The sequence below is a fragment of the Erythrolamprus reginae genome, chromosome 2 (genome assembly GCF_031021105.1).
Source record: "Erythrolamprus reginae isolate rEryReg1 chromosome 2, rEryReg1.hap1, whole genome shotgun sequence".
Classification (NCBI taxonomy): domain Eukaryota; kingdom Metazoa; phylum Chordata; class Lepidosauria; order Squamata; family Dipsadidae; genus Erythrolamprus; species Erythrolamprus reginae.
The window spans coordinates 271228213-271300301 of record NC_091951.1 but is presented as its reverse complement, the minus strand read 5'-3'; the positions used below and the strand labels follow the sequence as shown (position 1 = coordinate 271300301).

General features: G+C 42.6%; 1 pseudogene; it reads right to left on the bottom strand.

Moving 5' to 3' along the window:
- Nucleotides 1–45786: 45786 nt before the first annotated feature.
- On the bottom strand, nucleotides 45787–46260 carry LOC139158935 (histone H2B 1-like; annotated as a pseudogene).
- Nucleotides 46261–72089: the final 25829 nt, after the last annotated feature.

The following is a 72089-nucleotide window of genomic DNA, read 5'->3' as shown; positions in this document are numbered from 1 at the left end:
GGTTTGTAAGGTGAAAAGTTTGTAAGACAAAACAATGTTTCCCATAGCAATCCATGGAAAAGCGATTAATGCGTGCAAGCCCAAAATACACCCCTTTTGCCAGCGGGAAGCGCGCGTTTTTGTGCTGCTGGGATTCCCCTGAGGCTCCCCTCCATGGGAAACCCCACCTCCGGACTTCCGTGTTTTTGTGATGCTGCAGGGGGATTTATTTATTTATTTATTATTTAGATTTGTATGCCGCCCCTCTCCGCAGACTCGGGGCGGCTCACAGCAAAATAAAACAATTCATGACAAATCTAAATTTTAATTTAAAATATTTTTAAAAACCCATTTAGTAAAACAAACATACATACAAACATACCATGCATAAATTGTATATGCCTGGGGGAGATGTCTCAGTTCTCCCATGCCTGACGACAAAGGTGGGTTTTAAGGAACTTACGAAAGGCAAGGAGAGTAGGGGCAGTTCTAATCTCTGGGGGGAGCTGGTTCCAGAGGCTGGTTCCAGAGAAGGCTCTTCCCCTGGGGCCCGCCAACCGACATTGTTTAGTTGACGGGACCCGGAGAAGGCCCACTCTGTGGGACCTAATCGGTCGCTGGGATTCGTGCAGCAGAAGGCGGTCTCGGAGATATCCCAGCAGGGGAATCCCAGCAGCACAAAAACGGGTGCTTCACTGGCAATGGAAGTCCGTAGGTGGGGTTTCCCAGCGAGGGGAGCCTCAGCGAAATTGCAGCATCACAAAAACACAGAAGTCCTTGAAACCCCCATTTCGCTGAGGCTCCCATTTTTGCGCTGATGGGATTCCCCTGCAGCATCACAAAAACATGGAAGTCCGGAGGTGGGGTTTCCCATGGAGGGGAGCCTCAGGGGCATCCCAGCAACACAAAAACGAGCGCTTTGCTGGCAACAGAAGTCCGGAGGCAGGGCATCCCAGTGGCGGCGGCTTGGGTTTGTAAGGTGAAAATAGTTTGGAAGAAGAGGCAAAAAAATCTTAAACCCCGGGTTTGTATCTCGAAAAGTTTATATGACGAGGGGTTTGTAAGATGAGGCATCACTGTATTTTCCTCACCATTGCTTTGCAAGACAGTGGATTGGGGTGGCATATTTCATAAGATGAAAACTAGCCAAAGTTGGAGAAGGAGGATAATTTGCAGAGAGGCTTTGTTTCTGCTGCACACCCTTCTGCCTTCTGGTGAAATGGGCTTTGGGGGTTTCTAAAAGAAGGCAAAGCAAATCTCTTAATCAGTGGGAAGATTGAACATGCCATCAGGGACTCTTAAGCACTTTCCCATCAAAGCTGGTGCATAACTGCAGGGAGATTTCCTTCCATTGCACAGTTCATGAAGCTTTTCAAATGGGATGTAAGAACTTCGGAAGGCTGCCTTGAATACAGTTTTGCTCAGGCCATAATTCTGTCTCATCCATTATATAGCACTTCCAGGGCTGGCAGTCCCTAGAAGGAAACTTTGATTTAGACGTCTAATGTCCTTGGCCAATCTATGCCAGAAGTAAAAAATGTTAACTCTTGCGACACGGTGTTAATGTGCCTTCAAAATCTCCAGAGGGCAGAAACCGACTGACATTTGAGATGCCCCGGTGTTCAACCTACCGTCAGCTAAAGAAGAATCTTCCAAAATTGCTTCTTCTTACAAACTTTCCTACTTAAGAACCTGGTCACGGAACTAATTAAGTTCACAAGTAGAGGTATCACTGTAGATTCCAAGGGCCCCTTTCTGGGTAACTCTGGAGAAATTAAATCATAGTCTCCAAAAATGCCTTAATTTCTATCAAAAAGCTGTCATAGGACTTCATAGGACTGCAAAGGGCCTTATAAATCCATGCTAGTATTTAAAACTGCACATAGACACAACCTGGGAGACCATTATGCCTTTTGTAAGCTCCTTAAAACACACCTCTGCCGTCAGGCATGGGGGAACTGAGATATTCTTTCCCCCTAGGCTGCTACAATTTATGCATGGTATGTTTGTATGTATGATTGGTTTTTATAATAAGGGCTTTTAGCTGTTTTAGTATTGGATTGTCGCATGTTGTTTTTACCACTGTTGTTAGCCGCCCCGAGTCTACGGAGAGGGGCGGCATACAAATCCAATAAATAATAATAATAATAATAATAATAATAATAATAATAATAATAATAATAAATAATAATAATAATAAAACGAGGAGCTAAATTTATAACTACGCTATGATCACACCAATATCTAGCAGAACTTTTGCTGCCCTGTTGATGTTTCCTTCAAGAACCATCCCACATTCCAAGCCCTACAGTAATTAAAATTAGACGTTACTGGGAATTACTCATTTACATTCGCTTTTGTTAAACAATGAATATGTTGCCTCTCCCTGCTGCAGACAGGCAATGAATATATTTACGAAAAAGCTATCTCCTTAGAGCAGTTCCTGTGAGCTCCAGGATCTCTAAACCAAACTGTTTATCCAACCCCAGACAGCCACAAAATTCCAGTATTTAAGAAAAGGAAACAAACGGAGAATCAGAATGGCTCAAAATCCTCTTTGTCCCAAATATGACACAGTGTGATATCACAATATTCATGTCTGTTCTGGTTTGAATAACATTTCCTTCACGTGTTAGTCCCTATGAAAATGTAAACAGGTGTTGAGAGCTAGTGTTACACTTGAAGAAAAATCTATTCAAATAGCATGCCCACGCTTGTCACAGCTTGGCTAAAATAGCCTTAGTTGTAATAAAATGAAAACTCTTCCTCCTGTTGAAGTCCATTTTAGGAGGCATAGAGAGAGGAGGTTTTGGGTGGTGTAGATCTGAATATATAGCAATACCACTCTACGATGAGTCCAACACGGTTGCAGACCTCTGAGTAGAAATGGCATTGTGTGTGGTGAGATGAATATCTCCAGGTTTAGAAAGACTGAGATTCTTATTCAACCTCAACCAGTAAAGTCCACAAGATGCAGTGATGGGCTCCTACGGCTACGGATAGATATGCAAAACCGGTAAAAAAAAAATGGTCAGGTATACAGAACTTTTCCTATTGCAGTAAATGTGGTTGAATGTGTATAATTTTAGAAGAACTGTGTGTGTGTGTGTGCAAATACACATAGTTTATATAGATAGTGTATATTTTTGTGTGCCTGTGTGTAATATCTATGCACACATATGGCATATATACATAAAATTAAATAGTATGTTTTGGATGTTCAGTAATAGTAAATAGGGAAATTGTATCTCTTTGAGGCCAGGAGAGGCCAGGCACCCTAACTCTAACCCTAACCTAACCCTAACCCTAACCCTAACCCAACCCTTGATGTGAGTGACGTCAAGTTGGCCACCTGTAAGACAGTCACATGACTTTTAAGCCACCTCCCAGTCACATGATCGTCAAGCCACCCCCACCTGGTTACATGGCTGGCAAGCCACACCCACAAAATAAGCCATGTCCACAGTGTGGTAGTAAAATTTTTTGCAGCCCTGACTTTTCACCAGTCACTTTACGAGCGCAACCTGTCCCACAAAGTGCTTATGGGAAAATGGGAAGAGAAGGTGCTATAAAGAAGGCGCCTTGAGCTCTCGCACAAAAAAGTAGGATATAAATCTAACAAGAAGAAAAAAGAAATTGATCTTGTGGCCTTGTAAATGACTAGAGGAAGAACTGGACGCATGTTGTATGAGCACGGGCACTGTGGTATATATACATACATACATACATACATACATACATACATATATATATATACACACACACACATAGTAAAATACATGATGAAGGTTATAGAGGAGATACTCATAGTAAAATATATCTATGAAAGAATAGAAAAGAAGATATAGTAATAGAACATATCAATGAAAGAATAGAAGAAGAAGACACACATACAGCCTGGGAGAAACCCCTCTCAGCAGTAGCAACGGCAAAAGAGATCTCGGAGTCTTGGTGGATAATCAACTAAACATGAGCCAACAATGTGCAGCAGCAGCCAAAAAAGCCAATACAATCCTAAGCTGCATCAACAGGGGAATACACTCCAAGACCAGGGAAGTCTTAATACTACTCTACTACGCCCTGGTCAGACCACACCTGGAGTACTGTGTTCAATTCTGGTCACCACACTTCAAAAAAGACATTGAAACTCTGGAGAAGGTGCAGAAAAGAGCAACCCAAATGATCAGGGGTCTAAAAAACAAGACTTACGAAGAGAGACTGCGGGAACTGGGCATGGATAGCCTAGAGAAAAGGAGGGCCAGAGCAGACATGATAGCAGTCTACAGGTATACGAGGGGTTGCCACAGAGAGGAGGGGATCACTTTATTCTCCAGGGCACTGGAGGGCCGAACGAGGAACAACGGCTGGAAGCTGACCAAGGAGAGATTCAACCTGGAAATAAGGAAGAACTTCCTGACCGTCAGAACGATCAACCAGTGGAACAACCTACCAGCGGAGGTTGTGAACTCCAATACTCTGGACATTTTTAAGAGGAAATTGGACTGCCATTTGGCTGGGATGCTATAGGGTTCCTGCTTAGGCAGGGGGTTGGACTTGATGACCTGCATGGTCCCTTCCAACTCTAACAATATAAGTAAGTAAGTAAGTAAGTAAGTAAGTAAGTAAGTAAGTAAGTAAGTAAGTAAGTAAGTAAGTAAGTAAACAAACAAACAAACAAATAAATATAGGAATAGAAGAAAGGTATAGGAGATAAAGGAGAGCAATGGGACAGGGGATGGAAGGCACTCTAGTGCACTTGTACTCGCCCCTTACTGACTTCTTAGGAATCTGGATAGGTCAACCATAGATAATCTAAGAGTAAAGTGTTGGGGGTTTGGGGACGACACTATGGAGTCCAGTAATGAGTTCCACGCTTCGACAACTCGGTTACTGAAGTCATATTTTTTACAGTTATTTGTGCCCAAGACATTGGTAATCAATTTCTCTTAAGCAGCCCTGGGGTCTATTGCCTGAGATCCATTCTTTGGAGCATTGCTGCACATTTTCAGCCATCTCACACATGGAAATCTTTACCAGTTAGCAGCCTCTCTTCCTGCTGTTGTGTTAGATTGGGGATTTATCTTCTTCATATTGTTGCGTTGCTCAGCTTAATCTGGAGTTTTGACAAGCTGCGCTCTTTTTTCATGTGCGCAGAACCATCAGACCATAAGGCCATAAAAATACATTTCTCTCCATGCCATATGCTCAAGAGAAAACACATTGATGTGAGATTTGCTTCTCTTCCACCATACAGCTTCATTCTAAAGTATTTGCGCACTTCTGAAATGGGGAATGGTGGTGCTTCCTCTCAAATGGTTCAGAAATAAATGCTGAATAACAAGGAATGTTTGCGAAAAGAGTTTCTATCTCATTGCTCTAATTTGTGATGAACAATTATAGGGTGGGGTTTGACCTGTCACAATGCCACGGGAATCTTTAGGAACAGATAATTCGTCTCCTTTCTTTTTTAGAAAAGAAAAATCACAGTGAGAGCCAGAAACCCCCTTGATCACTGGCATTTTTTAAATCTTTGCAGGCTTGAGTTCACACTCTCAAATTCTCTTTATGTGCTAATGAGCCTTCTGACACAGCACACTATCTCCGGTTCACACATGATATGTCATTCTTGTCTTGTCACCAGCAAATTTCCCGAGGCCCGTTTCTTTCTCATTTGAAATATTTCAGAATTGCTACGTAAATGTAACTAATGTACGGCTTTAAGTTTTAGCAGTGCATTAATTGATCGTAAGCATCATTTTTGGTTAAATCTTCTTTGAAGACTGCAGAAAAACTGCTGGAGAAGTCATGGCAGAAAAAGGATTAATTGGAGTTTGTTTTGTTTGTTTGTTTGTTTGTTTGTTTTCTCTTTTTTTGCTGTTTTTCTATACTAAACCATCTCATTCTAAAGTTACTTTCCTTCTTTCTGAAATATAGGTAGTCCTTGACTTACAATCACAACTGAACCCAAAATTTCTAGCACTAGCACTTAGAGCAGTGGTTCTCAACCTGGGGGTTGGGACCCCTTTGGGGGTCAAATGACTATTTCACAGGGGTCGCCTAAGACCATGGGAAAAGACAAAATTTCCCATGGTGTTAAGAATAGTGTTGGGCGAACCCAACGAAGTTCGGGTTCAGGTTCGGCACCTGAATTTTTTAAAAAGTTCGGGTTTGGCACCTGAACCTGAACTCGAACTTTTGCCGAACTTTTGAGTTTGGCGCTCGGGAAAGCGCCAGGAAGCGCCGCCGCCCAGCTGTCACTTTCGGAACAGTTGGGGTGCTTCCAGGCGCTCTCCTGAAGCCGAACCCAAACCCAAACTTTTGCCGAACCTCCGGGTTCGGCATTCGGGAGACCACCGAGAAGCACCCCGGCTGTTTCTGAAGGTGACAGCTGGGCGGCGGCGCTTCCTGATGCTCTCCCGGACCCAAACCTTTGCCGAACCTCCAGGTTCTGCGTTCGGGAGACCGCCGAAAAGTGCCCCTGCTGTTTCTGAAAGTGACAACTGGGCGGTGGGGCTTCCTGGCGCTCTCCCGAACCCGAACCTGAACCCGAACTTTTTCCTGAACTTTTGCAAAAAATTGGGTTCAGGTTCGGTATACCGAACTGTGTAAAGTTCAGTATGAACCTGAACTTTGCAAGTTCGGTTCGCCCAACACTAGTTAAGAACTAAAGCTTCTATTCTGGCACCTTGGAACCTATTTTTACAATCCAGCCAAACAGGTGTTTACAGTGGGAGTATCCCTCTGACCTTCTTGCCAATCAGCTTAAAGCTCTGATGGGAGAATTGGTGCTATACTTATGGTTGGGGGTCACCACAACATGAGGAACTGTATTAAGGGGTCTGCAGCTCTGCAGCACTCTCTAAGCGGTTTACATAGTCAGCATATCACCCCCCAACAATCTGGGTCCTCATTTTACCCACCTCGGAAGGATGGAAAGCCGAGTCAGCCTTGAACCTGGTGAGAATTGAACTGGTGAACTACAGCCAGTGTCAGCAGAATCGGCTTGCATTCTAACCATTGTGCCTCCAAGGCTCAATTTCCATTGCTAAACAACTAAGACAGTTAGTTGTTAAGTGACGTTTGTCCCATTTTATCTCCTTTCTTGCCACAGTTGTTAAGTGAATCACTGCAATTAATAAGTGACATGGTTAAGTGAAGCTCTGTTCTCCATTGACTTTGATTGTGATAACATTGGAAACAGTGGTCACATGACCTTGGAAAATTGATACATGCCATTTGCCAAGTGTCCAAATTTTGATTAGATTGACAACTCTTAGTTCCTTTTTTAGCAATGTCGTTACAGTACTCCAAGGTCTTTGACAGAGTGTGGATCGTCTACAAATTTATTTCCTCCAGGTTTGTATTTTGTATTCTGATTCTTTTTGCTAATGTGTAAGACAGAAAACTTGTTGGTTGAGATTTGAAGTTGCCTATTGTTTGACCATTGATCAAGGTGTTTTTAAATGGTAGAAGCATTGTCGCTGGTGCTAAATATTGAATCAAAGGCTTTACAAAAGTCTATGCAAATTTCATCTATTGTTTTACCCGGATTGAATTCATATGTTTTTGCAGTGTAAGAGTTTAAGACTACAGGATATTTTTTTCCTGAAACTAAATTGTTTGTTGGAGAAAAGATTATTAGTTTCTAAATGGAGTACAATGGATTGGTTTATTATTGATTCCATGACTTTGCAGGTGACGCAACCCAAAGAAATTGATCTGTAATTTTTAACATTACTTGGATCTCCTTTTTTGAAGATAGGGATGACTGTGGCTAGTGACTGTAGGTTGGATAAGGAGTTAGTCCTGAAGGATTTTTTAAAAAAGTATGCTTAGAGGTTCAGCCAAGGTTCTGGAGAACTTTTTAAAGATGTATACACATAGTCCATCAGATCCAATAGATAGAGATGGGTTTAGGTTGCGTAATGCCTTTCTAACATTACCTTCTGTAAAATTGATTTGTGTTAGATGGTTGAAGTTGATTGTGGTACAACTAGGAAATATTGGGCATGAGCCATTGCTGTTTACAAAGATTGAGCTGAAGAATGTGTTAAAGAGGTTGAGTTTAACTGTTTCATCATTATAGTCTTTACCGTTCGGTCCTTTAAGGGGTGGGATGGATCTTGAGTCTTTGAGTTGGTTATATACAAAGTTATAGAAGGCACATGTGGACTTTGTGTGTAGAAGGTTTTCTTCTTGATTGATGTGATAATTGCTGCATTCAGTCTTTATTTGGTGACATAGATTTTTGTAACGGCTTTTAAATTTTGCAATGTAGCCTGTTTTATTTTTTCGCCAAAGAGATCTTTTTGTGGATTGGAGCGTCCTTATTTTTATGGGTAATTTATTTTTCTTGGTTTTGGTGATTATTAGTGGTACATATAATTTAATAACTCTTTGGATTTTGAGAACAAATATAATGTAGTAGTCTTTGGCAGAATTGCAGCCAGAGAATAGTGTATGCCAATCAAGAGATGAGAGGTCGGCGTCTATAATATCATAGTTGGCTTTGTTAACATAGAAACATAGAACTCTGACGGCAGAAAAAGACCTCCTGGTCCATCTAGTCTGCCCTTATACTATTTTCTGTATTTTATCTTAGGATGGATATATGTTTATCCCAGGCATGTTTAAATTCAGTTACTGTGGATTTATCTACCACGTCTGCTGGAAGTTTGTTCCAAGGATCTACTACTCTTTCAGTAAAATAATATTTTCTCATGTTGCTTTTGATCTTTCCCCCAACTAACTTCAGATTGTGTCCCCTTGTTCTTGTGTTCACTTTCCTATTAAAAACACTTCCCTCCTGGAACTTATTTAAAGGTTGTTAAAGTTGTAATTGGCTATCCCATCATTGAGGTGGTTTCTGTAAGGACATATATTGAGACAAAAGTCAATAATGCTATGGTCACTTGTTGGGAAAATGTTCTTTTATTTGTAGTCCGTAAATTGAGTGTAAACTGTTGCAGAAGATGAGTTCAAGACAATTGCTGAGTCTAGTATTGTCTGTTACTAGTTGATCTAGCCCTAGACTGGTAATAGCATTGTAAAATCCTTTCATAATAATCCCACATAAAATTGGAAGATAACAGTAAATTTAATAAAGTTGATGGGGGGAAAAAACCAATCATGTGGAGTTCCAATTCAACCTTCTGCCCAGGGCAGAAATTCTCAAACCATTCCAGAGAGGGGAATTGTCCAACCTTTGTTTGAAAGAGTGGCAACAATGATCTGGGAGGTGGGCACTTTCACTGCTCAATAATTCTTATGGTCAAGAAATTCCTCCTTATTCTGTGTGTGCATCTCTCTCTGCAAAACGTTCACCCGTTGGTCTTGTCCTGCTTTTGACACAAGAGAAAATACACCCATGTATTTCTTCTTGTGACTCTCCTTCAAGTATTGGAAGACTTACTCTTTCTCTTTCTCCCTGACCTTCTCTTCTTCTCTTCATATTTTTAAACTGTCCTTCGTAAGACTTAATCGCCAAAGTCCTTATCACCTATCTTGCTCTTTTTAACTTCCTTTTCAAGTTTGTTGGTATCCCTCTCATCTTTCTCTGGTATTAGGAAGTAAAATCATCAGTAGAATATACAGATATTTTACAACCTGCCATAAATTGAGGGGGTTTCATAGATAACAATCTCAGCAAGACAATCCACACTACCTACAATGAAATTTACTTTTGACAACTAGGTTTCCCTGGGTGGCCTTGGCAAAAAATGAAGCCTTCTCTCCTGAAATTCTCTTGTTCAGTGCAGTCAACGTAGAAGCCACAGGATTGCTCTCAGTGGGGAACTCAATAAAAGTCCTGTCCTGGCATGGAGTGAGTACCTTGAAAATAAAGGACAAAATCTTGATAGTTACTCTTGAATCTGGATGGAAGCTCCCATTTCAAGGCAATTGAACCATCCAGAACTGATAAACCATGAATAACAAATAAAAATAGCAAACTGGCTGGCTCTCTGCAGGGCAAATTATCTACTGCTGAAAACGAGTACTTACTCTGCAAGTAGAACACCAAAAGACAAGTTTGTCTTTCTTTATTTCTCTCTCCCCTAGTGAAATAACCTTGGAAGAAAACAGGGTACATTTTCTTTCAGGCCTGTTTGGGATAAACCCAAGCAGGTTTTGGATAATTAATTCTGTCCAATTTCTCCCTCTGCTCACTTCACTTTGGCTGCTGCATGCGGAGAAGAATTGCAAGGTCAGGAATTAAAAATACAGCCCTGGTCCAAAGAACCTGGATTCATCTTGGACACATTGAAACACTGATATCAGAAGAATTGGAAGGCAGAAAGTCATTTGGGAGAATCCTCACTTTACACCGGATGAAAAACACAGCAGCAGAATTCAAATGTAATGAATAGAGCGTTGTACCTGTTGTGTTAAAAGGCATGCCAAGGCATACCACTGGAAATGCAGAAAGGGATAAGATGCTGTTTTATTTATTATTCTATCTTTCTTTCTATCTATCTATCTATCTATCTATCTATCTATCTATCTATCTATCTATCTATCTACCTACCTACCTACCTACCTAACTATCTATCTATAATTTAATTTATAGACCTCCCAACTCCTTCCAGACTTTGGGCAGCCTATAAATTTTTAGACCATTCATGATTGGTGAATGTACCTATCTGTGCAGAATAAGAAGTATCAATTTCCTGCATACTTGTTCATAAGTGAAAGCTTTAATTGCTGCTAATTTGGACAAGCTATCTGGGGGTTTTCTTCAAAACTTTCTAGGCAATCCCTCTTCCCAACTCTCAAACCCAGAGAACAACTTTTTAGCAATGCTTCATTCTTACGTTAACCTTTCACCAGTATTAATAACGCTAAGTGAGATAGCAGGAAGCGCCAACCTCCATAAATGCCTCTCTCCCAATAACTAAACTTCAATAAGAAAAGGTTTTCGGAATTCAGATGAGCATCAATTAAAAACAAGATTAATATCAAACCAACAAGCAAGAAGTAAACAATACCCAAAGCCAGTGATGGCAAACCTTTTTTTCCTTGGGTGCCGAAAGAGCATGCGCGAGTGCCCACACCCATAATCCAATGCCTGGGGAGGGTGAAAACAGCTTTTCCCACCCCCCAGAGGCCCTCTGGAAGCCAGAAACGGACTGTTTCCAAACTTCTGGTGGGTCCAGTAGGCTCATGTTTTGTTCCTCCCAGGCTCCAAAGCTTCCCTGGAGCCGGGGGAGGGTAAAAACACCGTTCCCCATCCCCTTGGAGGCTCTTTGGAAGCCAGAAACATCCTCCAGAGCCTCTGTGTGAGCCAAAAATCAGCTGACCAGCACACACATGCAAGCTGAAGTTGAGCCAGGACAATGGCTCTCATGCCAGCAGACATGGCTCCGCATGCCACCTGTGACACTCGTGCCATAGGTTCACCATCACTTCCTTAAGCCAATCATAAACAATCCAACCAAAGAATATCCAGGACCATTTCCACAACACTGACAAGGCAAGCTGTCCCAGCACCAAGCCCTCAGAAATCAGATGCACACCACCATATTAACTAATAACGGATTTTACTAAGTACAAGAAGTATTTTCAGTTAACATCTTTTCAAACAGAAAGTAAAGTCTTATCAGCTGACTAGAGATAATAACAACAATAATTACCAAGCAAGATTCAGAAGCGGGGCCATTCAGAAGTTGGCTGGAAGCCCAGAACTTCTCAGAAAGCCAAGAATGTGTTTCTTTAAATCGCAATCCGAAAAACAAGAGCTAGAAACTAGATACTAGAATGAACTATGTTGTTCTCCACACCGAAGCATGGCGTGATTCACTCTTAATTACATCGAGGGCGTGGCCCAGTAGTAGTGGCCCAGTAGTCAGCAGTGCTACTCACAAGTAAATCTCCTCCTGAGTAACCACTCATACCTCCTAGGGGCCCTGCGAATCCTAGCATCCAGAAGAGCCTCCTCCTCTTCTCCTGAGTCACTCATCTCAGGAGGTCAGAAGACCCTGGTTGCTCTTCATACGCTGACACCATTTCTTCTTCTCCATCAGTCTCAAGTGCCAGGACTAAAGGATGCCTCTACCACACTTCCACTGTCTCTGCATCCTCTGGGACCATCACATAGTGCAGGACGTGAACGGGCCACAACACAAACACTAGATTATAAATTGGGAGCAAATTCCAATGATAATGTTACCTAGTTTGGGTAATGAAACATCTACAAAATAAAACTCCAAGCAAGTTCAGAGATCACCCCTCAACTTTAGTTCCAAACTATTTTGGACTTTACTGCATTAATACAGTGCTTAAAATGTGTGTTTGGAGGAAAGGAGAGAGGAGAGGAGAAGAGAGGAGGGGAGAGGAGGGAGTGGCAGGGGAGGGGTGAGGGAAAAGGGGGAGGGGAGAAAGGGGGAGGGAGGAAGAGGAGAGGGCCAGCTTGACTTCAAGAGGAAACCGTTATTAAATTATTCTGTTAAATTAAGCAGGCAGCTTTAAAAATGCCCTGGGAAAAAAACCAACCCAGGAATTCCAAACTGTTGAAAGCATCTTGGAATTCTTTCCAAGCAAGTGCTAGATCACATATACCTTTGGTATGCCTCTGCCAATTTGTGATGATTCATAGGGCCAATTTGTGATGATTCATCATCTCACCTGGAGCATACCTATTTCACACAAACCACATGAGCCAAATTAGGTCAAGGCAAATACTTGTGACAAAATCTGGTGATCCTGCTGCTACTCTTGGAAAACTGGGTTATTTGCTGTGAGTTGCCTGTTGCTCTCCACGAACCTCATTATTTTTTCCACCAGTGGTGGAAAATTGTATTGTGTGTAGGCGGTCGGCTGTAAGGACAATGAAAAAATCTCATCTATAATTCAGTTGGGGACAACTCATGGGAATCTTTTGATGAGGAACAGGATTTTTTTGGGACGAGGGAAATCACACAGTTTGTGTGTTGTTTGATTTGAATTATAGTCTAATCCACTCCTTTCCTCCCATCCATATCACCGTCTCTTCTGCCTTATTACATCCATACACCAATTTTGGTAGATGGAAGAGATGTCTGTGAGATAAGATCAGGTTTGAAATCCAGCAGGTTCTGATAGGTTTTGGAGAACTGGTAGCAGAAATTTTGAGTAGTTTGGAAGACCAATAAATACCATCTCTGGCTGGCCCCAAAGTGGGGTGGGAATGGAAATTTTGTAGTATCCTTCCCCTGCTACATCCACCAAACCCACACCACGCACACCAAGCCATGCCCACAAAACCGGTAGTAAAAAAATTGGATTTCACCACTGAATAAGAAGATAATTGTGGGCTTCTTATTCTTGAGAATTACTTTATCCAATCCATCATTTTATCTCAATAACCAGAGATGAACAAAAATCTCCTCCCAAGTTTGTTCCAGGAATCAGAATGATGGAGAATATTTGAATTTTACCACACTTCCATTATTAAGGTGGTTGGCAGTAGAGAGTTTGTTGACCTGAACTATCTAATTGAGAAACTATCAAAACCTTGGACTGGGTCTTGTGATTTTCATAATAATATCATGAAGCATCATAGAATGAGGGAGATAATAAATAGCACTGGGTGTTGTTTTTTTAGCCTGAATAATGATGCTAATCTTTGCTACAAAGGTACATCTTAAACCATTGCCCAATTACTATAGAGCTGCAGTTGGCTGTTCATATAGTTCCCATTGGATTCCCTTTGAGAAGGAAATTGCTGTTTATATCTTTGTTGCCTAATTAAATGCTCAAGCTTGATAACCCTTGAACAAGTAATAGCCAGAAATTAATGGTCAAACACATTAAATCCCTGATGGCAAGGACTGCACACACTGCCTATTAGCTGACAAAATTTGAGCCATGAAAGGAAAAAGATATGTACAGCGCTTAAGGAGGCTTTCGCAGTCCAGAGTGAACGAAGCATTTTCCTTTCTCTGGGTGCTTGGACAGGGAATAAACCTCTGCCAGCACCCAGCACCTTGTCTTATGAACTTAATTGGTTCCAGGACGAGGTTTGTAAGGTGAAAAGTTTGTAAGATGAAACCATGTTTCCCATAGGAATCAATGGAAAAGCGATTAATGCATGCAAGCCCAAAATTCATCTCTTTTGCCAGCCAAAGCACCCGTTTTTAAACTGGTGGGATGCCCCTGCTGGGATTCCCCTGCAGCATCGCAAAATCTGGAGGTGGGTTTCCCATGGAGGGGAGCCTCGGGGGAATCCCACCAGTGTAAAAACTGGTGCTTCGGCTGGCAACGGAAGTCCGTAGGTGGGGCATCCCAGTGGTGGCGGCGGGTTCGTAAGGTGAAAATAGTTTGGAAGAAGAGGCAAAAAAATCTTAAACCCCAGGTTCGTATCTCAAAAGGTTTGTACGATGAGGGGTTCGTAAGACGAGGTATCACTGTATATCTATATGACAGAAAAGGGGATATAGAACAAAATAAACAATCAGGTCATAGGACTAGAATCCAACTCATAAATCTGAAATCAAAGAGTTGGAATCCAAGTCATGAACAAGTCCTACTTTGGACCAGTGGGGGGTTCCTATCAGTCCGGTACAGTGCACTGGCAGGAAAAGATAAGGAACTGCCCCTGCTTCGAATCTGCTGCTATGGTGGCTACCGTCACATGGTATACAGTAGTACCTCGACTTAAGAACTTTTCCAGATAAGAACCAGGTGTTCAACATTTTTTTGTCTCTACTTAAGAACCATTTTCTACTTAAGAACCCGAGCCCAGAATAATTTCCCAGGAAATTGGAGAGTGGTATGAAGGCCCGGCCAGTTTCCTGCCATTCCCCCTTTAATCCCGGCCATCTTGGGCTTTTCTGGGCTGCCAGAGGAGCCTTTCAGTGGCGCTTAAGGAGGCTTTCGCAGTCCAGAGTGAACGAAGCATTTTCCTTTCTCTGGGTGCTTGGACAGGAAATAAACCTCTGCCAGCACCCAGAGAAAAGCAACGCTCCCTTCGCTCTGGGCAACCGAAGAGTCACCACAGTGAAGAAAAGGCGCAGGCTACAAAGTAAGTGAGCAAGAGGAGAAGGGAGCCCTTCAGCATGGGAAGGAAGAGGCAGCAGGTAGCAGCAGCAGCAGCCAGTGTATGGAAGGCAGTGTACAGGAGGCAGCCTCGCACCAGGTGTGTGGGAGGCACGTGCTCCTCCTCGCCGCCTCAGAGTCCCTCTTTTTTTTTTAAGCCTTAAAGTTTTGGATTTTTTTTTACTCCCCTACCCTCATCTTCTTCCTTCGGCAGCGACTCTCCTACTCCTCTTCTTCCTCCTCCTCCCCCCCCCAAATTCCTAGCTTTTATTTCTTTCCTAACGGGTTTGCACACATTATTTGCTTTTACATTGATTCCTATGGGAAAAATTGCTTCTATTTAAGAACGTTTCTACTGAAGAACCTGGTCATGGAACGAGTTAAGTTTTTAAGTAGAGGTACCACTATACTTAGATTTAAGTAGCCACACTGAAAGCCATGAATGTTGAATTAGAGCAGTGCTTCTCAATTATTTTCTGTTATTCAAAAAGATATTGACAAAATTGAACGGGTCCAACGACGGGCCACAAGAATGGTGGAAGGTCTTAAGCATAAAACGTTTCAGGAAAGACTTAATGAACTCAATCTGTATAGTCTGGAGGACAGAAGGAAAAGGGGGGACATGATCGAAACATTTAAATATGTCAAAGGGTTAAATAAGGTCCAGGAGGGAAGTGTTTTTAATAGGAAAGTGAACACAAGAACAAGGGGACACAATCTGAAGTTAGTTGGGGGAAAGATCAAAAGCAACGTGAGAAAATATTATTTTACTGAAAGAGTAGTAGATCCTTGGAACAAATGTCCAGCAGACGTGGTTGGTAAATCCACAGTAACTGAATTTAAACATGCCTGGGATAAACATATATCCATTGTAAGATAAAATACAGAAAATAGTATAAGGGCAGACTAGATGGATCATGGGGTCTTTTTCTGCCCTCAGTCTTCTATGTTTCTATGTTTCTATTCCCCCACCCTAGGAAGAAGAAAACATTTCGCGCACCCCCCCCAACTCTCCAATTTAGTGTTAATATTTATTATTTTACTTATTATAAGCTGCAAGCTGCAAAATATTGGCTAGGGAAGGCTGCACTGCCCATTTACCTGGGAGTAAGTAAGTCCCACAAAACTCAGTGGAGCCTGTTTTCAGTTAGCAGAATCAATTGAGAAGGACCAGGCATATTCCCTGGGGTCACACGCCCAGGGGGCCCACCCCACTATTTGAGAAGCACTTAATTAGAGGGAGATGCGTGTGCAGCATTTTTCATTTACAGGTAGTCCTTGACTTACAGCTGTTCATTTAATAACCATTCAAAGTTTAAAACAGCATTGAAAAAAGTGAGTTATGGCTGCTTTTCACACCATTGTGACATCACCATGGTCACATGATCAAAATTCAGACGCTTGGCAACGGATTCGTATTTCTGACCTTTGCAGTGTCCTAGGATCATGTAATCATCTTTTGAAAGCTTCTGAGAAGCAAAGTCAAGATTCACTTTAACAACCGGGTTCCTAATTTAACAACTGCAGCGATTCACTTAACAGGGACATAGCAAGTAAATGGGGCAAAGCTCACTTCTAACAAATGTCTCACTCAACAACAGAAATATTGGCTTCAATCGTGGTTGTAAGGCAAGAGCTTAGCTGCATAGACTCCTAAACTTTTCATCTTTGATAGATATTAGTGTTTTTATTTTTTTTCATTTTTAAAAAAAATATACAGTGATACCTTGTCTTACAAACTTAATTGGTTCCGGGCCGAGGTTCTTAAGGTGAAAAGTTTGTAAGACGAAGCACTGTTTCCCATAGGAATCAATGGAAAAGCGATTAATGCGTGCAAGCCCAAAATTCACCCCTTTTGCCAGCCGAAGCGCCCGTTTTTGCGCTGCTAGGATTCCCCTGAAGCTCCCCTCCATGGGAAACCCCACCTCTGGACTTCTGTGTTTTTACGATGCTGCAGGGGAATGCCAGCAGGGGAATGCCAGCATCACAAAAACAAGTGCTTCGCTGGCAACAGAAGTCCGGAGGTGGGGTTTCCTAGCGAAGGGAGCATCAGTGAAATCGCAGCATCGGAAAAACACTGAAGTCCTCGAAACCCCACCTCCGGACCTCTGTGTTTTTGCGATGCTGCGATTTCACTGAGACTCCCCTCATTGGGAGGGGAAAAACGGGTGGTTCGCTGGCAACAGAAGTCCGGAGGCGGGGTATCGCAGCAGTGGCGGTGGGTTTGTAAGGTGAAAATAGTTTGTAAGAAGAGGCAAAAAAATCTTAAACCCCAGGTTTGTATCTCGAAAAGTTTGTATGACGAGGCGTTTGTAAGACGAGGCATCACTGTACTTTATTAATTTATTAAAAATGGGGAAAGGGGATGGGGATACAAAAAGAAAGATAGGAGGGGCATGAAGCAAACAATCTTTTTATACAGTAGCATATATATATATTGTTGTAGATTCATTTCAGACATTTATCTATAGATAATTATTTTATGTTCAATATTCATATTTACATAGTCTTATATCTATCAAGTATAGTAGTTTGAGAATAAAGTAGAGCTTTGCTATATGCAATGATAGATAGGTATTATAGTAAAGATTTTAGATGAGATAAGAAAAGGAAGGGGGGGTAGTACCTGCATGCTAGCAGGAATATGTATTGTGACAACTTAGTTTGGTTGTGTTTATTAGTTTTGTGAATAAAAGATATTTGTGAGTTATGTTAGTAGTATATTGTCAGTAATTATCGGATGGATTGAACTCAGACAGAGATTGTGTCAGTTTTGATCAGAATTTCTGTTGTGTGTGTCTTCCTCTTGTTTTATATTGAAGAGTTTTGATTGGTTTTTATCTTATTGTTTTTATTAGTGTTTTTAATTTCCATGTGTTTTTAATTTCCATGTGTTTGTTTTCCACTTACGTTATTACGCTTCTCAGACCAAGGACCGCCTCTTACCGCACAGTTCCCAGCGACCGATAGGTTGGCCTTCTCCGGGTCCTGTCGGCTAAGCAACATTGGTTGGTGGAGCCACAGGGGAGGGCCTTCTCTGTGGTGGCACCGACTCTCTGGAACCATCTACCCCTTGAGATCTGTACTGCCTCCATCCTTCCAAAAAGCCTTAAAGACCTGGCTCTTAGCAACAGGCAGAAATGAAGAGAAACCAACCTTTATTCACTGAGAATGAGCAGAATGAAAGAACAGCACTCATAACTTGGGAAAGAAAGCAGAATCTCTTCAACCGCGGCTGACAGCTCTTTTATACAAGTTGTCTGTTGCGGCAGCCAATCGCAGGCTTGCATTTTCTCTGGGGAGACGCCAGGACGCAATAAGTTGTTCAGGTGGTTTATCTCCAGGATCCAGCTACAAGAAGGGATGTATGGTTTTTATGTAAGTGGATGTTATATATGTGGGTTTTAAACTGTTCTTAAACTATCTTTGATGTTCAGTTTTTTCTGTTGTAAGCCTCCCAGAGTCCTTCAAGAGTTGGGCAGCATATAAGTTTTGTTATGGTTATGGTTATGGTTATTCACAAAAAATAGTAATACACAGCAAATGAGATTTATATGCTGGATTTTGTATCACAATATTACGAGTTGAACAAGCGTCTAGGACTGTGTGATATATTTCTGTCTGATGGGCGCAGATCCAAGTATGGTGGCCTTTTGTAACTGACAGATCTTGATTTTGTCAATGTTTATTGTTTCCAAATGCTGGCTGACGTCTTTTGGCACAGCATCCAGTGTGTCGATTACTACTGGGACAACCTGTACTGGTTTATGCCAGAGTCGTTGTAGTTCGATTTTAAGATCATGATATTGGCATAGTTTTTCTTGCTGTTTTTCATCAATTCGACTCTCACCTGGTATGGCGACATCAACGATCCACACTTTCTTCTTTTCCACAATCATGAGGTCTGGTGTATTGTGTTTCAATATTATTATTTTTATTATTTTCATTATTATTATTGTTGTTGTTTAGTTGTTTTGTTGTTGTTATTATTATTACATCAACAATACAAGACAGTGAATGAGATCACTATGCTGGATTTTGGATTAAATACTAGTCAGGTGCTTCCCAAGCACCTAGGACTGCATGACGAGGCAGTGAATTATGTGTGCCGATCCCAGTAAAGCGGCCTTTGCAAACGAAATGTCCACTGAGATCCTTTGGCACCGCGCCCAGCGTGCCAAGGACCACTGGGACCAATTTCATTGGCTTATACCATTGCAAAATCGTTGCAGCTCGATTTTCAGATCTTCGTATTTCAAAAATTTCTCTTCTTTTTTGCAAATAATAATAATGATAACAACAGCAGCAGCAACAACAACAACAACAATTTTGCATTGGGGAATGATCAGAATTTGATCCAATGTTCCTGGATAGGGGGCAGTAGCTGGGATAGGAAACTCCACAGCTAAGGAAATGAAATCCTTTTGTTAAAGCACAATTATCCCTTTGAGAGATCGAAGGCTGATTTGGGAATAGCCTCACCCACCCCACCCCCCTGCTGTTCTTCAAATGGTTTATCCCTCTTCACATGAGCTCAGGTATATCAACTGCCTTGAAACCAGTCTCAATTACCCACACTTTTCCCTCAATGTCTCTGCCTCTCTTTCCGAGCCCATTTTAAGGTATATTAGTTTTAATTGCCAGCGGTGTCCCATTGCTCCGCAGATGTGTGTTGCGTTAAAGCAAATAACAATAAAATGCCTGTTTGTTTCCTAAGCAGAGCTCCGAAATGGGATCTCTGCGGATTCAAAGGCAGAATGACAAACACAGCTACATCTCCAGATGGCAGTAAAGCTCATTCGCTGTGAGCACCTGAGGCAGAAAAATCAAGCTAAGAAAATTGTAGCATTAAAAGTGTGAGCACATGGCTGCAATTATTGCCACCGAGACTAATGCAAAACGGCATCATCGGAGGTAAAAGGACTCCGGCAAGACTAATAATAATAATAAAAAATATAAGCCAGAAATGTAAAGCGTGGTTAAAATGAAATTATTCTGCTTGTAATAAATAAGCGAGAATCAGAAAATAAGTGATGTTTGAGGACTGAGGAAATGATACGTGCGTCTGTCAATTCAAAGAATATGGATGGAAAAATTCTCTGCTACGTCAAACTGACAGTACAGGCAGGAGAACTGGATGGAAGTTTTGGCAGAGGAGAAAATAATTCAGAGAAGAGAAAAATTTGCCTTCTGCTCCTAATTGGGGACTGCCTCATCTTCTACGATAAAGGAAATTCTGCCAGCCAGGAATGTTCTTCTGGGAAGCAAAAGAAATTTAATAATTTAATTTAATTTAATTTAATTTAATTTAATTTAATTTAATTTAATTTAATTTAATTTAATTTAATTTAATTTAATTTAATTTAATTTAATTTAATTTAATTTAATTTAATTTAATTTAATTTAATTTAATTTAATTTAATTTAATTTAATTTAATTTAATTTAATTTAATTTAATTTAATTTAATTTAATTTAATTTATTATTATTTATTAGATTTGTATGCCACCCCTCTTTGAAGACTCGGGGCGGCTCACAACAATAATAGAAACAATATAACGATGAAACAAATTTAATTTAATTTAATATAATTATTACATTTATAAGCCGTCCAACTCATATCGGACTCTGGACGGCGAACAACAATGTGAAGAGTATAAAACAGACAATATAAATAGCAAAAAACCAGTATAAAATATAAAATCCCACAACATTTGCATCCTCACTTATTTGAATCCTTTGCACTCCTTCTATTAAAGTTTCCAGAGAAGAGCAACAAAAGTGATTAGGGGCCTAGAAGCTAAAACATGAACGATTGCAAGAATTGGATAGACCTAATCTAGTGAAAAGAAGAATCAGGGATGACACGATAGCAGTCTTCTAATAGTTGAAGGGGGTCAGCTTATTTACCAAAGCACCTGTTGGCAGAACAAGAAATAATGGATGGAAACTAGGGGTGGATTCCTCCTGGTTTAGACCAGTTTGCCTGAGCCGGTAACGTGACCCGCTGGTGACGTCACCAAACTGGATTGTTCGGTGCTCTTCCGTGGGTGCCGCCATCTTTTTTTTTAAAAAAATTAAAAATTGAATTTTTACCAGTTTTTTTTTAATTTTTTTCCAACTAGCAAAACATAAACATTCACGGTTTCTGTGAGCATGTCTAGGTAGGGTACATGTGACTGAGGGTGTGGGCATGAGTGATGTCATATTGGCCACGCCTACTCAGTCACATGAGTCAAACCATGCCCACAAAATAAGCCACACCCACAGAATGGGGGTAACAGGAATTGGAACCTACCCCTGATGGAAACTAACCAAATAGAGAAGCAACTTGGAACTACCGATAATTAATGGAACAAATTGCCTTCGGAAATGGAGGCTTTTAAGAAGAGACTGGACAGCCATCTATCAGCAATAGCATAAGTCTGCTGGGAGAGCAGGGGATTGGACTAGATCAGTGATGGCGAACCTATGGCACGGGTGCCAGAGGTGGCACGCGGAGCCATAACTGTTGGTCATTAGTGTTGGTCATAAGTGTTGGTCATTACCTATAAAGCCCTTCATGGCACCGGACCAGGGTATCTATGAGACCACGTTCTGCCGCACAAATCCCAGCGACCGGTTAGGTCCCACAGAGTGGGCCTTCTCCGGGTCCCGCCAACAAAACAATGTCATTTGGCGGGACCCAGGGGAAGAGCCTTCTCTGTGGCAGCCCCGGCCCTCTGGAACACCCCCCCCCCCCGGAGATTAGAATTGCCCCCACCCTCCTTGCCTTTCGTAAGCTCCTTAAAACCCACCTCTGCCGTCAGACATGGGGGAACTGAGATATTCTTTCCCCCTAGGCCCTTACAATTTATGCATGGTATGTTTGTTTGTATGTATGTTTGGTTTTACAAATAAGGGTTTTTTAGCTGTTTTAGTATTGGATTTACATGCTGTTTTGTATTACTGCTGTTAGCCGCCCCGAGTCTACAGAGAGGGGCGGCATACAAATCCAATAAATAATAATAATAATAATAATAATAATAACAACAACAACAATAACAACAACAACAACAACAACTGCTGGCAGGTGAGCTGTTGCCCTAACTGTGTGCATTTTTGGCTTCCAGAGGGAATGGGGGAGGACATTTTTACCCTCCCCCGGCTCCAGGAAAGGCTTTGGAGCCTGGGGAGGGCAAAACATGAGCCTATTGGGCGCACTAGAAATTGGGAAACAGGCCGTTCCTGTCCTCCAGATGGCCTCTGGGGGGCGAGAGAAGCTTTTTTCACCCTCCCCAGACATTGAATTATGGGTGTGGGCGACAGTACATGCCCATGCTCTTTCGGCACCTGAGGGAAAAAAGGTTCGCCATCACTGGACTAGATGACCTCCAAGGTCCCTTCCAATTCTGCTACTGTTACTAAAAGTATGTGGAATCAGCACCCACAACGTATCCTTGTGATGGTTTTTTCCCCCCATTTGTCCCAGGGGTGATAAATCACATGGTTGCAGGTGGATTGGAAGAAAATATTTCATGTTGGAATATTGACCCCCTCATAAAGCCTGCGTCTATGTGGGAACTATTGTCTCGTGCAGTGTTTCCCAACCTTGGCAACTTTAAGATATCTGGACTTCAACTCCCAGAATTCCCCAGCCAGCATTCGCTGGCTGGGGAATTCTGGGAGTTTTTTATTTATTTATTTTATTTATTATTTGGATTTGTATGCCGCCCCTCTCCGAAGACTCGGGGCGGCTCACAACAAGTGGAACAAATCATAAATAATCCGACTAGATTTAAAATATTTGAAGATTAAAAAACCCCCCATATACTAACAGACACACACACAAGCATACCATGTATAAATTAAACATGCCCAGGGGGAGATGTTTCAGTTCCCCCATGCCTGACGGCAACGGTGGGTTTTAAGGAGTTTACGGAAGGCAGGAAGAGTAGGGGCAGTTCTAATCTCCGGGGGGACTTAGTTCCAGAGGGCTGGTGCCGCCACAGAGAAGGCTCTTCCCCTGGGGCCCGCCAACCGACATTGTTTAGTTGACGGGACCCGGAGAAGGCCCACTCTGTGGGACCTAATCGGTCGCTGGGATTCGTGCGGCAGAAGGCGGTCTCGGAGATATTCTGGTCCAATGCCATGAAGGGCTTTAAAGGTCATAACCAACACTTTGAATTGTGACCAGAAACTGATCGGCAGCCAATGCAGACTGCGGAGTGATGGTGAAACATGGGCATACCTAGGTAAGCCCATGACTGCTCTCGCAGCTGCATTCTGCACGATCTGAAGTTTCCGAACACTTTTCAAAGGTAGCCCCATGTAGAGAGCATTACAGTAGTCGAACCTCGAGGTGATGAGGGCATGAGTGACTGTGAGCAATGTGTCCCGGTCCAGATAGGGCCGCAACTGGTGCACCAGGCGAACCTGGGCAAACGCCCCCTCGCCACAGCTGAGAGATGGTTTTCTAATGTGAGCTGTGGATCGAGGAGGACGCCCAAGTTGCGGACCCTCTCTGAGGGGGTCAATAATTCCCCCCCCCCCAGGGTAATGGACGGACAGGTGGGATTGTCCTTGGGAGGCAAAACCCACAGCCACTCCGTCTTATCCGGGTTGAGTTTGAGTCTGTTAACACCCATCCAGGCCCCAACAGCCTCCAGGCACCGGCACATCACTTCCACCGCTTCGTTGACTGGGCATGGGGTGGAGATGTAAAGCTGAAGTCCAAATATCTTAAAGTTGCCAAGGTTGGGAAACACTGGCCTAGTGTAAATATTCGTTCTGACTTGCTTCTGTGCCAAATGCTCCTTTGGGTGGGAAAGAAGGAGCTTATCCAACTGTCAGGCCATTTCTCTGTGACTGACATTCGACAGGAATATTTTCTATTCTGACATCCAGCGGCTGTAACAGGCTGCACCTGTCCATTCCAGCAGTCAAGGGCATTATCTGGTGCAGCCTGACAACTAATCAGCCATCCTATGTACCGGTGAGGTCCTATATCAACAAACGCATGTGTGCCTGTGTGTCTTTAATTGGAATTCACTGAACAGCCCACAAGCAACTGTGGAACACTATAACCCATATAAGAACTCCATGTCTTTATGCAAAGATTCAGATTTATCTGACAGCTGTGCACCCAGAGGCCTGATGTGCGGTGATTAAAATTAAAAATGTTTTGATAGCTTAAACAAATGGCTATATAAATTTCAAACTTCTTTTCAAAAAAAACCACAGCACTGAAGTAAACATCTCCAGACGAATAAATAAAACAATGTCGTCTGGCGGGACCCAGGGGAAGAGCCTTCTCTGTGGCGGCCCCGACCTTCTGGAATCAACTCCCCCCGGAGATTAGAATTGCCCCCATCCTCCTTGCCTTTCGTAAACTCCTTAAAACCCACCTCTGTCGTCAGGCATGGGGAAATTGATTCCCCTGGGCCATTTCCGTTTTATGGATGGTTTGTATGAGACGTATGATTGTTTTTTACATTAAGGGATTTTAAATTGTTTTAATTATTGGATTTGTACTGTTTTTATTGTTGTGAGCCGCTCCGAGTCTTCGGAGAGGGGCAGCATACAAATCTAATTACTAATAATAATAATAATAATAATAATAATAATAATAATAATAATACTGGCGGCACAAGAACAGGCCATTAGAACAAATGCTGTCAAAGCCAGAATTGAAAAATCAACAGACGATCCAAAGTGCAGATTCTGTAAAGAAACAAATGAAACAATCGATCACATACTCAGCTGCTGCAAAAAGATTGCACAGATTGACTATAAGCATAGACATGATGCTGTGGCACAGATGATCCACTGGAACTTGTGCCGGAACTACCATTTACCAGTGGCAAAGAACTGGTGGGATCATAAGCCTGACAAAATGGTCGAAAATGAGCAAGCAAAACTACTGTGGAACTTCCGACTTCAGACTGACCAAATTCTGAAGCATAACACACCAGACATTGTGATCGTGGAGAAAAAGAAAGTATGGATCATCGACATCGCAATCCCAGGAGACAGCAGAATTGAGGAGGAGCAGCTAGAGAAATTAGTGAAATACAAAGATCTAAAAATCGAGCTGCAACGACTCTGGCATAAGCCAGTGAAAGTGGTCCCAGTGGTACTTGGCACGCTGGGCGCAGTACCAAAGGATCTCAGCGGACATTTGAAAACCATCGGAATTGACAAAATCTCCATCTGTCAATTGCAAAAGGCCGCTTTACTGGGATCGGCAAACATAATTCGCCGCTACATCACTCAGTCTTAGGTGCTTGGGAAGCGCCCGACTGGTGATGAAATACGAAATCCAGCATAGTGATCTCGTTTGCTGTGTTGTACTGACATAATAATAATAATAATAATAATAATAATAATAATAATAATAATAATAATAACAACAATAATAACAACAACAACAACAACAACAACTCAGGATATTATATAGAGGCATTATTAAAATACACATATATACAGTTATGGGAAGGCAGTTCTCAAAAATCGACTTTAGTTCTGCCTGATAAAAAAAGAAAAATAACATTTCAAGTCTCCACAATAATCCTCTGAGAGAAGCCAAAGGAATTCAGCATGGTTCATAACTGGGTTTGGGCAACTTTGAACAAACTGAGTTTGTTCAAAACCCATAACTGGGTTTTGAACACATTTTCTTTCATTCTTCTACAGCCCCTGTCCTTCCTTTTTTATTTGCAGGAGGCATTCGCTTTTCCAGATTTCCAGGGGTAGATTCTTTTTTTTTAACTGTTAAGAGAGCTATATTTGTCCATGGAGATTCTCAGTCATTCAAGGCATGGTTGTCCCAAAGGTGCTTTTTTTCAAACGGCAAGTGGACTTTGTTTGGAGAGGTTTCGCTTCTCATCCATCAGAACTGAAGAAGCTTCTCCCATGAGAAATGAAATATCTTCAGGGAAAAAGAAACAAAACCCAGTTGCCTTTTTGGGGATGGGAACACTTTTGGGAGCACTATATGTGATTCGCAGAAAAGCAGCCCTAAACCTTAAAAATTCTGGGGTAAACATCTTTCTTTAGTTTCACTTTTTTTATTCACTCATGCCATGTATTTAAAAAAAATACAAACATATAAAGATAATAATACATACTTGCTAAGCCGAAGTTACACTAACACTGGAAAAAGTGACTGATGATGACCGTTTTTCACACTTATGACTGTTGCAGCATTTCCACAGTCACACCATCAAAATTCAGCGGCTTGACAACTGGCATGCGTTTATGATGGTTGCTGTGTCTCGAGGTCATGTGGTCATCATTTGTAAAGTTTAATATATAGGGGTTTTATCTGTAGGTTTTTTTAACATATTAAATTTGTTTTGTATGCTTTGTTTCTATATTTATTCTGTGAGCCGCCCAGAGTTTTCAGAGAAGGGTGGCATACAAATCTAATTTAACAATAACAATAGCAATAACAATAACAAATGTACTCAGCAGGCTTCTGATAGGCGAGGTCAATGAGGGAAGACAGATTCACTTAAGAATTGCTGTTTCACTTAACAGACACAGCAATTCACTTAACAAATGCAGTGATTCACTTAACAAATGCAGTGATTCACTTAACAAATGCAGTGATTCACTTAACAAATGCACTTAACAAATGCACTTAACAAATGCACTTAACAAATGTACTTAACAAATGCAGTGATTCACTTAACAAACGCAGTGATTCACTTAACAAATGCAGTGATTCACTTAACAAATTTAGCAATTCACTTAACAAATGCACTTAGCAAATGCACTTAACAAATGTACTTAACAAACGCAGTGATTCACTTAACAAATGCACTTAACAAATGTACTTAACAAACGCAGTGATTCACTTAACAAACGCAGAGATTCACTTAACAAACGCAGTGATTCACTTAACAAACACAGAGATTCACTTAACAATCGCAGTGATTCACTTAACAAACGCAGAGATTCACTTAACAAATGCACTTAACAAATGTACTTAACAAACGCAGTGATTCACTTAACAAACGCAGAGATTCACTTAACAAACGCAGTGATTCACTTAACAAACACAGAGATTCACTTAACAAACGCAGTGATTCACTTAACAAATGCAGAGATTCACTTAACAAACGCAGTGATTCACTTAACAAACGCAGTGATTCACTTAACAAGTGCAGTGATTTACTTAGCAAATGCAGTGATTTACTTAACAGTTTCAAGAAAGGCCCTACAATGGGGCAAAACTCACTTAACAACTGTCTTGCTTAGCAGCAGACATTTTGGGCTCAATTGTGGTTGAGGACTACCTCCACTGGGCTGATCAGTGGCAGATCAAAAGAATGATACCCAGTCATTGCAACAAAGGATGAGGATGGGAAAGATGGCTGTATGAGAAGGGACAGTGAAGTCCCCCTTACACCTAACAAACAGAGATGAATGGTGGCTAGGGATCACAATTTCAAAAGGAAAAAAAAGGATTGGGAGGAATCTCAGGAGCTGCAAAGTAGTTGTAGAGACAGGGCAGGGGATCCCACCAAGGTCAATTACATCCTCTGCAGCTCTAGAGGATCTCCTGTAAAATTGTCTTTAAGGTGATTCCTCAAGAGCTGCTTTCTAAGACACGGTATATCCACTAGCGGTTGCTACCAGTATGATAAAGGACGGCGCACTGCTAACCAGGGCATACAAAACCTTTGCCAGACCAGTTCTGAAATACAGCTCATCTCCCTGGAATCCACACTGTATATTGGACATTAATACAATTGAGCTGTGTGAGAAGAATATTCCACTTCTCTGCTCACAATAGAATATGTCACCAGGGTTGACATTTTAGTCTTGGAAAACCTAGAACTATGCCGCTTACGGTCTGAGCTAAGCGTAGTACACAAAATTGTCTGCTACACTTGTCCTACCTGTCAGTTTCAACCTCAATAATATATGACCAACAATAAATACACACTCAAAGTAAACCACTCCAAACTCAATTGCAGAAAATACGACTTCAGCAACAGAGTGGTCAATGCCTGGAATGCACTTCCTGACTCCTCAAACCCCCATAGCTTTAACCTTAAACTATCTACAACGGACTTCACCCCATTCCTAAGAGGCTTGTAAAAGGGCATGCAGAAGCGCATCAGCGTGCCTACCGTCCAGGGGGGGGGTACTGCCCAGACGGGGAGGGGGACGGACACAGTAAGGTAGCGAAAATGGAGCTCCACCCTAGAGCACCCAATTTGCACTGAAAGATGTTGAAAGAAAATGCATAAACCACGCCCACAGTGTGGTAGTAAAAATGTTGGTAGCCCTTCACTGCTACCGTTCCTGTCCTACTGTCCCCATTTATTTGTACTCGTTTCCTATGTTCATGTCCATGTTTATAGAAGACTGACGGCAGAAAAAGACCTCATGATCCATCTAGTCTGCCCTTATACTATTTTCTGTATTTTATCTTAGGATGGATCTATGTTTATCCCAGGCATGTTTAAATTCAGCTACTGTGGATTTACCAACCACGTCTGCTGGAAGTTTGTTCCAAGGATCTACTACTCTTTCAGTAAAATAATATTTTCTCCCGTTGCTTTTGATCTTTCCCCCAACTAAATTCAGATTGTGTCTCCTTGTTCTTGTGTTCACTTTCCTAAGATATTATACAGTACTTATATCTGTTTGTTTGTTTGTTTGTTTGTTTGTTTGTTTGTTTGTTTGTTTGATCGATCGATCGATCGATCGATCGATCGATCGATCGATCGATCTATCGATCTATCTATCTATCTATCTATCTATCTATCTATCTATCTATCTATCTATTTATTTATTAGATTTGTATGCCGCCCCTCTCCGCAGACTCGGGGCGGCTCACAACAGTGATAAAAACAGTATACAATGACAAATCTAACATTAAAAGTCTATAATAATAAATCTAACATTAAAACTCCAAAAACCCCATTGTTTAAAAATCATACATACAACATACCATACATAAAACTACATAGGCAAGGGGAGATATCTCAGTTCCCCCATGTTATCTGGTATATGTTTGACAAACTAAATAAATAAAATAAAATAAATAAATGAGGATCTGATTCAACCCTGGCTAAATTTTAAAAATGGGAAACCTGGATTCCTGGTTAGAACTTAGAACTTCGGTTCCCCATTGCAATCTCTACAGCAGCCTGCTACAGGTTACAGAATGAGGGGAAGGATCTGTTTTAATGGGCAAGATGATACCGCTACACTTTTGCACACTTTTAGGTGTGACCTAATGATATTGGCAAGGCAATTTGGAAGGTGTGTGTGTGTTTTTTTTTAACATGGGCACAGGGAGAGGGTTGTAAAAACGTATTTCCTTTTTGGTCATGAAGAGCCTGTACTAGTTCAGGGAGCAGGATGATGATTTTTGCACTTTTCTTCAGGCCTGCTGGAGGGAACACTTATTTCCTTATTATAAACTCAGCGTGGCCCCCATGTCTTGAAGCTGACAGCAGCCAAGAAAACCACAGGTCGGCCTCAAACCGCTTCGGAAAGTTGCGGAAGGAAAACGGGGATGGTTTGGAAATGCCTTTTGTCTCCGATTGTTGATGGCACGGCTCAAAAGAAACAAAAGCCCATCCTTGTTGCCATCAAATGTTGAGTCGGGAGCACAGTCACAGCAGAAGACGGCGGCTTTAATGGAAACGCGCTTAATTAAAGAGTTCTAAATCCACAGCCAAGTTAGGCCATTTAAAGGAAACTTAATCTAATGAGCCTTCAGTTGCATCCTCGTACAAAGCCTTTCGCTCTGACCAGGGGCACCGTCGTTCCAGCTCAGGGGATAAAATTAATGCAGCTGAAGAGCAGTGAGATTATTTGCAAGGAGACCGGAAGGCAGCTCATGGCCAGCCTGGTGTCAGCGACTGCAGTTCTTAGATAGCTAATTAGTCTCGTACCTCGGGGAGGATCCATGGTGCTGTGTCTGTTCTGCGCTCGCCGTATCAGGTGTTTGGGGAAGGGAGCCTCCATTTTAAGCTGCTCGCATCGTCCCAGGGTGAAAAAAATAGCAGGGGGAGCGTCCTATTTTCCTCTTGCAGGCCCTCCCCTCGGCTGGGAAGCTGCCAATGGCGAAACATCCCGTGGTGCAACAAGCTGCTCTTACTTCTGCACTTAGGGCTCACGGCTTGTACTGGGGCTCAGAACAATAAGGCAGCTCCCGCCCTGATCTAATAAAAATGAAATGGAGAAAATCCATATACGAGCTGCTCAGTGAGGATGTCAGAATGGAGGAGGGGGGATGAGGAAGAAGAAGAGGGGAAGGGGAAAAGGAAGGAGGGGGAGAAAGAGAAACATCTACAGTATTCAGGATTCCTTTTTCGGGATCCTCCTTCTCCAACAAGAGGATTAATTACACTTGCCCTCCAGAATGATTTCTTCCTCTGATTCACATGGGCTTCACTCTATCAGTATTTCAAAAGGCCTTGAAGACTTGGCTCTTTGCCCAGGCCTCTGGCAAGGGGATTGAAACCCTTTTCCTTTTTTTTCCCCTTGGGTCTCATCCCTGTTTGTTATCTCTGGCATCTTTGTGTTGCTTCCATGTTTGGAAATGTTTTTAGCTAATTGTAAACTGCCCAGAGTCACGTGGAGTCAAGCAGTACAGTACTGTATATAAATTTAATATTTTTACTATTATTATTATTATTATTATTATTATTATTATTATTATTATTATTATTATTATATTAGTTTCACGAAGATACTATGAACTACAAACAAAAGGATTATGAATGAAGCTTGACTCTAATAGAAATATGACCACAAAGTACCTTCCTTTCTTTCTTTCTTTCTTTCTTTCTTTCTTTCTGTTCTTTCTTTCTTTCTGTTCTTTCCTTCCTTTCTTCCTCTTCCTCTTCTTTCTCTCTCTCTTCCCTTCCTTCCTTCCTTTCTTTTTATTTCTTTCTCTTCCATCCTTCCTTTTGCTTTCTTTTTCTTCTTTCTTTCCTTCCTTTCTTCCTTTCTTACTTTCTTCTTTGTAGAATGAATAAATCTCAAAGGCAAAACAAAATGTGTTGTAAGCTTGCTGGTGGTTGGGCCTGAACCACTTTGAGAAATTCCTGAGAATGGATGTAAAATGAAAATGGATGCTTGGGTAAAGGACCCAGGTTCTCTTGCTGGTAACAAATTAAATTTAGTTCTAATTCATCTCCGTTATACATATATCCAGCAACATCATAAAGGAGTCCATTTTCTCATTTGTAAGGATAACATTTTTTGGAAAGCTTGTGATCAGATCATTTTCCCATTGGTGGAAATTTGTGTCATCTTGCTTGGCCATTTATTTTTTATATCTCTTGTGTGCAGAATGGGGATTTTAGTTAGAACATAGAATAATAGAGTTGGAAAAGACTTAGAGATCTTCAAGCCCCTGTTTGAACTGGAGACTCTATACCAGTGATGGTGAACCTATGGCATCTGGGGGCACACAAGGCTTTGCCCTATGTCAGCTCCAGCATGCATGTGTGTACTGGCCAGCTAATTTTCTATCTTCTTTTCAGCCGCTTTCCCCACAGCAAAAACATGCCAATGGGTGAACCAGAAGTTCATTCGCGTGCGTCACCCCCAGCCTTCTTTTCTTTGACAGAGGGCTTCAGGAACCTCTTCGCCTTCAGACAACTGCAGCCAGGCCTCTCACATCTTGGCCCATTTCTTCTGCAGCCGAGAAGGCTTTCCTGAAGGCCACTGCAGCCAATAAATTGATGTTATTGGCTACAGAGGCTACATAGGCTGAGTTGTGAGAATCATGGTCGCAACTATGAAAGTACGTAGTAGGGCAGCTCCACTTCCTTTTGTTTCCAAACTTCCAATTGGCCCTTTGGGCCATTTTTTGCCCACCACAGCCTTCAGGAAGCTTTCCTGAACACTAAGAATGGCGAAAAACAGCCCAATGGGCCTACTAATTCATCTCCGTTATACATGGAAGTCTGGAGGCAGCATGGGGGTAAATTGTGCACAGGGATGGGATGAGTGGCGGAAGGGTGGGAACACCACTCCAGTAGCGGAAATGGAGCACGTAGCCTAGCTCCATTACCACCGGGCATGTACACGCTGTGCATGCATAACCAGTGCGATTCTGGTAAAAATTACCAAGTTTTTTGCTTTCGTGCATGCACAGAAGCAAAGAAATCAGCAATTTTTGCCCAAATCTCGCTATCAGAAGGACATCCGCACGAGATTTCATCTGCTGCACAGTGCCTAGAGCAGCAGCTGGGGTCAACAGCAACAGCGGCCTGCCCGAGCTCCGGCCGCATGGCCTGCTCTCTGCTCTCCCATGCCACAGGCATCTCTCAGCGTGGTGATGGCGCCCTGAGCAAGTCGTGGCCTTTGGGAGCAGCCGCGCTGTGCTCCCGAAGGCCATAACTCATCCGGGGCACCTCTCTACACCGAGAGATGCCTGTGGCATGGGAGAGAACAGAGCAGGTTGCACAGCATGCCATCTTCTCGGCACAGCAAGGGAGAAGCCATCGCCCAAACACCAGAGCAAAATGTAACGCAGGCAGCAAGGGGCAGAGGACTCGGGCAGGCAGGCAAATGGGCAGGACAGGCGGTGGGGGGAACTTACCTGATTTTCACTGTTTTTCGGCTACAGTAATACCTCGTCTTACGAACCTAATTGGTTCCAGGGGGAGGTTCGTAAGACGAAAAGTCCATAAGACGAAACATTGTTTCCCATAGGAAACAATGTAAAATCCATTAATCCGTGCAACGGAAAAAACCCCCCGCAAAAAAACGCCGCCACACGGCTATCACCTTTTGAAACAGCCGGGGGTGCTTCCTAGCATCCTCCTGAACACGAACGCGAAACCTGAACTTCCGGGTTCGGCATTTGGGAGGCCGCCGAGAAGCCCCCGGCTGTTTTAAAAGGTGACAGCCAGGCGGCGGGGCTTCCCGGCGGCCTCCCGAATGCTGAACCCGGAAGTTCGGGTTTGGCGTTCGGGTTTAGGAGGCTGCTGGGAAGTTCCCCAGCTGTTTTAAAAGGTGACAGCCAGGCGGCGGGGCTTCCCAGCGGCCTCCCGAACCCGAACTTTTGCCGAACCTCCGGATTCGGCGTTCGGGAGGCCACTGGGAAGCCCCGCCGCCCGGCTGTCACCTTTTAAAACAGCCGGGAAGGCTTCTCGGAGGCTCCCGAATGCCGAACCCAGAAGTTCGGGTTTGGCGTTCGGGTTCAGGAGGACGCTGGGAAGCCCCCCGGCTGTTTCAAAAAGCAACAAAAAGCGGCGGGTTCGTAAGAAGAAAAAAGTCTGTAAAAAGAGGCAAAAATTTTCTGAACCCTGGATTCGTATCTCGGGTTGTTCGTAAGATGAGGGGTTCGTATCATGAGGTACCACTGTATTTGCTTCTGCGTATTCACAGAAGCAAAAAAAGGCTGGAAATCATGCATCCTCCCATAAGATTCAGCTTCTGCGCCTTGTGTGTGTGTGTGTGCATACCCCTGGCACATTCTGGTGGTGCCGGGAATGGTGGCTCATCGCTGGTTGTGCACATGCGCAGGGCTTTGCATTATGGGTATGGGCACACATGCAACCTTTTGGCACCCAAGCTGAAAAAGGTTTGCTATCACTGCCCTATTTCAGACAAATAGTTGTTCAGCCCCCAGTGATGGAGCACCCACAACTTCTGAAGGCAAGCTATGTCATTGGTTGATTGCTCCAGTAAGTTAGGAGACAGGAAAGTTATTGATAATGTTCTTAACACCCTCCTATAAATCATCTGGAGATGAGCTTATAAAGTTTGCTGAGTGTTCACAGAGATTTAAGGTTCACAGAAGCAAAGCCCTTAGATCAGTTTCAAACTGCTTCAAGTGGGGTGAAAAGGGGGGCTACTAAAGTTCCATAGGTAAAAAAAGCTCATCTCGGTGGCCCAAGAATTAAATGACTCAAAAATCATTTTCAATGGCTTTCCACTGAACTGGAGTGAAATAGCAAATAAGCCGCCCCTAATTTTGTTGCTGAATTTGATCTTCAAAGTTTTATTAACGGTTTGGAAGATGACCTGAAGAGAATACTTATCAGAGTTGCAAGTGATATAAAATCTGACTGGATAGCTAAATCATTAGAACTATCTGTGCTTCTCAACCTCAGGAACCTTAGGATCAGTATTGGGTTGCTACCGGTACAGATAAGGAAGGCGTGCAGGTAGTGAACTTTGCGTGGTGTACACAGTTTCACCTCTCCTGCATGGGCCCATGCACATCCCAGCGTGTTTTTCCTTCTGGGCATGTGCAGTAGATTTCAGTTGGTTTTTTTTGCTTTTGTGCATCCGTGGAAGCAAAACAATTGCTGAAACCAGGGTGGGGTACTGCCCAGACAGGGGGGGGGACGGGACACAATGGGGTAGCGAAAATGGAGCTCCACCCCAGAGGACCCAATTTCCATGTTGAAAGAAAATGCATAAGCCACGGTGGCGCAGCAGGTAAAGTGCGGTACTGCAGGTCACTAAAGCTGACTGTAGATCTGTAGGTCAGCTGTTCAAGTCTCATCACCGGCTCAAGATTGACTCAGCCTTCCATCCTTCCGAGGTGGGTAAAATGAGGACCCGGATTGTGGGGGCAATAGGCTGGCTCTGTTAGAAAAGTGCTATTGCTAACATGTTGTAAGCCGCCCTGAGTCTAAGGAGAAGGGCGGCATAAAAATCCAATGAATGAATGAATGAATGAATGAATGAATGAATGAATGAATGAATGAATGAATGAATGAATGAATGAATGAATAAGCCACACCCACAGTGTGTTAGTAAAAATTTTGGTAGCCCTTCACTGGCTGAAACCTTACGCACACACTCATCCCCTCGCAAGATTTTGCTTCCTGTGCATGCACAGAAGCAAAAACACACAAAAGCAAAAATACATGTGCACACACAGGAGAACCAAAGCTGTGCGCGCCATGCACCTGGTAGCGTCATGAATTGGAATCCGCCCCTGCTTAGGATGTGTGGATTTCAACTTCCAGAATTTCCCATCCAGCATGCTGAGATTGAGAAACTATCTAGGACAGACCTAGGCAAGGGGCAGCCCATGGGCTCCATCCAGCCCACCCACTGTCTGTGACCAGCCCGCCCACTGTCTTTGACTGGTCTGCGGAGGTCGGGGTCCGCTCCCATGCGAGGATGAAAGAGATCACCGTGTCTCCCGGGACTCCTCCGGTTCCTGCTTTCCTGGTGAATAATGACGAAAGCAGGAAGTTGAGGAGTCCTGGCAGACCCTGACCTCTTACCAAGAGTGGCCGAGCACAGAAACCACGCAAACGCTCCAGCGCAGTGACTGTGGTGCACCGTGTTGCTGTAAAGCAAACAAGTAGGGGTCTGTAGAGTGGGTCTGGGTGTTTAGGTCAGGCCAGGGTCTGGGTCTTTACAGTATTGGGTAGTCCAGCCCTCTAAAACTATCCCAATTTCTCATGCGGCCCCATGGCAAAATTAACTGCCCACCCCGGGTCTAGAACAAGGACCCCCAACCGCTGAGTTGCGGGCGACTACCAGGCTGCGGCCTATCTGGAACGTGTACACGCAGCTCAACATGTGTAAGCAGAGTCCAGTGCATGCATACGCAGCCCTTGTACGTAGCCCTTGTGTGAGCAGTGGGCTGGTGCAAGTGTCCGCTGGCCCACCGTTCATGCAAGTGCTGCCACACTAGCCCACCACTCATGCAAGCGAGAGCGTACCACCCACCATTTGCATAGTCCAATTCCACGCTCCCTCCCCCAGCAGTGCCTCTAAAACGCAAAATTTGGGGACCGCTGGTCTAGAAGACAGACATTTGAAAATAACTGAACGTAACTGAACGGAAAAAAAACCTGTGAATACAAACCGGATGTAACTCAGCAGTGTAAAGTGCATGCAAAGTTGGCCAACAATGAATTCACGAATCTCAAAAATCTCTATTCTCCCTAGATAAGTGAGGCCCCACTTTGAAAATCTACCTTTGGGCACTATCCTTCAGGAAGGTTTCAAACAAACCAGGACAAGTATAGAGACAGGAGGATCCAGAGATTTGGAACAAAGTCCTCTAAGGAAAAGGGAGGAAGTTGATCTCCCTAGCTTTAATAGGCATTGCAGGTAGTGCTCGATCTACAACTATAATTATACAGTGGCGGGATTCACATTTTATAACAACCGTTCTGGAAGCAGGGCTTATTTGAGGGCATGACAAGCTGGTCATGTGACTGGGTGGACATGGCTACATGCAAAGGGACTACTCAGAAGACTGAAAAAAGTGAATTATGACCAGTCCTTGCACTTACAACCATCCTCACATTTATGCCTTTTGGAGCATTCTTAATAACCATGTCACTCATTTCATGACTGTGGTGCTTCTCTTTACCACAGTGACAAGATAGGGTGCAAAATGTAAAATGTGAGGACAGTCATAAGTGTGAGGACTGATCAAAAATCATTTTTCATTCCTTTGAGTCATCCCTATGTGCACCTGGAGTGGCCAGGTGGTCATGACCAACTCGACATCACTCACATCGAAGGGCCTGGCTTGTCATGTCCATAGGGATTCTGCAATGGTCGTAAAGGTGAAAAATGGTCATAAGTCACTTTCTTCCGTGCCATTGTAACGTTGAATGGTCACTAAATTAACTAATGTAAATCAAGGATTATCTGTACAGAAATGTAGAAAGCTTTTTTGCTTGCAAAAAGCTGCCCTAGATACCAATCATTAGATTAGAAATACCTGCAACCTAGAGTTACAAATCAGGCAGGGTTGAGGAATTAAAATAGTTAAAATGCAATGATAACTATCATCAGTGTTGTGTCCAGAGGACAGTTAGGCCTTGTACCCACCCCATATTCCTTGGGCGGGAAAATACTGCAAGGTGATTGGTTGGCTCAGCCTGGCAGCCCGGGTTATATATAGCTGCCAGGCACGGCCATGTTGTTGTTGTCTTGTTCCTTTGCTGTGAACCGTTACCTTCTGTTCTAATAAAAAGAACCGTTACTTACTCAGAGAGTCTGCAGTTGATTCTTGTAAGGATTTAACATCTGGCGACCAGGAAACATCACCACGAGAGGTAAAGTAACCAGGGTTCCCCTCAGCCACCGTCAACCGCCAGCACGCTGTGCCTCTGATTCACGGCACCGACTCCAAGCCACGCAGAACCGAGGGAAACCCCAGCCAACTCTTGCTCGTAGCAGAAAAGTCATTTAAGCTCTCCAGAAAGAGCACACACAGGCAAAGCAATCTTTAGATCCACTTGCACTACTTAAAGATACCAACTGGTCTCACACACCTCATAAAATATTCTAAGGAAATCATCTAGATTTAAGGAAAGATCACATGCCCCCAGAAAGGCAGTAAAAAATATCAGTGCCAAGCTTGCATTCTGCCTCTTGGAAGTACATCCCAAAAGGACAGTGCCAAGAACCACTAAAGCAGTGAAGGAAGACCCCTCAGATAAAAAAACCATTTGAGATAAGTGTAATTAGAATGAAGCAAAGGAACAAACACAGTAGCTGTTGCTTGTTAAACCAATTACCAGAACAAATAGACACAGGAAATAGACACAGCATTACTTTCCTTTAAAGAACGTTCAGAGACTGCAGTTAGTCCAAAACGCAGCCACAAGAGCAGTCATGGGTCTATCAAGGTATACCCATGTTTCACTATCACTCTGTGAGTTGCATTGGCTACTGATTGGTCTCCGAATACAATTTAAAGTGTTGGTTATTACCTAAAAAAGCCCTACATGGCTTAGGACAAGATTACTTACAGTGCCACGTACTGCCTCATGTATCCCAGTGGCCAGTTAGAGTCCACGAAGTTGGCCTTTTCTGGGTCCCATCAGCCAAGCAATGTCGACTGGCAGGACCCAGGGGAAGGGCCTTCTCTGTGGCAGCTCTAACCCTTTGGAACTAGCTTCCACCGGAGATTCGTGCCACCCCCACCCTCCTTGCCTTTCATAAGGCTCTATAAAACACATCTTTGCCAGCAGGCTTGGGGCCATTGAGGATTACCTTCATGCTCCGGGCGTCAGTATGAATGAATGATTACAAATGTATGTTACTTAAATGCTTTTAACTATGTGGGGGTTTTAGATTAGGTTTTTAATATAGTCTATAGTATTTATATTGGGTTTCTCAAGTTTTGTACTGTATTCACTTTATTATGTAAGCCGACCCTGAGTCTACAGGAGAAGGGCAGCCTAGAAATCCAGATACAGTAAAGACATAAATACTGTAAATAAATACACTAACCAGATTTCTGAAGTTGCTTCTTTTCAGGAACAGAGATTAACATTTTCCCTTCCAAACAAAGTTGAATAGGGGAAATTATCCCATCAATAAACACCAAGCACAGAATTAAACTTCACCAAAAACCAGTTTTAGACCAAAAGTCAGAAAGGTTTTAGAAACTCACATTTGAATGTCAATCTTTCTAGCTAGCCAAGAAGCCTTGCTGAATTTCACCCAAGTTGGTTCCTTGCCATTAAAAACTGTGGTTGGGTCTTAGAAAAACTGAACAGTGGGGAAAAGTTGGAAAACAGTGGGGAAAACAGTGGAAAAAATAGATACTTAGAACAAACTTCCAGCAGACGTGGTTGGTAAATCCACAGTAACTGAATTTAAGCATGCCTGGGATAAACATATATCGATCCTAAAATAAAATACAGGAAATAGTATAAGGGCAGACTAGATGGACCATGAGGTCTTTTTCTGCCGTCAATCTTCTATGTTTCTATGTAAGTTCACAACATAACTTTTGACAACAGAAATAATGATTTAAAGATGTTGTGGGGATCCCTTTCACTGCATACGTTGAAGTAAAACTTACTGTAGTAGATATTTCAATTTGATTCTTTCACAGAACAGAGTTAGATTGATTCAGGTGTCTTCCCAACCCTGTGATGGTTTCAGTAGCTCTATGAATAATTACAGACATACTTCTTGTTCCTCTTCAAGATACTTTTTTCTCTTAATCAAGAGAAATGATGGCCATAATAATAAAGGCCTGGCCACATTCTATATTACTGGATTACCTCTAATAGGTTTAGGATCCATTATTTAAAGCAATATTCAAATTATTTCAAGACTAAATTCCAGACGGTACATTAAAATGCATTACTTCCACCTGCGTAATATCTTTGAAGATCAGTCTTTCTGCTTATGAACTGCTTCTATTTAGTAGAGGTGGGGGGGGGGGACTGTTTTTAATTCTCTAGACAGGAGCTGCTGAATAAATGTACATCACAAATCAAAAGAAACAGGGTGGTGGTTGTTTTTTTAAAGATTGCATAAAAATTAATAATGCTCTGCTGATACGCTTGACATTAATCAATGTTTATTTTAAAACAACCAAAATGATTGAAAATGTTAGAAGTGTCAAGAGGTAAATTATAGGGAATAGACACATTGAAAAAATGAAATGATATAAGCCAGAAAGTAATAATGCAAATCCAATACCCCACATATCTCAGTCTGCCTGATTAATATTTCTTGTGGAAGGCTTTTATGCTTTAAAATATAATGAGATTTGCATGATTCTGAAGTTGGATTTCTCATATATAAAACATCCCAATAACTGAAGACATAATTCTAAGAGCATCTTCTTATCTGAAGTATAATTATAATCGCACTAATAAACCCAGCCCTAACAATGCTGCAACATGGCTTAGCTTTATCTTGGTTCATGTCAAAGCAAGACATTATGATAATATTTGGGAGAGGGGTGCAGATGTCTTTGGTAAAGAGGATCCTAGCGCAAGGTACATTATCAGAAACATGACAATAAGTTTGAACACCCTCATCCAAGTGAGATTTTAAGAATGCCAGATTATACTGGGATGGGTCAAAATATACTACTGGTATACAAAAAAATATTTTATTTATTATTTTATTTTGCTTGTTAAACATGTACAAGATAACAGGTAAAAGGATAAACATGGAGAAGAACACAGGAAGTGAGTAGAAATAAATGCAGACAGAAGGATAGCAATGGTAGGCACATTAGTGCTCTTAAGATGCCCATTACAGACCTCTTAGGAATGGGGTGAGGTCCATGGTAGACAATTTAAGATTTAAGCTGGGAGGGGGGGGGGTAGGATGTAACAATGGAGTTGGGTAGAGCATTCCAGGCTTTGACCACTCTGTTGCTGAAGTCGTATTTTCTGCAATTGAGTTTGGAGCGGTTTACCTTGAGTTTGTATCTACTGTTTACCTGTGTATTATTGAGGTTGAGGGTGCAGTACTTAGGTTTGGTTGAACTGGTCCAAACTGTGAGGAACCACCCATGACTGAGACCCCATGAAGTGCAAAGGTGTCTCGTCTTCCATTTACCCAGCTCCAGAATTTACAGACTCCTAGCTTCTCATATTCTTATCAAATCTCAAGAGAAAAATATCCTAAGGAACTTGGTTTAGCTATGGAGCCATATTGATGATGTGTGGGTTGGGAATTATACCATACTTCATATAACTTCTGATAAATCATTTCAATAGCTGGTGAAGTATTTATCTACCTACCTACCTACCTACCTACTGTTCTGTCTGGGTCACTCCAGAAGCCAAGACCAACCCAAAAAGAGAATCTAGACACACCGGTAAAAGGCAAAGGCAGTTTATAAAATTCAAGAAAAACACAGGTAACAGAAAATGTCCTTATATCTTCAGAGATATCCACGAAGGCAAAAGTCCATGCAGCAATACAGGATTCTTGCTGCCAATACGAGGCTGTAGATAGCAGACCTACACCTCCCACGGGTCTTCCAAACTGCTGGGCCACAAGCCAGGAACAGAGACGCCGAGAACAAAGCAGGACACCATAACGCCAATTGATAACACTCCACATGGCTTCAGGAGCTTGCCTGCCTTTTAAACCCTGCTAAGGAGGACCACACCCAAGCCCAGCTGTTCCTAATTCAGTGCTGATAATACTTTTTTAATTGCTCCTTTCTCTGATCTGAATGTCTCTGTCGCATGTCAATGACGGCTTGTGCGTCATCACCTAATGACTCCAAGGTACTGGCTGGGGAGAGCCCCCCCCCCGGGCTCTCATGCTGTCCTCCTTCATCCCATTCCTGACTTTCCTCTCCCCCGTCCGACTGTTCAGCCCCCTCCTCTTCGCTGTCCTCCTCCTCCGGGCATGGAGCCAGCAGAGACACAGCTGGTCCCTGAGCAGCCTCAGGCTGAATCACAACACCTACCTACCTACCTGCCTGCCTGCCTGCCTGCCTATCTACCTACCTACCTACCTACCTATCTATCTATCTATCTATCTATCTATCTATCAATATCTACCTACCTACCTATCTCTATTTATCTGTCTGTCTGTCTGTCTGTCTGTCTGTCTGTCTGTCGTCTGTCTATCTTCTATCTATCTATTTTATTTGACTTCTATGCTGCCCAATGCATTAAAAAAGTCAATTCTGGAAAAAATCTAAAACTATAATCCCAATTTAAAAAACCCATAACTCTATGAATCAAGCAACACACATACATGATATAATTTGGTCATGACAGATGTCAGTTCATGACCCCCCCCAGGCCGGCCAGCAAAGCCAGATCTTCGTAGCCTTTGGGGAGGCCGGTAGGGTAGGAGCCCTGCAGACATTGGGGGGAGTTAGTTCCATAGAGCCGGGGCCGCCACATAAAAGGTCCTCCCCCACGGTCCTGCCAACCTGCATTTCTTAGTTGATGGAACCTGGAGGAGGCAAACCCTGTGTGATCTTATTGGCCTCTGTGAGATATGTGTCAGGAGATGGTCCCATAGATAGTCTGGACCTAAGCCATGTAGGGCTTTATAGGTGATAACCAGCACCTTGCATTGTGACTGGAGACTAATTGGTAATCAGTGCAGCTTGTGGAGCGTAGGTATTACGTAGGTGTACCGCGGTACATATACATTCACTCTGCATAGTAAAGTAAGTATACATTCATTCTGCATAGTAAAGCCAAAGTTGACTATGGAACCAACTGAAAACCAGCCAACTCTAATTTTTGTGTCCAATATGTCATGATTTCATAGCACTCTTCCTGCTTAGTTCTGTGTTTCTCAACCTTGGCAACTCTAGGAAACACGAAGGTCAACTCTCAGGATTTCCCAGCCATCCAAAGCCAAAACCACAGCATAGTGCAGCCTTGTCCTTAAAGGGACAGCTTGCACTTGCCTTATAGGGGATGTTTGACTCATGCACTTCTCAACTCCTAGCAATGTGGTGGCTCGGCGCATGCTTTGGGAGGCATTCAATACTTATTATAGACATTAGGCATGAAGGATCATTTACAATTTATTTCCTTCCATTCTTGTTGCAGAGAAAACCGATGTGTGTTTAGGCACAGAATTGAAAGAACACAGCCTAAAGTAATCACCTTTTAAATGAGGTTCTGTAGGTTGTGAGATGGAAAGGCCGGTCGTCTGGAAGAAGAGAATGACTAGGAAGCAGCAGCAAGCATATTTTGAAAGTTGGGGTGCGTGTATGAGAAACTAGTGCTGGAATTAACCCGGGAGAGACTTTGAATCACCAAGAGGACCAGCAGATCCTGTAGATGTCAGAGTCTGAGGCTTAATTTCAGAAGTCAGGATTTCCAGAGAATAGGTTGGACTGTGGCTTCTGCCATCCCAGTCAAAAGTAGTAGTGGTAGTAGTGGTAGTAGTAGTAGTAGTAGTAGTAGTAGTAGTAGTAGTAGCAGCAGTCACACTACTCACCAGAGCCTACAAAACTTTTGCCAGACCTATCCTTGAATACAGTTCATCTCGGACATCAACACCCTTGAAAATGTCCAAAGATACTTCACCAGAAGAGCCCTTCACTCCTCCACTCGAAACAGAATTCCCTACGAAACTAGACTTACAATCCTGGGTCTAGAAAGCATAGAACTACGACGCCTAAAACACGATCTAAGAATTGCCCACAAGATCATATGCTGCAACATTCTACCTGTCAATGACTACTTCAGCTTCAATCGCAACAACACAAGAGCACGCAACAGATTCAAACTTAATATTAACCGCTCCAAACTTGACTGTAAAAAATATGACTTCAGCAACCGAGTTGTCTGAGCGGAAGTCCCTTCGGGACTGGGCGGCACAGAAATATTAAATAAATAAATAAATAAATAAAATACTGTACTGTGTGTCTATAACAGTGAGCTCATAATAGGGCAACTCTATCAATATCAAAATGCCACTTAAATAGTTGAGCTAGTTTCAAACTAGATTTTTATTTTCTTTCTCTCTTCCTTACTCCCATTCTTTTTCTTTCTCTTTTCCTTCCTCTCTTTTTTCTATCTGTTTCTCTCTCTTCCCCTCTTCCTCTCTCTCTCCTTCCCTCTCACTCTTTCCCTCTTGGCTTCTGGGCAGGTTTGGAAAACTCTGAGTTGATGATGATTTTTAAGTGAGCGATTGCTCACTGCTCAGCTTAGAGGGAACTATGGTCAGAGGTGTGTGTGTAAATTTTGTGTTTCTTCAGATAGCGTAGCTGCAGCAGTGTTTCAAAATGGCGTCTGTAAGTGATGTACGTTCCAAGCAGCATGTCATTGAATTTCTCACTGTGGAGAAAGAAACTGTTGGGAACATTCACAAAGGCTTGTATACAGTTTATGGAGAAACTGCAATCGACAGAAGTACGGTTAGTCGCTGGGCACAGTGGGTGAGGCCTTTAGAAGACAGTTCAGCAGAGCTCCAAGGCTTCATGACCAGAATAAGCAGTGGTACCGACAGAGCATACACACCATTGTGTCTTGCTGGAGGAAGGCCATAGAACGGGATGGAGATTACGTGGAAAAATAGGAAGTGTAGAAGAAACCTCCTTCTTTCTTGTGTATAAGTTTCATTGTGTTCAATAAATAATTGTTGAAGAAAAATATGTGATGCATTGTTTTCTGGGTGACCCTCATACGTTCTAAGCTACAACATACTTTGTTATTTATTCATGAATAGGTTGCTACCCTTGTGTTTTCTAACTCAAATATGAAGTATTGTGAGCTGCCCTGAGTCCTCGGAGAAGGGCGTCATATAAATCCAATAAATAAATATTGAACTGGCACTGACAGCGCTGCTACAGTATTAGCAGCTTTCTCTTTTCTTTGTATTGCCAGGTCCTGCCCCAATCCAATTTTTGTCATGTTTTTCAAACCACAGTGTATGACTTAACTTGGAAATTTGGTCTTGGCGCAAGCAGGGCTGAATAGACGTGCTGATTATACAATGGTAACTAAAGTAAGACATATTTAAGTGTTGATAGTCAAACTATTTCACAAAGCACCTGAGGGTAGAACAAGCAGCAATGGGTGGAAACTAAACAAGGAGAGAAGCAACTTAGAACTGAGGAGAAATTTCCTGACAGAACAATTCATTAGTGGAACACCTTGCCTCCAGAAGTTGTGAATGCTCCGACACTGGAAGTTTTTAAGATGATGTTGGATAAACTTTTGTCTGAAGTAGTGTAGGGTCTCCTGCCTAAGCAGGGGGTTGGACTAGAAGACCTTCAAGATCCCTTCCAACTCTGTTGTTGTGGTTGTTGTTAAAAAATATGAGGTAAATATATGAGCAGTTAGTGATAGCTTCAGAACAGGTTCAAGGTCATGCTAATGTGGAATTTGGATTTAAGGAATTTAGAGTATCTTCAATAAATGGATTGTGATCGAGATGGTGTCCTTCTGTCTTGGAGGTGAGATCTCAACCATTTTCCACCCATCCCACGAACCCCCTGAATATAGCCGTTTTTACATGTAACACATGTATTGTTCATATAAAGGGCAAGAGCCTCACCATCTTGATTTTTTTTAAACCCTCTGCAGACAATCCTGGTTCTCAGTGGTACGATTTGAAAGTCTAAATTTGTTTGTTTCAAGAAGCCACTTAAGATTGTGATCTGTTTGTTTCCTAGGAAGGAGAATATTGGCATTTCTGAGACACGCCAATCATTTTCATTCATAAACAGGTTTGAAGGACTCAAAGCAGTCCTAGTAATCCCATTCCTGTTTTTAAACAAATCCAGATATCCAAGTTATATTGCAAATATGAAATCTTCCATTTGGGCAATCATAAACTCACTAGGTTGTGACTTTAACTAAACCTCCAAATCTCATAACAATTTCCAGAAGTGCTACCTTTTTTATTTTATTATTAGAGCTGGAAGGGACCTTGTAGGTCATCAAGTCCAACCCTCTAGACCTACCTTCTAATGTTCAGTGTGCATGGTTTGGGTTAAGAAGTAACGGTTTGGACCAAGTCCATGGCGTGCTTTTTGCGCATCACTTTTTAAAATGCATTTTGTAATTCCTTGGATGAAAATTCATTGAATTTTATACCGAAAATTCATTTTCCTAGCATAACTATTGTGAATTCCTTTGGATACAAGTGTTAATCAAAATGTTAGGTGGCTGATTAAAATAAAAACCCAAAAGCAAATCCCCTAATCAGGTATCTGATTAAAAAACCCAGAGGGAAGAAAACATTAAAAAGTAATACATTGAACATAGTTGTTAAAATCCTGATTTATTGGAGATAACACACATATTGTACCATAATTACGATGTTCCTTTCTCTCTTTTTTTGCAAACACCTCACAAACAATTATTTCAAACATCTCTTTAACTTTGGCTCATCTTAAGCCTTGAGGTTCTGGCTTAGAAGGTGAAATTCTCCTCAAAAATACAGGCCACTGTCCAGTCGTCGCTTTTAACCGCCTTCCTATTATTTTGGAGTAGCAATTGTGGAGGTGAAAGATGGTGTACATTTGCAGGATTTCTTATGCTTAAAAGGGCAGGAAAGTATGTTTATAGTTTCTGGGATATTTTTTGTTTTAAGATTTTTGGTCTTCTCCCTTTTGGCTCCCTGAGGTTGAAGGGAGGTTGTTTCTCTAGGCACATTCGGTGCTGGTGGGCTCGGCCGAGTGCTTGGCCATTTCCTTCATCATGGCTTCGTTCAAGGCGGCTTGCACATCTGTGCCACTGATGCTGGACAGCTCGTTCTTCTGGCTCAGATTCTCCACCTCTGTGGCCACGTGGTCGTAGACGTCGGTCAGCAAGGTCTTCATCAGGCTCCTGGCCTTGACCTCCATCCGCACCTTGGGCATCTACCGAAAGATCTTGGTGGCAAAGAGCTTTGGGGAGCAGATCCTCTCTGGACCACTGTCTACTGTCTTGGTGGCAGAGGGCTGCTGCTTGACCCGACGTTTGATCCGACAAACCTGGTGTTTCTTCTGTTTCCTTGGCTGCAGTTTCTTCTGCTTCTGCTTCTGCTTCTGCTTCCGCTTAGCCAGTTGGTGCTTCTTCTGGATTTTCTTTTTCTTTGCGTCTCTGACTTTCCTTTTGCCTTGCTGTTTGGCGGCCATTGTTCTTTCCTCTTGGAAGCCCCTGCTTGAAATGTTGTGAGTCTTTGCTGGCAAGGTCACTTATAGGCAGCGCCATGCAAATTGGGCTACACAGGGAGACCTGATTGGCTGGCTATCTTTGCCTTTCTTTGTTACAGCTAGGCTGTCATTGTTACATTAAAATGGTTGTGATCAACAGCTTGATGGACATTTCTATATAATGCCATTCAGTTTCATCCCTTTCATCAGCTATCCTAAAATACAAGGGTTGCAAGACAAGGGTTACAAGAAAGTAATGCACCACTTTTTTTCTCTCAGCCTACTGTAATGGTACAAATGCAAAATTTTAGATATACATTATTTGAATTGTCAGGAGCAGTGTTCCCTCTAATTTTTTGGGGGGGTGGGGTGGAAAAGTATAGTGTCTGAGCGGCAGTCCCTTCGGGACTGGGCGGCACAGAAATATTAAATAAATAAATAAATAAATAAATAAATAAATAAATAAATAAATAAATAAATAAATAAATAAATAAATAAATAAATAAATAAATAAATAAATAAATAAATAAATACTGTACTGTGTGTCTATAACAGTGAGCTCATAATAGGGCAACTCTATCAATATCAAAATGCCACTTAAATAGTTGAGCTAGTTTCAAACTAGATTTTTATTTTCTTTCTCTCTTCCTTACTCCCATTCTTTTTCTTTCTCTTTTCCTTCCTCTCTTTTTTCTATCTGTTTCTCTCTCTTCCTCTCTTCCTCTCTCTCTCCTTCCCTCTCACTCTTTCCCTCTTGGCTTCTGGGCAGGTTTGGAAAACTCTGAGTTGATGATGATTTTTAAGTGAGCGATTGCTCACTGCTCAGCTTAGAGGGAACTATGGTGTTGGGGCATTCACAACTTCTGGAGGCAAGCTGTTCCACTGATCAATTGTTCTAATTGTCAGGAAATTTCTCCTTAGTTCTAAGTTGCTTCCCTCCCTGTTTAGTTTCCACCCATTGCTTCTTGTTCTACCCTCAGGTGCTTTGGAGAATAGGTTGACTCATTCTTCTTTGTGGCAACCCCTGAGGTATTGGATATCTCCCCTGGTCCTTCTTTTCATTAAACTAGCCATGCCCAGTTCCTGCAACCGTTCTCCATATGTTGTAGTGATTCACAACAACCATGATTCCCAGAACAGAGTGCCTATGCTGGCTGGAATGATGGGACTTGTTTGATGGAAGTCTTAGAGAAAGGATAGTTTGCCTTGGGTAATACGTGCTTGAAAGAGATTCAACAGATCCTGTAGGGGGATGGCGGGTTCATCACATAAATTTGTAATCAATCTGAGAAATGGAGCACTATAACATAATTCTGTATTCTGGCACCATAGGGTTCTTCTTCTTTTTTCGTGTACAACAGCTGAATATTTCAGTTACTCCATTTGGTGTGGAAATAGCGGAACTGCTAAAATTAATGGTGGGCCGGAGGGGGGGGGGCAGCAGGATTTAATTGTTAGCAAATACTTGCCACTGTTTGTGTTGGAAGCATTCAGACTCAGTAGGACCCACTTTTATATATCTCCTACATCTGTCATGCTTTTGTCTTTGTCTCTAAATGCATTCCATATCCTGAAGCATGGCAGTGTCTGTTGCTGCTCGTGGTGGAAATTAAAGATACAGTTTACAAGGCGGTTGTCGAATCCTGATTTTCTGTGACTTAGAAAACTGCTGATTTTCAGCAACTGAAAACAAGCTTTTCTGACCTTGGGTTAGCATTTTTTCCCCCTCATGAATATCTATTTCATCCATTAATCTGTAATTTGATGATAATTCTAATAACCTTTTTGAGTGGTAGCCTAAATAATCATTTAGTGCTTCATGAATAGTTTGCTTGCCGTGCTTTTAGGAACTTCCTAGAACTGCCACGGAGTGACACGATTGGGCTACTAATGATGCCATTGCTTGTCATGGACGATTACACAATTAGCACATGCTGGCTACTCTACACCATTTTCTATCACTTCTCTCACCGGCTAGTAAAATGCTAGTAGCAACTCTCTCGTGTCATTGCCTGCTCTTACGAAGGTTAGTTTACTGAAAGAAGTCAGGATCAAAGTTCTGTTCAGTTAAAAACAATGCCATAATTTTAAGTAACCCCTTGGATACAAGGAGCAACTCTGGTTTATTTAAGATTGTGGTTTTTAGATGCTTTGTCTTGTGACTACCTCAGAGTAAAGGTGGCCAGAAGCTTAGCACAAGGCTTAGTACACTTTTATCAGAAAAGAACAAGCTGGTGTCATCAATTCATTTCATTTTTTTTTTTAAAAACCCAACAGATTATCAGTTTTATTGATGAGGGAAGATCCATTAAATTTGACATCAGCAGGTTAATTTAAGGATGTAAATTATGATAATATATTGTATTTATTTATTAAATTTGTATGCCGCCCCTCTCCGTAGACTCGGGGCAGCTCACAACAGTAATAGAAAAAACAATGTAGCATACAAATCTAATAATTAAAACTAAAAACCCATAATTTAAAAAAACATGCACACAACATACCATACATAAACAATATAGGCCTGGGGAAGTTATATCAGTTCCCCCATGCCTGACGACAGAGGTGGGTTTTAAGGGGTTTACGAAAGGCAAGGAGGGTGGGGGCAGTTCTAATCTCAGGGGGGAGCTGGTTCCAGAGGGTCGGGGCCGCCACAGAGAAGGCTCTTCCCCTGGGACCCGCCAAACGACATTGTTTAGTCGACGGAACCTGGAGAAGGCCAACTCTGTGGGACCTAATCGGTCGCTGGGATTTGTGCGGCAGAAGGTAGTCCCGGAGATATTCTGGTCCGATGCCATGAAGGGCTTTATAGGTCATAACCAACACTTTGAATTGTGACCGGAAATTGATCGGCAACCAATGCAGACTTCGGAGTGTTAGTGTGACATGGGCATATCTAGGAAAGCCCATGATAGCTCTCGCAGCTGCATTCTGCACGATCTGAAGTTTCTGAACACTTTTCAAAGGTAGCCCCATGTAGAGAGTGTTACAGTAGTCGAATCTTGAGATGATGAGGGCATGAGTGACTGTGAGCAGTGAGTCCCGATCCAGGCAGGGTAGATATTAAATAAGGATATACTGTATTTTTCAGACTATAAGACTCACTGGAGTATAAGACACACTAATATTTTGAAGAGGTAAACAAAGAAACAAAGTGTTTGTCTTCTCCAGCCTCCAGGATCACACTACAGGCCTCCCAAACCCTTTGCACACCCTGTGGGGTTTTTTTTTGCAAACAATGGCCCTTCTTGCACTCATTCTTGCCCCTAACCCTCAGGCTCATTCCATAGGCCTCCCAAACTGCACACCCCATTTTTACAAGAAAATGGGTCCGTTTTTCACCTCCTGAAACCCCCCATGTCACGTTTTTGCCCTCCCAGCCCCCAGAAGCACTTTGCAGGCTTCCCAAATCCTGTGCATTTTCCGTTTTTGTGAAAAACAGGACACAGGGGGCGATCTTTTTGGAGGCAAAAAATGGCTGTATTTAGTGTATAAGACGCACCAGCATTTCCACCCTATTTTGAGGTGTGGGGAATGCATCTTATACGTCCAAAAAATACAATAGCTGCCCATGAAGTGGCAGCTGCCCCTCCCTCCCAAGACAAAAGACTGGCTAGAATCCTCAGAAACTATGTCTAGAGATTGCCCCTCTGTCTTCAATATCTGTCATCTGAGGTCATTGCCTGCTAATTAATTCTTGACCAATTCTGCCAAGCTTCATTGACACAGTACTGAACAAAGGCTCAATTTTACATCCATACTGGATAATCAAGGAATATTACATCTTTTAAACCTGCTGCTGCTAATAAAGATGAGAAGGAACAGTAGGCAGAATTCTATGTCCAGATAAAGGAACTTGGAGGAGGAACATTTAAAACCTCCCCAGCAGATTCCTTTCTCAAGAATTCTCCTATAAAAGGTAATAATGACAGGCTGTCACCTATCTAAGTGGTTGTCCATTATGATTGCTATATCCCTCTTACAGTTAATGCTGTTAAGCCAGGTACTCTTATTCTGTTCCTATGTATTTGATGTTTCTTCCCTGAGTATAAGACTTTACTTTTCTCACCACTGAATTGGGATGAATTGCTCCCAGTTTGGCCCAGTTCTGCAAGCTAGTAGTGCTGGCGGCTGGAGGTTCTGCCTATCTGCCCGGGATACTTCTACACATGTGCGCAAAAGCATGTGTGAAATGGTAGCATCAGGTTTTAGAACCCAATACTGGATGGTGCTGATGTTCTCTATCCCACATTTTTCTATGTCACCAAAATTAGTCTGTGGTCTACTTTGTAGAATGCCTTACTGAAGTCTAAATAAACTATTTCTACAAGCCACTAATTTAATCACTTTGGCAAAGAATGCAATAAGATTTGACTGATATGGTCTGGGTTTGACAAACTCATATTGACTTCTAGTGATAGTTATATTTGCTTCTAGGTGTTCGCAGATTATGTCTAGAGTTTTAGATGAAAGAAACAATATAATCTGTAATATCAACTGCAGCCATTGCAGGGACAAAATTATGTCAATTAAAAACCAGGATCCACAAACACCAGCTCTCAGGGAAATGCCATGATCTCAATTCATTAATCTCTAACCACATTGATACCAAACAGCACTAGTTTGTACCAGTAACATAAAAGTCATTGGCAACACTACTACCTGCCATGCTCATGGCATTGAAGCCTGGTACTCCACGAGCAATTCTATCAACAGACACCTTTACTTACAATCAACCTGTTGGCTTGTCTCAGTTAGCTAGGCTTGAAACCTTCGACAACACTGAGCAGAGAATTTTAACAGAGCATGGATGTGTGATAAAGCCATGACACAGTTAAATAAGTATTATTTACATATAAACAAAATATAAACAATCCAGAATAAGCACAAAACAAATACAGAATAATACGCACTGAGCAATTACAAGATTAGCACAAAGCAAAATACAATATAGATAATGCGCACAAAGCTAAAATGCAATATAGATAATAAGCACAAAGCTAAAAATACAATATAGATAAAAGCACAAAGCTTATACAAGCACAAAGCTTAAACATGACTCCCCCATCTCTCAGGCAAAAGTAAAGGAAATGACCGAGCAAAATAATGAGTTTTTATAGCTTCAATGAGGAAGTGCCGAAACAGCCTTGAGTATTAACTCTTCAAGTACAAGTTAACCATTAACTCTTTAAGTACAAGTTTGGTACAAGTGTACAATATGCAGTTTACAATGGCAATCCCTAACAACCATGTACCCTGTACTAACACAACCTATGAATCTCTCAGAATCCAAATCAACTGTCAGAGACAGCACTAACCTTCAATCAATCTATGCAACTTCGCCATCAGCAGTTCACCTCCCAATGACCCTGACTTGATGTAACCTCCCTATCACAAGATCTATCACAAGACTCCCATTGATGACTTACCCTCGACCCATCACAAAACCCATCACAAGACCCTCACATGACACAACTACACCTGAAGCCCTCATAAACAAAAGAACAGGTCTATTGAGAAATTTCTGTCTCCTTAAGTCCCAGGCAGAGGTGGGTTTATTTATTTATTTTTTATTTATTTGTCAAGCATGTACAAGGTAGTAGGTATTGGTATAAACATAAACATTAGCAAAGTAGGTACAGGTAAATTAGGCAATAGGACAGTAGGACAGGGATGGTAAGCACAATGGTGCACTTAGGCACGCCCCTTACAGACCTCTTAGGAATGGGGCGAGGTCAACTGTAGATAGTCTAAGGTTAAAGTTTTGGGGGTTGGGGAAAGAAATTATAGAATCCGGTAGTGCATTCCAGGCATTGATCACTCTGTTGCTGAAGTCGTATTTTCTGCAGTTGAATTTGGAGCTGTTTACATTAAGTTTGAATCGATTATATACTTGTGTATTGTTGTGGTTGAAGCTGAAGAAATCATTGACAGGTAGGACATTGGGGTAAATGATTTTGTGAACTACATTTAGGTCAGATCGATTGTATTGATATCTGATATGCAGTGCAGGTTCCAGATAGGTGAGTTGTATTCAAAAAATGTTTTGTATGCTCTGATTAGTAGATTAATATTGCCAGAGAAGAAGTTACACAAGATTAGAGTAATAACTCTTAGTGCCTTTTTGGCAATGTTGTTACAGTGGGCTCTGGCACTTACCGTAGGTCATTAGATATGAGTACTCCAAGGTCCTTGACATAGTGAGGGTCATCTACAAGGTCATGTCCTCCAAGCTTGTATTTTGTGTTCTGATTCTTTTTGCCGATATGTAAGACAGAGCATTTATTGGTTGAGATTTGAAGTTGCCAGTTCTCTGACCATTCTGATACATGGTCAAGATCTTTTTGAAGGGTAGAAGTATTGTCGGTGGTTATTAAATAATTTAACATTGTGAGCAAAGAGAACACAGTTGCTTGTAACATGATCACATAAGTTGTTTACGCAAAGTATGAATAGTGTTGGTCCTAGAACACTGCTTTGAGGGACACCACTACTGACAGGTGCAGGATTTCAAAGGGCACTCCCTAGCCTCCCTATTTTTCCCAGTTCAGACTGGCTCACCTAAACTGATAGTGACCCGCTGGTGACATCATGATGACGTAATGGAACTGATTTGGTCCATTGCCATCTTTTTTTAAAAAAAAATAATTCTTTTGAATTGGGGGAGGTTATTTTTTATTTTTTCTTCTGAGCATGTGCAGAAGCAGAGTTTCCAGCACTGTGCATGCATCACCATCTAATTTTCATCTTTAAATTTTTGGGGGGATTTTTTTGCCACTACCCATGCGCATGTGCAAAGTGTGAATGAGCCCATGTAAAGTGGGAGGAAGCAAACCAGCAGTGAGGTAAGTTAGAACCTACTCCTGGTCCCAGATAATGGGAAAGCAAGCCTGCCCATGAATCAAAAGGAAATGCTGAGCTTAAGTTGGAAAGCAAAGACCTGCTAATAAGAAGCTATACCAGTGATGGCAAATCTTTTTTGGTTTGCATGCCAAAAGGATGTGTGTGAGGGCAGCAATGGGCAGCCAAAAGTTTTACTGCCACACTTTGGGTGTGGCTAATTTTGTGGGTGTGGCTTAATGGTCATGTGACTGGGTAGTAGTGGCTTGCCATGTGACCAGGTGGGAGTGGCTTGAACGATCTTCATCGTTCAAGTGAACTGTTAAGTCCTCGACTTACAATCTTACCAGTGTCGCTCGCTGGGGTCACAATTTGCTTCGCGTTCCCGCGTTCTCCTTCATGGGCCACCCCCCCCACTTTGAAATAATCCGAGTAAAACGGCTTTGAGTTAAAACGCTTTATTCTTCCACAGAGAAACAACAGCCGCGACTTACTTTCACTGCCGAATGAATCTGACAGGAGACGCGTAAGCCCGGTAGCACAGGAAAACTTTCGCCCGGCAACAAGCAACGCCTGACAGCTCCTTCAGTTTGGCGCCAAAGCCCAGCGGCCAATCAGAGGTGGGTAAACAGTCCTGTCTGAATATAGTGACTTTTGCTTAACAACAACTTCTTAACTAATTTTCCTAGTAACAGAAACTTCTGGATTTAACATCCCTCCCCCTTCTGGTTGGTTTATTACAGATGTTTACTCAGATAGATATGTAATAAATTCGTCCAAACGTGCTGGTCTTCTGGGTGCCCGCTCAGACCTTCGTGGTTCATGGAGGACCTGAGTATCCACCGACGAAGATGGCTCTTCCGGATGTGACTGTCCAGCACCCCCATGGCTGGAGCCTTGCTGAGCTGCAGCTGCGCTGGCTTGACTAGTAAATCCAGGTAAGTCCCAGTCTATTTGTTCCTGGTTCCTAGTAGGTCTTGAGTAATTTCCTGTGGGGTGTGAAGGAGGAGAGGCCCCATTACTTATGGCAGCCATATTGTCCCTTATACTGGCAGATGCCAATCTCCCTCTGATGTGATCTATGTGCCTCTTCCAGAGGCGGCCATCACTTAGTGCAATTGTATATGTTTTTGGACCTGTTTGTTCTGTGACTAGTCCACTCTCCCACAATGTGCCCTTGTCAAAATTTTTAACATACACATTTTGACCTATACATACCGAGCATTCCGGAGTTGTGACATTTACAGTTTTTAACTGGACATAGGCTGGGTGCAGCCTATCCAAAGGGGACCTCAACTTCCTCCCCATCAGTAATTCAGCAGGGCTTCTATTTGTAGTCATACTTGGTGTGATATGTTGCATGAGAAGGAAAGTGTCCAGTCTACCTTGAATTTCCCCTGGGGATGACCTTTTGATGGCCTCCTTGGCCACTCGGACATACCTTTCCGCCATCCCATTAGCCCATGCTGCGTGGACTGAGACTAAGGCATGTTTCACCCCCAACTGGGCGAGGAACATTTCAAACTCCTTGGAAGTAAATTGGGGGCCATTGTCCGAAACTAGAACATCTGGACACCCATGTGTCGCAAACAATTTACGTAATACATTTGTCACTGATGTAGTTGTAGTGGACCCTAGTAACAATATCTCCAGCCATTTGGAGTATGCATCCACCACTATTAAGAACATGTTATTGTTCACTGGCCCCGCTAGGTCGATATGTATTCTTGACCAAGGGCCCCTAGGGGTGTCCCACTGTGCAGGAGTGGTTTTGGGGGGATTTGGTCTTGTCTCTTGACAGGGCTTACATGTGGCAACCCAGTCCTCTATAGCCCTGTCCAGCCCTGGCCACCATAAATACCCCCTAGCCAAGGCCTTCATCCTGACCACCCCGGGGTGCCCTTGATGCAGCATCTGCATCACTTGAGGCCTTAGGGAATGGGGGATGACTACCCTATCACCCCACAACACACATTCATGCATAACCGACAGTTCTAACCGTTTTGTTTTAAACTCACCCACTATTGGGTCATCTCCATTTGCTGGCCATCCTTTTAAAATATAGTGTAGAACTTTTCCTAATACAGGGTCAAGTTTTGTTTCCTTGGCTACCTCTTCAGCTGTCACGAGGGATGGTGTGCCTATGTCTATTAAGAGGACATCTCCTGCAGGGGCTGGGTCTACCACCTGTTGGCCCAATGGGCAGCGGCTCAAGCCATCGGCATGATTAATTTGAGAGCCACCTTTATGCACTAGAACATAATCATAGCCAGCTAAAAATATAGCCCACCTTGACATGCGGGGGGACATGAATGGAGGGGTAGGTTTCCCAGTGGCTAATAATCCCAGCAACGGTTTGTGGTCAGTAATCAATTGGAAAGGGCGCCCCAACAAATAATTATGGAATTTTTTAACTCCTGCAACCAATGCTAAAGCCTCCCTATCAATTTGGGCATAATTTCGTTCAGCCTGGGATAATGTCCTGGAGAAGTAAGCTATAGGTGCCTCTTGACCAGTGGGTAATAAATGGGCTAGGACAGCTCCCACCCCGTAAGGAGAAGCGTCGCATGTGAGCCTAAGGGGTAATGTGGGACTATATTGCACGACCACACTTTGGGAAGTTAGGAGTTGTTTGACAGCAGTGAAAGATGCCTGTTCTGTATTTCCCCATTGCCATTGCGCCCCCTTGTGGAGAAGTCTATGAAGCGGCTCAGCTGCAGAGGCTTTATGCTTCAGGAAAACCGAGTAAAAATTCAATAACCCCAAAAAGGCTTGCAGCTCTGCTTTACAAGTGGGGGCAGGTGCGTCTCTAATGGCCCTAATCTTGTCATCAGTGGGGTGAATTCCTGCTGCATCTATTTTGAATCCTAGGAAATCTACAGATGGAGTTCCCCATACACACTTGTCAGGTTTAAGCCTCAGCCCTTTTGCTTGTAACCTGGTCAACACCTGTCGGATTCTAGAGTGTAATTGGTCCCTTGTGTTCCCACAAATTAAAATATCATCGAAGTAAGGGACGACCCCCTTAAGCCCCCATAGTAAGCATTCCATTAGTCTCTGGAAAATACCTGGGGCTACGCTAATGCCAAATTGCAGGCGTGTGCATTTGAAGGCGCCTCTGTGGGTAACTATTGTCTGGGCTAAAGAAGTGGCTTCATCTACGGGGAGCTGTTGGTATGCCTGGGCAAGGTCCAGCCTTGCAAAGACCTTCCCAGACCCTAAAGTGTGCAGCAAGTGCTGCACAACTGGAATTGGATAAGAGTTGTGCTGTAATGCCTTATTCAAAGTGGATTTGTAATCAGCACACACACGCAGAGATCCATCTGGTTTAAGGGGGGTTACAATAGGTGTCTCCCACGGAGCGTGCTCAATAGGAACCAAAATGCCTTGAGATTGGAGTTTGTCCAATTGGGCATCTAATTTGTCAAGCAAGGGCAGAGGTACCCTCCGAGGTTTCAATCTCAAGGGGGGAATGGCTGGGTCTAAGGAGAAGGAGATTGGGGGTCCCTTATATGTTCCCAAACCTGGTTTAAAGACATCTGGAAACTCTTTCACAAAATCAGGTATGTTGGGTGCAAAAATTTTGTGAACACCGGTGATGGCTAATCCTAGGGGAGCCATCCAATTCAAACCCAACAAAGAATGATTTGCCCCATCCACAATTAATAGAGGCAACCTATGTTGCACATTTTTAAAAGTGATAGGGACGCTAGTAGTACCCAACACACTAATTGGGTGTCCCTGAAAGTCTTTGATAACAATATCTGATGGCAGCAAAGAGTCTCGAGACAAGTCAGGTAAATAAAGTCTTAGTTTGTGCCACGGCATCAGAGTATATTTGGAGCCCGTATCTAGCTCCATGTGGCAGGGATGTTGATTTAACAAAAGAGGGACAACAATTTTATTAAGGGGAGAAGGAGTAGTTGCAGAAGCAGGGCTTGCAAGGTTACCTCGGTTGTACCACGGTCTCCAATTTCCCCGTCCCTGTTGTCGGAATGGCCGGTAGGAACGCTGGGTAGGGAAAGTTGGCAGCAGGTCTTGGTTTCCTGAGTTGTCATCAGGCAGAGAGGCATGGCATACAGCAGCAATGTGGCCCCGTTTGTCACAGCGGCGGCAGAAGGCGTCCTTGAAGGGACATCTGGAGCATTGATGTTGACTCGGCAGCCAGCACAAGCAGGGAAGTTTTGGCGGAGTTGCCGGTTAGGGGGTCCTCGAATCAGGCAGCAGTCGTCGTCCTGGGCATCAAAGTCAGAGGTGTAGTAGTCTAAAGAAGAGTTGACTTGTGCGCGAGGATGTGCAGTGAGTTTGCATACAGTTGACAGCTTGTCACTTGATTTCAATTCAGCGGCAGCAGACTCTGCCACTTCAGCTGTCTGAGCAGCTTTGATCACGTCTTGCAGAGTAGAATCTTCAGTCGCTAACAGCTTATTCCGTATGGAGACATTCTTCATGCCGAAGATAATAGCATCTGTCAATCTAGCCTCAGGGTTTTCAAATTGACATTTTGCCAATATCGTCCTGAGGCGAGTTGCGAACTGATTAATTGTTTCCCCTTCGGCTTGGGCCGTGCGGGAAAACTGGTGTCGGTAAACCCTAGCAGGCTTAGTGGGTTTGAAATGAGTGGCTAACTTCTCTTTCAGAATTTGCCAAGAGACGGAATTGGCAGGCTCCGGGTCTGTCAGGGTGCCCGCCAGCTCAAAAATTTGAGTGCCGCAATAGTTAAGGAATAAAGCTCTTTTGCGGCTGTCAGCAGCATCTTGCATGCCGGCTGCTTCAAGAAAAATTTCAAATTTTGCCATATAGGCAGTCCAGGTTGACCGTTCAGGGTCAAAAAGCTCCGGCGGCTGAATGATTGACGGGGTAGACATAATGATTTAATGAGAAAAATCTGTCCTCAAGACCCTCGTCGCCAATGAAATAATCCGAGTAAAACGGCTTTGAGTTAAAACGCTTTATTCTTCCACAGAGAAACAACAGCCGCGACTTACTTTCACTGCCGAATGAATCTGACAGGAGACGCGTAAGCCCGGTAGCACAGGAAAACTTTCGCCCGGCAACAAGCAACGCCTGACAGCTCCTTCAGTTTGGCGCCAAAGCCCAGCGGCCAATCAGAGGTGGGTAAACAGTCCTGTCTGAATATAGTGACTTTTGCTTAACAACAACTTCTTAACTAATTTTCCTAGTAACAGAAACTTCTGGATTTAACACACTTCAGGCTGGGTAGCTAGGCGAATGGGTGCTGCCAGAAGCATACATTCTAGCAGCACCGTTTCCACCCACGCCTTCTGTTTGCACCTCAGGGGGGAAGTGGTCGTGTGAGGCTGGAGGGGAGCCAGGCAGGAGAGAGGGAAGCTCGTCCGAGGCCAGGAAGGAGGAAAGAGGAAAAAAGCAAGGAGCACAGACACAGCAGCAGCAGCAGGGAAAGAAAGGAAGGCCGAGCGAGACCAGTAATCCAGGAAGGGACAGCAGCCGATCAGCTGAAGCTGCACATGCATCTTCATTTCTGCCGGTGGAACTGTGTTCCACCCCGTCCTGCCTGCTGCCCACCCCTGTGTGAGGGTATGAACATGCCCACACCCCTTCCCTCCCCCCGTGCATGCGCATACACCCCCATGCTGCCCACAGGTCTTTCTGAAGCCTGGAAGGTGACAAAAATGTCCAAATGGGCAAACCGGAAGTTCAGGAAAACACACTTCCGGTTTGCCCATTGTGCTGTTTTTTGCACTACAGAGGATTCAGGGAAGCTTCCTGAAGCTCCATAGTGCAAAAAAACCAGCACAATCTGAAAAATACTCAGAGGAAGGCAACTGGTGAATTAGCAGTTTCTTTATTTTTCTCTCAGTCAGAACAGGCAGGTTAAACAGATCAATTAGGGTATAGTCACTATTTCTCTCTCAGAGAAAGTGGCACGTCTTTTTCCCTATTTATAGGCTTCACAAAGTAACAAACCTTATTTGACATAGTAACACATTCTCCCGCTGAAACGAACAGCCAATCAGGAGACAACATTCAAATTCTGCCCTTAGCAACTCTCTCTGCATATTTAACACAATGAGCAAACCGGAAGTCCAGAAAATGCACTTCCGGGTTGCCCATTGTGCTGTTTTTTGCACTCTGGGGATTCAGGAAGCTTCCCTGAAGCGTCTGGAGAACTAAACAGCCTTTCCCAGGGCCGAAAATCAGCTGGCCAGCATGCGCGCTTGAGCTGAAACATGGCAGTCTTGTGTGCCCTCCAATATGGCTCCCCATGCCACCTGTGGCGTGCGTGCCATAGGTTCACCATCACAGAGCTATACTGTCCTCTTTCCGAAAGCTAAAGAATTGACACAAATAAGGACTTAAGCAGAACAATTGATATGAAAAATCACTGAAAGGGAGAAGTTCCAGACTAAAAGAGAGAATGGAGTTTTTAAATACAAGATGGAGATTGTAGTTTGGGATTTTGTTTTTTGCAGGTCTCTAGCAATGATTCGCATGGACTAATATATCTCTGTGTGAAATTTCTTTTGTTTTATGCTGTTATTCTTCCATTTTTCATTTGGTCATGCAACTACACCATACATAAAATATTTCTGTTCTGTGTTTTCTTTGCAAAGAAACATGTTGAGGCTAGTAGGCAGGTCACAATGGGACATATTTGGTTTTATATATGCTCATTTCATCAACTGCACCCTTTTGTCTCTGTCCATTGTCTGCAACACAATGGCCATTTGTATGCATCTATAATGTGTGTGTGTGTGTTTCTGTGTGCAATTGTTTTATGCCGAACGCTTTCATAACAGTCAAAGCCATAAAAGTGCCTGCAGAATCATTTATGTTATCAGCTACTAAAAGCATGCAGCAATTTATTTTTGAACACATACATACACATACACATAGACTAACAACTTTTGCAACACATTAGTCATTTGTTTTCAAGGGAAGGTTATAAATAGTGAGGGGGGATTGGCGGGCCAGTGTGTATTTAGTAAATGAGCACAGATGGAAAACCAACAGATGGTCCTCTACTTTATTTTGTATGCTCAGCCCTACATTTAAATTTTAAAAATGTTCATAATTAAGATGAAGGTCTCTTGCAACACTAGCTAGTTTTCCGAGGCTGTCATCATATATCACAGGCATCATTAAACATTCTCGTACCATGGCTTATAAATCTAAACAAATTTTTGATAGTTGTTTGTTACCAATAACAGAAAAGGGAAGATAATAGGGGTTCAAGGAAAGCAGTGATGGAGGGAAATAAGCAAGACTATTTACTGGATAAACTAAAGATATGCCCACACCATCTGGTCCTTACCTCCGTATAATGCAATAATCTACCATTGACATTTAAAAGAAGAAACAGTTTAATGTATTTTGAATAGGCAATTCATAAACTCTTCTTTTTCTATCACTTTATTTATTTAGCATCTCGTATTTTTATTGTGATAAGCTCTTAAGGCAATTAACCTGTAGTTAAATGGGCCTTTTTCACAGTTATCAAAATGCCCTTCATTATAAAAGGGTACATCCATTGGAATATGTATGAACTATGGGTGTACTACAGGAATGCAGGACCTACACACCCCATACCTTGGTTGTGTTGCAAAAAATCCACCAAGGTGTCCATCTGATTGAAATACAGTCATACCTCATCTTACGAACCTAATTGGTTCCAGGGGGAGGTTCGTAAGACGAAAGGTTCGTAAGAGGAAACATTGTTTCCCATAGGAAACAATGTAAAGTCAATTAATCCGTGCAACCAAAAAAAAACCCCGCAAAAAACCCACTGCCGCCCGGCTGTGACCTTTTAAAACAGCCGCGCGGCTTCCCAGCCGTCTCCCGAAGCCAAACGCCAAACCCAAACTTCCGCGTTTGGCGTTCGGAGGCTGCTGGAAAGCCGCGCGGCTGTTTTAAAAGGTGACAGCCGGGCTGGGGGGCTTCCCAGCAGCCTCCGAATGCCAAACGCGGAAGTTTGGGTTTGGCGTTCGTAACACGAAAAAAGTTCGTAAGAAGAGGCAATTTTTTTCTGAACCGTTCGGAGGCTGCTGGGAAGCCGCACGGCTGTTTTAAAAGGTGACAGCCGGGCGGCGGGGCTTCCCAGCAGCCTTCGAATGCCGAACGCGGAAGTTTGGGTTTGGCGTTCGGCTTCGGGAGATGGCTGGGAAGCTGTGCGGCTGTTTTAAAAGGTCACTTCCCAGCAACCCCCCCAGCCCGGCTGTGACCTTTTAAAACAGCCACGCGGCTTCCCAGCCATCTCCCGAAGCCGAACGCCAAACCCAAACTTCCGCGTTCGGCATTCGGAGGCTGCTGGGAAGCCCCGCCGCCCGGCTGTCACCTTTTAAAACAGCCGTGCGGCTTCCCAGCAGCCTCCGAACGGTTCAGAAAAAAATTGCCTCTTCTTACGAACTTTTTTCGTGTTACGAACGCCAAACCCAAACTTCCGCGTTTGGCATTCGGAGGCTGCTGGGAAGCCGCGCGGCTGTTTTAAAAGGTGACAGCCGGGCTGGGGGGGCTTTCCAGCTGCCTCCCGAAGCCGAACGCCAAACCCGAACTTCCGCGTTCGGCGTTCGGAAGCTGCTGGGAAGCCCCCCAGCCCGGCTGTCACCTTTTAAAACAGCCGCGCGGCTTCCCAGCAGCCTCCGAACGCCAAACCCGGAAGTTCGGGTTTGGCGTTCGTAACATGAAAAAAGTTCGTAAGAAGAGGCAAATTTTTTCTGAACCCCGGGTTCGTATCTTGAGTTGTTCGTAAGACGAAGGGTTCGTATCTTGAGGTACCACTGTATATGACAATGGGAAATCATTAGACATATGGAAATAATTTATAATATTTAATTCAGTTTAGCTGCAATTACAACTAATATAAGTTTAATCAAATTTATTCGGAGATTTGTCCCATCTATTTTTGGTATTAAAAAGAACCTAGTTGTCTACAGTGAATTTCATGACCAGCTACATGTTAGACTTTTTGTGAGACCTCTGTCAAAGATTGGTTCCAGAATTTAAACTTATATTAGTGTTTTTTAATAGGAAAGTGAACACAAAAACAAGGAGGCACAATCTGAGATTAGTTGGGGGAAAGATTAGAAGTAGTGTGAGAAAATATTATTTTACTGAAAGAGTAGATGCTTGGAACAAACTTCCAACAGACGTGGTAGATAAATCCACAGTAACTGAATTTAAACATGTCTGGGATAAACATATATCCATATATCCAGTTTTTTCCAGAACGCCATCACTCTAATAAACAAATAATTCCCTCAACACTGTCAGACTTTTTAAATAAATCTGCACTACTATTCTACTAGTTTTTTCTCATCATTCCTATCATCCTTTTCCTCCCACTTAGGACTGTATGACTGTAACTTGTTTCTTGTATCCTAAGATTTTTATTAATATTGATTGTTTCTTCATTGCTTATTTGACCCCTATGACAATCATTAAGTGTTGTACCACATGATTCTTGACAAATGTATCTTTTTCTTTGCTCTTAGTGTATAGGTATACACTGGTACAAATGTATACATTGAGAGCATATGCACCAAGACAGATTACCTCCAGAACCGCCTGCTACTGCATGAATCCCAGCAACCGATAAGGTCCCACAGAGTTGGCCTTCTCCGGGTCCCGTCGACTAAACAATGTCATTTGGCGGGCCCCAGGGGAAGAGCCTTCTCTGTGGTGGCCCCGGCCCTCTGGAACCAACTCCCCCCAGAAATTAGAACTGCCCCCACCCTTCCTGTCTTTTGCAAACTACTCAAGACTCACTTATGCCGCCAGGCATGGGGGAGTTAAAATATTCCTTCCCCCTAGGCCATTACAAGTTATGCATGGTATGTTTGTGTGTATGTTTGGTTTTATAATAAGGGTTTTTAGTTGTTTTATTAATTGGATTGTTACATGCTGTTTTTATCATTGTTGTTAGCCGCCCCGAGTCTACGGAGAGGGGCGGCATACAAATCCAATAAATGAATAAATAAATTCCTTGTGTGTCCAATCACACTTGGCCAATAAAATTCTATTCTATTCTATTCATCCTAAGATAAAATACAAGAAATGGTATAAGGGCAGACTAGATGGACCACGAGGTCTTTTTCTGCCGTCAATCTTCTATGTAATTTTGTGGACCATTTTAACCTGACATTTAATGTAGCATTTGTTGGGCACAACAACCAGACTTTTGCAGAGTTGAAACTAACTACTTTATTTTGTTCTACCTATAATGCAGGAATCTTCCTAGTCTGGCAGCCTTCCTTTAAGAACAATTAGATAAAGCTCCAATGAAAGTGGGGTTGGATTGGTCCTAGTCCTTTTGCAATTGTGCAATGACTTGATCCTTCTCCCTGCCAAATTGGTGCTTCCCAACACTTGGAGGTCCCCTCCTAATTTTCAAGCAGGTTCATGTCTTTTCCCCTTTCCCCATTACTAAGACAATGCAAGGAAAAATAGAGAAATAAAGAAGAATAGAATAGGTTAGAATAGAATTCTTTATTGGTCAAGAGTGATTGGACACACAAGGAATTTGTCTTGGTTCCTATGCTCTCAGTGTACATAAAATTGTACATTCATTAGGAATCATAAGGATACAACAATTATAGTCATAAGGTATAAATAAGCAATCAAATCACATTAAGAAACAGTCAATATACATCGTAAGGATATAAAAAACAAAGTTACAGTCATGCCGTCATAAGTGGGAGGAGATAGGTGAGAGGAACAATGAGAAGATTAATAAAAATTCAGACTTAGTTTGACAGTGTTGAGGGGATTGTTTGTTTAGCAGAGGGATGGCATTTGGGGGGAAACTGTTCTTGTGTCTGGTTGTTCTGGTGTGCAGTGCTCTACAGACTCATTTTGAGGGTAGGAGTTGATTTTGTCCAGGATGTGAGGGGTCAGTAAATATTTTCACAGCCCTCTTTTTGACTCATGCAATATACAGGTCCTCAATGGAAGGCAGGTTGGCAGCAATTGTTTTTTCTGCAGTTCTGATTCTCCTCTGAAGTCTGTGTCCGTCTTGTTGGGCTGCAGAGCCAAACCAGGCAGTTATAGATGTGCTGATGACAGACTCAGTAATTCCTCCATAGAAAAGACCATGTATATACCTACTGATAGCATATTGCTCTTGACACCTTCTGCTAAGACTGTACATCTTGATGTTAGTAAAGAAATGCCTCCTGCCACCTTGTTGTATATACTGGGCAAATGCCCAACACACTACTTTCTGGAGGTACAATGCTGCAACAGCATTGCCAAAAAAGCACTAAGAGTCCCCAACTTAATTCTACGCAGCTTCTTCTCTAGAAACACCGATCTACTAACCAGAGCATGCAAAGCATTTGTCAGACCAATTATTGAATACAGCTCACCTGTATGGAATCCACACTGCATAACAGACATTAATACAATTGAAGGAGTCCAGAAATACTTCACAAGAAGAGTCCTCCACTCCTCCTCACACAACAAATTACCTTACTCCTCCAGACTTCAATTACTATGTTTAGAAAATTTACAGCTACACCGCCTCCAAACTGATTTAACTGTTGCTCATAAAATCATACATCACAATGTACTCCCTGTTAGTGACTTCACCTTTAACAACAACAACACAAGAGCACGCAATAGATACAAACTAAATGTAAATCGCTCCAAACTACACTGCAGAAAATACGATTTCAGCAATAGAGTGGTCAATGCCTGGAATTCACTACCGGACTCTGTTGTTTCTTCCCTCAATCCCAAAATCTTCATTATCTACAATAGACCTCTCCCCTTTTCTAAGAGGTCTGTAAGGGGCGTGCATAAGTGCACCTTTGTGCCTACCGTTCCTGTCCTAATGTCTTTTTTATCTTTTCTATCTCGACTTTATACTTATATTATGTTAAACATACTACAATACAATACTATATTTGTATGACAAATAAATAAATAAAATAAATAAATAAAATTTGTTTATTCATTTACTTATTTGCAACCCAACTTTTTTATTTTCTTATAAAGAACTCAAGAGAGGGAATATACATAATACGGATGGTCCTCAATTTACAATTGTTCGTTTAGTGACCATTTGATGTTACAATGGCACTGGGAAAAGTGATTTATGACTTTCCCTCCATCCCAGTTCCATTTGGGGAAAGGAAGCTTTTCTCTGCTCCCAGCTCTGTTTGGGGAAGGGAGGCTTCCCTCCCACTCCCACCACTGTTTTTGGATGGTATTCCAAAACAGAGGGGGCATGCACAAGCATGGGGGGGTCGTGCATTCATGTGCAGGGGTCGGACATGCAGGAGACGCATTGCATTATGAGTGTGGGCACTTGCACACGTGCGACAGTACACACATACACACTTTTGTCACCCGAGGGAAATAAGGTTCACCATCACTGGTACATACCCTGTTTCCCTGAAAATAAGACACTGTCTTATATTCATTTTTGCTGCAAAAGTTGTGCTACGTCTTATTTTCAGGTGGTGCCTTACTTAAAGCAGCTGCCACAAGATCTGAGGGGACGGGGTGAGACGGAATGGGAGTCGGGATCTGACACGCCCCTCCTGGCTGCCCGCTTAACAGCCTCCCAGTGTCTACCCTCTAACCGCTCTAAGCTGTAGGAAGGGTAAGGCGGGCTGCAATACCGGCAGCTTCGGGGGCTCCTTTCCTCAGCGGTTCGTTTTGTTACCTCTAGGCAGCTGCACCAACTTTTTCCTTCCCGGCAGCGGCGATGGCGGCGCCTTTCCTTCTAGGAACAGCAGCGCCAGGAAGGTCACGTGATGAAGGGAAGCCGCCGGAGCGGCCGCCGCTGGGACGGAAAAAGTTGGTGCAGCTGCCTAGAGGTAACAAACCGAACTGCTGAGGAAAGGAGCCCCCGAAGCTGCCGGTATTGCAGCCCGCCTTACCCTTCCTGCAGCTTGGAGCGGTTAGACGGTAGAGACTGGGAGGCTGTTAAGCAGGCAGCCAGGAGGGGCGTGTCAGATCCCGACTCCCATTCTGTCTCACCCCGTCCCCTCAGATCTTGTGGCAGCTGCTTTACAAAGTTGCCCTGGTCACATATTTCAGATAATAAACAAAGTGAGACAACAGCAAAGTGAGACAGCAGCAGACTGTGTCTACTGTACTGGACGGTACAAAGCGATGGAAGGGGCCAGCAGGGGATGCCACATTATTATGGTACAGCTATGAACAGCTTTGAATGGTACCGTATGTTTTTCCACCGTACCATATGTAAACTTGACTACGCCTTATTTTCAGGGGGTGCCTTATATTAGCAAATTCTGCAAAACCTCTGACATGCCTTACTTTCGGGGTACGTCTTATTTTCAGGGAAACACGGTAGTGTTCAAAAACTCCTTCTTATTGTTCTACTTCACAGACTCTGATCTTCTGTCTCATGGCAGAATGAAATATCTGTATTGATAGTAACTTTCTTTTTGTCCTATTCTAACATTGAGTTATTATTTCAGCCTTTGGGGATTTTGTCAACTAATCTTTGCTTAGAATTTTTCTAAACTTTTGATCTGGGATAGCTTTGTTCTAATTATATTCCATGCACATGGCAAAAAAAATAATCTTGCAAAAGTATTAGACAATGAAGGATGGATAATTCTTTTGTGATTTGGGACAAAAGTTAATAAACTTTAAGGTTTTAAAATATATATAAAATTTAAAAAAAAATTCCCCAGTGATTTTTTTTTAAAGTACATTTTTATGTTCTTGAAATATACTATGGAAGTTCACTTGGGGGAAAAAATCATATCTCTGAATTAATAAGTTATTTTATTGACAAAAAACATGAAACTGAATAGTAGACTGTTTAATCTGCAGTAACTTCTATGCGAACATAATAAAGGGAATCCTATTAAAGCACATAAAAAGTAGAAAAAGTAGAAACCCGTTCTAATAATATAGGATTAAACTTGTGTAAGGTAAAATATTAAAAACAAATTCAGATACCATTATATTTATGTGCTCCTATTTTCAATTAACTATGATTTACTGTATATATGGAGAATGCAATCTTGATTCTCAGGAGGGAAGGTCTGGGTTCAAAAAGATCAAGAGACTGAAAAGTTTAGATAGCTTGTGTGAGAGGAAGTGTATTAAAACAGCTCCTAGAAGCAAACTGCTTAGAACATTTGTGTGTCAAACTCACATCATCACGGCAGCATCATGTGACATATTGGCACTTTCCCTCCCTTTGCTAAACAGAGCGTGGGTGTGGCCAGCGCATGACACATCCGACCCATGGGCCGGAAGTTTGACAAACCTGGCTTAGAGGAAACTCAGTGTGTTTCTCTTGGTTTTGGTAGCTGACAATAGTGAAACACAATTCTAGTGAAGATAAATTGTAGATTAGAATCAGGGCTGTTTATGGTGTGGTTTTTTCTTTTTTCTTTTTTTTAAAAAAAAAGCAAGATGGTGGCCATGACAATCTGATTGAAGATCTCCCTGGGTTTTATGGGCGTTACACTATTTACAACAGGATATGGTTTAAAAAAGACACAATCCTGTCTTCTTTAAACCGGAGGGGGGTTCCTAATGGTGTGGTCCTTTGCGCTGCTCCGGTAGTGGCCGGCCAATGACACAATTTTGGCACGATGGCTCTGGTGCTGTCTTTGACAGTCCATGTGTGCCGCCATCTTTTTCCCATGTAATTTTCAGTGATTCTTTTGGCTCTTTGAGCATACGCAGAAATAAAATTGTCTCTCTGCGCATGCGTGAAAACAAAATCATGCTAAGGGACCGGCCGATGTGCACCCTTAGGAAAAGGTAAGAGGAAGCCACCCCTGCTATAAACCATATCCTATGGAGTTCCCTGATTAGGATATTGTTGTGATCTTGAAAGATACGGCTCACAGCTGTTACTTTGAATTGCAATTTTCTTACCCCAGGTTTAAGAAAAGATACGGTTGCTTTATGATGTCATGCAGGGACTATATAATCTCTCTGCTTCTTTTTATTCACATCAAACACAGGATGCCTTTAAAAGGAGCAGGGAACTAGGAGGACCTCTCCCCTAGCATCATAAAAGAATGAGTGTCGGTGACTTCAAGTGAGGTCTGGCAATATACATCCAACTCAACTCTAGATTCTTAGGGGCATTAAAATAAGAATCAGGTTATTATGTACCATTTTACCAGGTCTTAAAAGTCTTTGCTTCTGGGCTTGTTTTAAAAGCTCAAGATAGTGTCTTTAGGTAGTTTCACATAATTTCCATTGAACAGATGAACCAAATGCACGTGTTATTATTTTGGAAAACAGGACTAGCTTGATAATCAAACACATTCTCCGCGTTGAGCTGTCAAGGCAGTCAGATTTGACTATAAATCATGCCTCTGTCCATAGGTTTGTATTTTCTGTTCTTAATTACATCTGTGCAAATCGACCTTTGTTTATAGATGCCTAAAATGTTGGGTAGGTTATTTGCATTCCCAGCTGGCACATTTCCATGGGGATCAATATGATAGTGTAGAAAATGGTTCTGGTACGCAGACAAATGAACTAGTAAAAGTAACCTGATTTATTTGTCATTAGCAATATTCAAACAAATGAGGTACAATATTTCTACAACCCCAGCAACAGTCAAAGCAACATGAAACTGAGGAAGATTTTTTTGTTGTTGTTTATTTATCCAATACACAATACATATAGAAGAGAATAGACATGAGGTAATATATATACAGAAAAATATAAAATAGAGGAGAAGATATATGAAAGGAAGAAAATATATATGATATATGAGATAAAGGAAAGACAATTGGATAAGGGACGAAATGCACACTGGTGCTCTTATGTACGCCCCTTACTGACCTCTTAGGAACCTGGAGAGGTCAATCGTGGATAGTCTAAGGGAGAAATGTTGGGGGTTAGGGGTTGACACTATTGAGTCTGGTAATGAGTTCCACGCTTCGACAACTCGATTGTTAAAGTCATATTTTTTGCAGTCAAGTTTGTAGCGGTTAATATTAAGTTTGAATCTGTTGCGTGCTTTTGTGTTGTTGCAGTTGAAGCTGAAGTAGTCATTGACAGGTAGGACGTTGCAGCATATGAACTTGTGGGCAATACTTAAATCGTGTTTTAGGCGTCGTAGTTCTAAGCTTTCTAGACCCAGGATAGTGAGTCTAGTTTCGTAGGGTATTCTGTTTCAAGTGGAGGAGTGAAGGGCTCTTCTGGTGAAATATTTTTGGACGTTTTCAAGGGTGTTGATGTCCGAGATGTGGTATGGGTTCCAGACAGATGAGCTGTATTCTAGGATGGGTCTGGCAAAAGTTTTGTAGGTTCTTGTGAGTAGTGTGAGATTGCCAGAACAGAAGCTACGTAGGATCAGGTTAACAACTCTAGAAGCCTTTTTGGCGATATTGTTGCAGTGGGCTTTAGCACTTAGGTCATTTGATATTAGTATTCCAAGGTCTTTTACTGAGTGTGGGTTGGCTGTGATAATTTGTTTATTCAGTTTATATATGAGGTTAGGATTCTTTTTGCCGATGTGGAGGGTAGAGCATTTGTTGGTTGATATTTGAAGTTGCCAGGTGTTAGACCAATCAGAGACTAAGTTGAGGTCTTTTTTGAGAGTAAATGTGTTGTCTGTGGTGTTGAAAAGTTTTACATCATTGGCAAAAAGAACACAGTTGCTTGTGATATGATAGCAGAGGTCGTTGATGTAGAGAATGAAAAGAGTAGGACCTAGTATGCTGCCCTGGTAAGATAAGGTTGTCTATTGCAGACATGACTAGGTTGTATGAAAAACATTGACCTAAGATTACCATTTTGGATAACATCAATTCCTTTATTAAAAAACCGAATTAAACCTTAATATTTTTTGTGGGGGGAGTTGTTGTTCGTATTTATCTCCTCCCATATTGTTTCTGTAACTAGCTTCTGTAATTAGCTTCATCCCCTGAAGTTTCATCTGTACTTGGATGGCCAAAGTATTTGTATAGTAAAGATACTGGGTGGAGGTCAGTACAGTGGTTAGGCTGCTGTGCTGTGTTTTAATGTGAGATTTAGGTTTAATGACAGATTTATAAGTCATCGTTGTGTTGATTTATTCGTGAGAAGTGGAAAGTGACGGCATTATAAATACCGCAATGGTTTTTTTAAGGCAATTAAACCTCTCTACACACCCACACACATGTGCATGTGGTGTGCACTCACTGGATTCAGGTTATTATCAGGAAATCTTGAAAGTTACTCATCATTATCTGTACATAGAAGGGGAGAACATGACTTGCCTGCCACAGAATTGGAAGAACAATCAATCAGAATCCAAGCTGTAAAAGAAACCTTGTGGAAAAGCTTTAAAGGCCTTCCTTCCAGTCTATGAAACGGCATAAAGGGAGGCTACCCTACTTGAAAATCACCTGATTTCTGCCTCCTTTTCTTCATCAGCTGCAAAACCAGTGAATTTAAGAACATTTTTGCTATTTAGGAAGGGATGAGATTCCCCCTCCCCCAATTTACTGGAGGATATTCATTCATTCTTCAACATGCCCTTTTGTCTTTCCAGAAAGTGTTAGTAATAATAAATGCAATCAACTTGCCTGGCATTTGTTCAGCCTTTGGTTCAAAAAAAAAAAGGTACACAAAGGGTAAATAAGTTACAGATCTCTTGAGCTTCTACAAATCCAACACTTTCAAGATTTACAAGCATTGAGGCTTATGGGTGATTTGTAATGTGTATTCAAAACCATCCATTGTACTGTTGTATACTTGCCATGCTCTCCTCCCCTAAAAAAAGTTAGCATGAATTTATTTTCCAACACTTCCTAACCAGACAGTCAGTGTGTTCATATTGTAACCACACATGCATAGAACAAACCAAATGCAGTGATACTTCGTCTTACAAACCCCTCGTCATACAAACTTTTCGAGATACAAATCCGAGGTTTAAGATTTTTTTCGCCTCTTCTTGCAAACTATTTTCACCTTACAAACCCACCGCCGCCACTGGGATGCCTCGCCTCTGGACTTCTGTTGCCAGCGAAGCACCTGTTTTTGTGCTGCTGGGATTCCCCTGAGGCTCCCCTCCATGGGAAACACCACCTCCGGACTTCCTTGTTTTTGCAATGCTGCAGGGGAATCCCAGCAGCGCAAAAACGGGCGCTTCGCTGCCAACGGAAGTCCAGAGGTGGGGTTTCCCAGCGAGGGGAGCCTCAGCGAAATTGCAGCATCACAAAAACACAGAAGTCTGGAAGTGGGATTTCGAGGACTTCCATGTTTTTGCGATGCTGCAATTTCGCTGAGGCTCTCCTCGCTGGGAAACCACACCTTCGGATTTCCGTTGCCAGCGAAGCACCCGTTTTTGCGCTGCTGAGATTCCCCTGCTGGGATTTCCCTGCAGCATCACAAAAACATGGAAGTCCGGAGGTGGGATTTCCCATGGAGGGGAGCCTCAGAGGAATCCCAGCAGCGCAAAAACGGGCACTTCGGCTGGCAAAAGGGGTGAGTTTTGGGCTTGCACGCATTAATCGTTTTTCCATTGATTCCTATGGGAAAAATTGTTTCGTCGTACAAACTTTTCACCTTGCAAACCTCAGCCCAGAACCAATTAAGTTTGTAAGATGAGGTATCACTGTAGTACCATCCCTGCTGTGATTGGTGGATCGGTCATTTTTATAGATTTTATCTCTCTATCGTTCCAGTGTAGTCTTCCCCCTCTTCCTCTCCCTCCAAAAGATGATCACACAACTCTGGTACACTGCCACCATCATAAATGCACGCCAATGTCTGGCTTTTGCTTACATGTAAGTTGTCACTTACAATTACAATCGTAATTTACAATTTCTTGTAAGTATTTAAAAAATAGTCATAAGCAGAGGTGGGACACTGCAACCATCATAAATGCATTAAATCATCATTTATTTATTCATTAGCAGCATTTATATGCCTCCCAATTCCAAATGGACTCATAAATGCATAAAAGCAGAGTTCTACTTACCCTCCCCATTGATGGAAGTGCGCATTTTGCACATCTCTTCCTGGAAATGACCCTCGCATGCGCAGAA